The sequence below is a fragment of the Microtus pennsylvanicus genome, chromosome 15 (genome assembly GCF_037038515.1).
Source record: "Microtus pennsylvanicus isolate mMicPen1 chromosome 15, mMicPen1.hap1, whole genome shotgun sequence".
In the NCBI taxonomy this organism is placed as follows: domain Eukaryota; kingdom Metazoa; phylum Chordata; class Mammalia; order Rodentia; family Cricetidae; genus Microtus; species Microtus pennsylvanicus.
In genome coordinates, this window is record NC_134593.1 from 40,117,481 (window position 1) to 40,189,569 (window position 72,089).

The window sequence follows — 72,089 nt, forward strand, 5'->3', positions numbered from 1 at the left end:
TTCTCTCAAATTTTATCTTTACAAGGCAGTGGTCTGAGCTGTGCCTGGAAAAAATGAAACTGGCCAGTTTATGTATTCACCTTAAATTGCATCTCGCGGAGATTTCATGATAAACATTGGGGAAGTACTAAGCTGTAAATCATGAGAACCTCTCCTTTTCATGCATGTTAAATTTGTGAAATGTCAGAGAATGAAATATTTTCACTTGAATATATCAATGATTTTGAATATATATGAATCATTAATAAATGTTATATTCATTTGTTTGCATGTGCTTTTTATGATCTCTGAATATATCCAAATACATGTTGACATATTATTTTTCTGTTTTCAGGGAGATACAATTCCAAGACTTTTAGAGAAACAAACAAAAGTAAAGGTTCAATTAAGAATACATTTTATATTAAGAATTCCTGGACCCAAATGAAATAATAGTAGTTTTTATACATATATATGCACATTCTGGATTAATTGTCTATACTGAATTTTAACTAAACCTCTTGTTCTTAGAAAGTTTTGAAAGCTAACAAATTTCCAGATCATCTTATGTTCTGTCAAGCATCTTGTTATATAGCATCAGTCTTCTGTATAATTTATTAGACCTAAAAGATGCCCTTTATTACCCATGAGCAGGGCAAATAGAGCCTGCCACTCTTCTTTGTCTCCAGTATGATTAGCTGAAATATACTGTCAGTTCTCAATTGTGAGAAAATGCTTGTTATTCAACCAAACTCCTCTAAATTTCTCCCTCCCTTCTTTCCTCTCTCTCTCTCTCTCTCTCTCTCTCTCTCTCTCTCTCTCTCTCACACACACACACACACACACACACACACACACACACAAACACACATTCTCTTCCAACATCTGTGTATGCATGCCTATGTGTTTGTATGTCTGTGTATGTGTGATATTTCTTTCCTTTTGTCTTAACACTTAACTTTTGATTATTCATACCCTGAGTGGCACAAATTTATATTAGAAAAAAGATGGCCCCTCAAACCCTTTCATCTTTAATATTGTCCAGTCTCTAGGTAAAACAATGTCTGCCCTATTGTTTGATCATCACTCTTATCTCCCTTCCCTAAAACCCCTAGATTAACTTTGTTCATTTCTTATGAAACAAAATCTTACATGAATGTTCTTTATGACATAAGGAACTGTATCTTTTCTTATTCCATTTCACCTTTGTACAATTCTTCCATCACATAGGTAACAGTGTAAAATGACACTTTTCATTTAAAAGTCTTATTTTATATTTCTTTCAAAAATACAATGAAGATGAGCTGCTTAGAAATAGCTGTGATCCATGATACCCTGACCGTATTTTCCACTAATTTTGTATGGCTACCCTTTGACCCAAACTCTAGAACAAATGTTAGCCAAAATTACTTACTAAAGTTAGCTAGACATTTTCATCTTTCCAATGTTTTCATCAATATCAAATTTGTGCGTGTGCGTGCATGTGTGATTATTTTGTGTTCTTTAGAAGGGTTTCAATGTGTCACCCATGATCTGGCTAATCTTTAATTTTCGACAAGTATATTTAAAGAATTATAAAAATAGGTCATTTTTTCTTCACTTGGCCACTTTACCTGCAGTAAGTCATAAACCATGCACGTTTTATCATGCACACACACACACACTTTCATTCCTGAATCAAATAGAAATTTTATTCTTGGTATTTGAAGGGAAGTTCTATATTATTACAGTTATTATTCACAGTTTATGAGTCATTACCTATGTATATTGCCAATTTTTGTGGTGATAGGACTGGATGTCCATGCTAGGCTAGCATTCTGCCTTTGGGTGATATTTGCAGTCTCTGTTACCTACATTTTGAAAGATATCACCAATTGATATAGGATATCAGGTTGGCATTTTTATCACTCCATGGTAATGATATCAATCTATTGTGTTCTCACTCTACTTCGTCGGGACTGAAAAAGCATCTGTCAAAATTATCTTTGCTCTTTTAAATTTAATAGTTTTTGCATCCAATATTCTGATGATATCCCCTGCCTTCCTGAATTGCCCCCTAAATCCATCTATGTCGCCACCCACCCAAATCTACATATCTTCCCTCATCAGAAAAGAAAGAGGAATCTAAAGGGAAATAAAACTTAAATAAGATAAACTAAAACCAAACAAACCTCAATAGAACAAAACTAATACATGACCAGAAAAGCAAAAAGCCAAGCAAAAGCATAAAAAATACAAATAGATATAGAGTCACACACAGTGGCAAACCCATAAATCCCTTAAAAACACAAAATCCTAAACTATAACGCCTAAGCAGATATATGTATGGTAAGAAAAAATTGCCTAGACAAAGCATCATAACAAACAACAAACAAACAAACAAACCGTTTTAAAATTACCACTGAGTTCATTTTGTGTTGGTTATCTACTGGTAGGCATGAGACCTGGCCTTAAAAATTGTTTGCATATCCAGTGATACTACATAGGAGAAAACTAATTGTTCATTTGTTTGTGGTAAATAATTGGATATATTTTCTGTGTTAAGATTGTGGTCTTGTGTCCATTTCCACTATCAGCCTTAGGACCTAATCCGCCCAAGACCTGTGCCGTGTCTGCACATACAGTCAGTTTTTGTGAGTTCCTGTGCTCCTTGTTCCCGCTGTGTTTAGGTTTTGGTCCTGGTCCTTTGGTATCATTCATTCGCTCTAACTCTTACAATCTTTCTGTCTCTTCTTCTTAGTTTTTTCCTAAGCCACAAAGGGAGGATATTTATAGAGACATCTATTTAAAACTAAGTGTTGCAAGGTCTCTCACTCTCTGCACATTGTCTGGTGTCAGTCTCAGTATTCATTCTTATTGCTATAAGAAGAATCTCAGACTATGGCAGAGTAAAGCACTAATCGATGAGCGTAGCAGGAAAGTCATTTGAGTCACTTTGTTGCTATGTTCCTTTAGCAGAATAGTAGTATTTAGTTTGTACCTAGGCCCCTGGCCTATTTAGTCTAAGTTTCTTAGGCACCCAAATAGTGCTGGAGATGGGTTCCATTTCAAGGAATGGACCTTAAATCCAATGAGATATTGGTTGGTTATTCTTACACACTCCATGACACTGTTTCATGACTGTATCTTACATGTTGTTCATAATTATAGAACAAAAGGTTTATAACTTTGTTGGTGTTTAGATTTTTCTGTTGGTGATAAGCAAAGTACTTTCTAGTGCAGTGAGCTCTAGCCAGTCAGTAGGCCTAAAAGCTCTATGGAAGCACCCACCAGTTAGGCTTTGCCTTCTTTAATAAATTGGGTTGGAGGGGACTCTTACCATCTGTTTGCAGAGAAGTAAGCAATAGCATTGGCAAAGACGTGAGTTGCATACAGGGCCCTATTGGCCAACAACTCAATTCAGTGTAACACATTTCCAAAAATGGAGTCATAATTTGGTGGCTGGAGATGTTCAGACAGGACTTTATCTCTCTTGTTTTCCAAGTAATCATACTCTGACCAATTCTATTCTTCAACAAGATTATGCGTTTTTGTATGCTCATTGCTATTGTTCTACGGTTCCATGCAGCATGTGAATTCTGAATGGTCACAGTTATCAGTCTCTATGTCCTCATCTTATTAATAGAGACAATGATTGACAGGTTTGAAAGTTTTAAATGCTAATATCTGCATATTACTATATTATTACTACATTTCATTGTAAAATAAAAGAATAGTCAGTCATGGGAAATTTGCCATTATGAATTAATTATGAAAAAATACTAATCCTGAGATGAACATAATTTTACTCAATTTTTATTTAATGAAACTTTTACTAATATTTTTGCTATAAAACTGAAAATATGAAGAATTGCTCTATATTTTATTACTTTCTTTATAATTATAGATTATGTACCATCCCAATTTTAAATTACCCATGATGATGAAAATTAGAAGCTTTTAATCCTGTGAAGTGTTTCAAAATCAAAAATCCATGTTCTCTTAATGTCTGCATAATGGTTGACCATGACCTTTTGGCCTTCATTGTCTCCAATGAAAAGTCAGGTGTAATTCTGATAAGTCTGCCTTTATATGTTACTTGGCCTTTTTCTTTGCAGCTTTTAATGTTCTTTACTCTGTATGTTTAGTGTTTTGATTATTATGTGGCGAAGGGACATTTTTTGGATCCAGCCATAAATAGCATCACATATTTGCTTTAGGAATCTTACTGGCATATATATTTAAAATGAGACTTAATTTACCTCAACATTGGTCTGCTGCATTCTGCGTTCTGTGCTCAAAGCATTCACATAGGAATTAGTAGTCTTTCTTCATGCTAAGCCAAGTTTTCTGGTGGACTTTTACTTTTTATTTCAAAATGTCAATCCCATTCCATCTGCCTTTGTAGTAACTCATGTGTTACCTGGGGACAGAAAGCAGACTGAGCAGCTTCCAACTGAGTCAGGCCATGGGTCTTTCACAATCTGCTCTGCAGGATGGGCTGTGTGAAGTTTGCTGTCTCTTCCCTGAGAGTCAGCTCTTGACTGCTGAGCTCAGTTCTCACAAGAATGCAGGGAATGTGCCACTGTCTCATACTGAGGGGCTGCTTTGTTCAAGCTTAAGTCCTTCTGAGTTCTTATTTGTTTTTTAGTGTGAATGTTTTGCAGTCTTCTGTGTTACTAAGGATTTTCGAAGCTCAAAGGAGAGTATAAATCAAACATCCTTTATTTTAAATTTTGTTTCCGTTTTTTTTTCTTTAAATTTTGTAACAATGCTCAATTAAAAGGATTACTTCATGTTCACAGAGTGTTGTAACATTATTATAAAAAAATACACCTGAGAAGGAAAAGGAGATTCATATGTATTTTTGAAAAAAAAAAACAAAACAAAAAAACAAAAACAATTTTCCATAGTTTTTCTTGCCTCAAAGTCTCATTAGTCCATTCTCAGATTCTTCTCGGTGATGCCTTCACTGCGTTCCTGGTTAGAGATCAGTTGATTATTTAATGTTTATTCTTCAGAGACTTATTTTATAACTCAAAGTGATCATATATCTTAATTTTGTGAATCAATAATGTTTGTATTTTAATTCATTTATAAATTGGTACATATATTGCCATGTACATTATAACACGTTTCTGTAGAAGGCAAGTTGGGGGTCTAAAATATGTAAAAATGAGACTTTTACTCTGTATCCAATTTTTAAAAATCTAAGTTTTCTTTTTTGAGAAAATGATATTTGATGAAGGGTCAAGAGAAAATAAAGAATTGGACATAGGCATACATGAAGGGAAAAATCTAGGAAGAGAAAATAGAATAGATAAAGTCAATTAGAAGGATCAGGCTTGATGGTCCCAGAAAGAGAAAGAATACAGTGTAATTAATTAGAACATAGAAGACAAAACCAATGGTTGCTGGTACGTGGTGGTTTGGAATTGCATACTGAAGTCATGAAATAGCCATGATTGAAAATAACTGTGATAGGAAAGGATATGTTGTTTTAATGTGTACAATAAGACAGAATATAGGTAGAACAGGATGAAATTTTGATGTCTGTTGTGAAATATATATTATATATATAGATTTGATTTTTTATTGAGCTCTATATGTTTCTCTGCTCCCCTTCCTGCCTCTCCCCTCCCCCTTTTCAACTAAGCAAGTCTTTCTCGTTATGATGATATTTTAATGTTTTTGGAATATCTGGAAATGTCTACTAAAACAGTTTTTCAAAATGTTAAATCTCTTTGTGAAAGCAGCTGTCTACACAGCTCTAATTTTATTTAATATTATGTAAAAACTTTACTCTCTGTTTATATATTTGATAAATCTATAAACAAAATTAAAGGCTTGCATACCCAGTTGTTACTACTGTCCTATACACTATTTGCAAATTTGAATACAAAGGATATTATGATATATAAATTTCTATAAATACTACTGATAATTATGAGGTATAACATTTTTCAAATTATAAAATACCCATAAACATCAACAAATTTGCTATAATCATTATTTTTAGTAACATATATAAAATGAAAATGCTATATCCAAAAGATAAAGGTTAGTGTATATTAATATGTTAATTACAATCTTCCAACCATGAAAGAAGCCTTTTTTTAATATAAATTTGCTTGGTGTAAAGTTTCAAACTTAAGTTTTGAATTAACAGTGGTCTTTGATATAATCATGATTTTACTCAGATATTTATATTTTAAATGTTTCCTCTTCATTTATATTTCATGTACACGAGTACTTAGCTTGCATATTTAGCTATATGTAATATCTGTGCAATTTTCACAGAAAAAAGATGAGGGAGTCAGATTGTCTTAGTCTGGACTTACGGACCACTGTGAGCAGTCATATGGTGCTGGGGCCTAAATCTGCTCTGCTGTATAAGCACCAGTTGCTCTTTACTGCTGAGCCATTTCCTGACGTCTTACTTTGATATTACTCAAAGACAGCAAAGAATTTTCCCCAAGTGAAATGAGGGTGCTGCAACAATTGTGTTTGGTATGGGTTACTGTTAAACTTCTTCCACCTAAGCTCAATGATGCCATATTTTGTCATTTAGAATCATGTCAAAGGCTCTATCTCAAATCCAATTTATTGTGCCTACTACTTTAGAGTTTTTCATTCAATCCACTGATAGGAGGCAGGAAGTCCTCATTTATGATACGTCTCCTGGTTCTATAATTTGGATGTTTTCTTGAAATTAAACTAGCATTACTAAAACAAAAGAGACGGGATATTAATCGGTTGAAGGACATTTAAGTAGTTTCTGTTTCTTGGCTGCTATGACTAAACAATCATTGACAATTTCTTAGCAAGTATATATGGAGGAGAATGCTGAGTCCTTTGATCATATGCCTGAGTGATAGAACTGGGTCATACAATAGATCTAATGTTAAATTTTTTGAGGATTCTCCATACTGATTTCAAGAATGCATCTACCAATTTACATCCCCCCCCCCCTCGACAGTGGGAACCAAAAGAGGCTTTCTTTTCTCACAGCTTTACCAGAATTTGTTTTCTGTTGCTTTGTTGACTTCAAACATTCACACTAAAGAATGATGAGATGCCAAAGTTGCTTTAATTTGTAATTGCTAAAGTTGATGATTACTATGGGGAGGTTATTTCTTAGATATTTTACATTTCTTCTACTGAAAACTCTATTTAGATGTCTACTACCAATGAATTCCATATACACAATGGAATTCTAATATGCTGCAAAGAAAAATGAAGTATAGAAGTTTGCAGATGTGTGTAGTTGCCACTCCACATAAACAAGCTTCTCTCTTTTCAATAGATAGAAACCATCACAAAATAATGAGAAATAAAAGAAAACACAACAGAGCACAATGCTGAGGTCATCAGATTGTTGGGAGCCCATTCCCATCAAATATATCTACTTCATAATGACTGCATCTCTGACTCAGGGAACATTGAGGTGCTGAAAGATTGCAAGAAACAGAATACCAGGAAGTCTTCTGTTACAATCTCTTTCCTAGAAATGTTTGCATAAACAAGACCAGGACAATGCCCATATTACTAGACATATTACTGTAGCAGTGGGGGTATTTTCTGAGTCATATACTTAGAATAATAACTATAGGAAACTAATAACTGTTGGCAGAAAGGGAATCAACCTTTCCTAGGAAAGATTCTCCTTATTGGTTGTTGTCCAATTCAAAGTGATCAGACTTGAAACCACATGCATAAAACCAACAAAAACTCAATAGGATACACACACACACACACACACACACACACACACAAATTTAAGCAAAAATCCTCAAAAAATAAAGGAGACTTCCAACTTTAGAATGGGTCATAAAAAGAAATCTATAAAGTATAACATTGTGTAGATGAAGGAGAAAAAGAGAATTTGGGAACTTCAATTATAAATACATTTTTTTAAAAACAGTAAGATGTTTAAACTATGATCATGAGCAGGGTTCTGTATTTTACTAATCACAAGCTTATAATCTATATATAAGGATGACAAAAGAGTATCACAAGAGCAGTGACTGCTCTTAGGACTGGAGAGGGACAGGGAGGGGCGAGTGGGAAGATTATGGGAGGAGGGGAGGAGGTGGAAATTTTTAATAAATAAATAATTTTTTTTAAAAAAAAGAGTATCACAAATTTGAGGCCAGACTGGTCTACATCATGAATTTCAGATCAGCCAATACTATACACAAAGATTCTTCAAAATTAATGATGCATTATAATAATAAAACAATGATTAAATAATTAGAATATGCTATCTTTATTTTATTTTCTATTATTACATTTGTTATAGAGTTAGTATTTTAGAGCTAGATTGAATATCACAGTTCTGAGTTCTTGAAGAGATTGTCTATGTTTTCTTTCTTATACTCATACTTCCTCCAACAAGAGGAATCAGGCTTACAAAGTCTTCACTAGATATCAAGACTGTGAGGGTCATTTCTTAATTTCTAGAACAGTGAATATCATTGTTCTTGACATGACAGTGTTTTATGCATTTTGCTACAGAAATAAGGAATAGCCTGCCGTACAAAGCAGTAGTGATGGTTCAACATCATGGCTGTATAATGAGAACCACTGTATTAGATTAGTGACTTGCTACAAAAGCATAAGGATATATGAATTAATGAATGAATGAACACAAAAGTGTGGCACTAGTCTATAAGCAGTTTATAAAATCCATCTTTCATTGGTGATGGAGTGCCAATATAAGTCAAGACATTCTTTTAAGTCAGATGATTCATAAGGCTTCATTCACTTTTTTATCTGATTCATGAAAAGAATTCATTTATTCCATTTTTTGAGTTAAGTAATGTTAATTATTAATTATTTATTTTTTGAGAATTTCAACATGTATATGACATATTTTATTGAAATTTACCCCAATACCTTTCTTTTTCTTATCCTATCCCTCCCACACCTGTTTTTTCTTTCACAATTTCATGTGTATATTTTTTATAAACCAACCAAATCCACTTACTGCCATGTATATCTTGACAGCCCTATGACCATCCACTAGAACATGAGTACCCCTTCAGGGGCTATGTCCCTGTGGAAATCAGCTAGTCGTGGAACTTCTTTTGGACATAGTCACAACCTCTGTCAGTTCATGTGTGCAATAGCCCTGCCAAGTCTAAGAAATACTGCTTTATTACAAATGTCTACTACCGACGCTATTTTTTTTCCCTACCTCATCAGTGATGATGCCTGCACTTTGGGATAGAGGTGGAAGGATATAGACATCCCATTTAGACATGAACTCTCTACAGTGTCATTGTGTTTGCATGTTACCCAGGTCTCTGTTGAATAACTTGCATTCAAAACATAGATATATTGTTTCCAGTTTGGAATGATATTCTTTTTGTTTTCATCTTACTCAATCTGATCACTTAATATTACAAGTTGATATGTAAAGAAGCTCTGTGATTTCTTTCCACTTCTCTTTGTGTGTATATAACCTAGTATATGTATACTTGTGTATATATGTATATGCATATATATACATATGAAAATTATATTGGGGATTCAGAGATATTTTCACAGTATAATTATTAAATAAGAACTGGAACCAAAAACTTTCTTGGTTTCTTTGGACCCTAGGGCTCAGTAGAAGCTTCCTGAAGAAGACAAGTGTCTGGAAGTGAATCCTGATTGCTCAGGGTGAGAAACTGGGGGTGAGAATGGATATTAAAAAAACATCCTCAAGACATCCACCCAAAAGCCAGATGCACTGGAATTGGAAATGCATTTTCAAACTTAGGAAATAAAGTATAATATCAAAGCCGATAATTACTTCAGTATTAAACTACATTAAATTCTTTTAGCAGCTACAATTATTGCTGTCTGTAAAATTCACAAAAAAAGAAAGATCAGGTTGGTATAAAAATTGAAAAATGGCACAAGTGTAAAAAAAACCTGAAAATTCTTGTAATTTGAACATGTTTAGAATATGTATATAGACCGTGATAATTAGGATACAAGTTTAAATCTCCAGGAAACCATTTAAAGATGAGACAAGCACATAGCACTTAAATATCATGACATTAAATAAAAATGTGAGAAAAAAAAGAAGAAAGGAGAGTCAATACACTCATTAAGCATTAGGTGGATACTATTTTTATTTTCCTTTAAAAATATTCAACTGAAAAGCTATTGTGGAAAAGACTTGCAATTCAAAACTTGCTACTCCAAAGACTGTTGCCCATGGGATAAGGCAAGACTGAGCTACATAATAAGAAAGTTTCTCAAAACAAAGCAAAGATCTCCTCCGAGAAAAGAAAATTACTGTGAAATATTTAGTAAAATAATTACTGGAAAATATTTAGTAAAAAGAAAGCTGGTTTATGAATATAAAATAGACAAAGAAAAGGTTAAGGGAGGAAAGTTAACTACTTGAACAAGAACTTCATTTTCAAATATCATATATACTTTGTCAAACAACTCAAATCTAGATAAACTTAGAAATAATAAAATATTATATAATTGTAACAGAAATTTTATTCAGTTAAGACAAGTGCATCAACTGTGTCAGCAAAATGGAATTAACATAATTTTCCTGTCAAAGAGCCATCTATTAGAAAATTGCAATCATTTTAAGAGAATGAACTCTATGGTGTTAAATCTACAGAACAGTGTTTCTCAACATTCCTAATGCTGTGTCTGTTTAATGAATTCTTCATGTTGTGGTGAACCATAGAATTAATTTGTTGCTATAATAACTATAATTTAACTACAGTTAAGAATCATAACATAAATATTTAATTTGCCGGATATCTGAAAACTGACTCCCTTGAATTAGTTGATCAACCCCCAATTGGGGTTGTGAGATTCAGATTGAGAATCCCTGCTAAAGATACATTCAGTAACAAAAAAATTAATGAGAAAAACATGCCATGAAATTGAAAAATAGTGAGGGAGGAAAGAAAATGGACATAAGATATAGTTATATAGAATCTTACAAAAAAGAAAGAAGAGACAAGTTAGTTCAACTTTTTAAAAACACTTTTTTTTTTACCATAATGAAACAGCAAGAAAGCAGAATCTATCATGGTCTTGATACTTAGAAAAGTATAATTTCAGTCAAAAGTTGAAATTGCCTAGTTTTTCATGACATTTTAAGCAACTTTTTTCACTCTGATCACCCAGTGCCTCAGTTGTCTCTTTTGTTTTATTATTTAATGGATTGTGTGAGCAGGAGTGTGGGAGGGGAGTGAACAATGGGAGATACGATGCCAATTGACTGATGCATCAAATCTCTCTGTCTCTGTCTCTTTCTCCCCTTTCCTCTCATCTTCTCCCATCATTCCTTTCTCCCTTTTATCACTATTAGTAACTATTAGTGTATCTTATATGCTTACTCATATTTGAAAAGTCTCTTTTGAGAAAATTCTTGTAAACTTCTAGGAAAGAGGAAGAACCAATAAAGCCAAAGAGATTTCACTTGGCTATTGGAAAGTTGAGAGTGTCGCTGAATTTCCCAGGAGTCTGTGCACATGACCCAGTTGCTAGTGTCTTAACTACTGGAATTGTCTGGTATCAATCCATTGCTTCTATAGAAAAAACCTATCCTGTTCTGGTTATTAGACCTTTTGGTTTATTCTCTGCTGCTGGCATTATCAATAGTGAAAGAAAGTGCAGAAAGGCTGACCTCTTCCAGCCTTCTATTTCAAGGATATCTTGCTAGAAATACTATCTAAAATAAGATGGCATGAGAATCTACAAATTGCACTTTTAATGTGTCAGAGCTTGCTACATTGAGAGTTACTAGAAAAAAAATTATGAGACTAACAGAAAAGAGATCAGTGTAAATCTAATTGATTGTGTGTCACTATAATTGTCATCTATGCAGCCCATATTCACAAGCATAATCAATAAAACATCATTCTTTTAGCATAAAATTAATGGTGAGTTAAATATGTTGATTCATTTTCATTTTATAAATGATTTTTACTCTATATGTTTCTTTAGACATCTCTATCAAACTAATTAATTGGTATGAGCAAGGAATTGGATAAACATAAAATTTTTATATATAATATTCCAATGTATAATATATGCAAGTATAGATAGGAGAAAAGGGATTTGGTTAGAATTATACTTATATATGGTTTTATGAAACAATACAAATTAATTTTATAACTGAGAAAAATCAATTAAAAGATAATTATGTACTTAAAAACTGATGTCATTTTATCTACTAATTTACAGAAAGTTTATTATAAATTTTTATACTGATTTGTTGTATCCTGTAAGTTTGGAAAAAATATAGTGTTAGTTGTATGAATATTCATTTTAACAAAATGATTTTAATATCATTAGGGATCCATTTTAGAATCAATAAATTCAAAAGTGTAATCTTATTTTTATGAAAAATATTGAAATGTTATTACTGTGTTATATGAAAAGTTATATGTATATTATAATCCATTCCTAATGTCATTATTGCTAATGTATGATTATTGCATTTGTAATTATATTTATGCCCAAAATATCATGATGAAATTTTTCTAGTAATATTTAGCTAATACTTGATTTGATTTGAGAAAAGATCAAATATTTACTACACTTTTTAAGTAATTTATAGTAGGCTATCTTTTGATAAATTTAACTAAGTACAGTGTTTAATACCTTTCCAAATTTTGTTATAATAACATCTTCAATCATGTACAACACCGCACATTCAGGAATTGTCGCATGCACTTGGATAGTTCTTTTGAGATCATGATAGCTATAAGATAAATTTGTTTGGGGATTATACTAAATTCATGCAAGGTGATCATTTGAAGTGTGATCAGTATTTAACAAATTTTCTGATGACAAGTCCTTGTGGCTGTACGGAATTTTAAATGTCTCAATCTTGGCTCCTCATAGGTTCACTCGAGTCATGCTCATTGTCAAGGCAGCAGGCTAGTGGTGAATCTCAGCATCATTTGTTGTCAGAGCTCCTACTGATTCTGCCGCCTGTTTGAGGGTGATCTCCTTTCCCTGTGTTTGTCATGCTTTAACTTTCCATCTGTTAGCTTAGTCTTTTCTGGAGGCGCTGTAACTTCTTTTGTAGAACTTTCACTTTTTGTCTACAGATCTCTTCCATCCTCTGGGATCAGTGTTTTATCTTTACATATTAAATCAGCATTGAGTTCTGTGAATACCGTGTTGTACGTCCTAAAACTTGGATATGAGAACAGTGCCCTTGTGTTCCAATAACGTGTCTACAACTTAACATGCGACTATAAATTAGAAGCCTCATGGCATGTTTCTTAGCCTCATTTTTTGCCCTTTAGTCAAAAGTTGCTAGTTATAGTGTATACTGAAGACATAAGATGTGACCTTTAAAATAGAATGCAGTTAGAACTTTGCATTATTCCTGTTCACTAAAGTCTTTCAGCTCTGCTTATCTATTATTGAATGGGATCATTCTTGCATGTCCTTTCTAACGTTATAGAATCTGGAAAATACTTTAAAAATATTTCCTCTACAACCACCTGTGATTCCAAGCTTCATTCATATTTAATTCTATTTTAAAAAACATTCATAATAATACTGACCATTTGCTCTTCCGTTAACCTTTAGTAATAGTTCATGTCGTACCCAACAACTTTTAAATTGGAAATATGCCTCCATGAGACCCAACTAGGTCTTCTGTATGTGGAAACTTGGACTATCTGAGAGGATCCTGGCAGTAGGACCAGGATCTAACCCTGGTTCATGAGCTAGGATTGTGGAGCCCACTCTCTATGATGCACAGGGGAGGAGCTTGGTCTTGCACCCAGTTAGTGTGCCAGACTTTGTTGACTTGTTATTAGAGCTCTTACCTTTTGGAAGGAGTGGATATTTGGTGGGCTATAGGAGAGGTGATGTGGGGGAGGGGTGGGAATTAACACTGTGATTAGGTTATAAAATGAAATTAAAAAATAAATAAATAAATTATAAAACACATCACATTCAAACCACTAATCTGCTTTATGAACTAATATAAGATATGTAAGTAAGGAAATTGTTAAACTGCATTATGTCATTTGCTATTAGCACTTGTTTCTTCTTACATATATTGGTAAAAATGGTCAGATCACCTCCCACAAGGCTTCCTCTGAAAATACTTCTTCAAATTTGCTGATCGGAAGGGAAGGCCTGCTATCCTTCTCCAGTTAAGTGGGGGAAAATGCATATCTCAACACTTAAGGGATGATGGTAAGATATTGCATAGTTTTTTTTAATTCATTCATTCCTTAACCATTAAACAATGCCAGAGACCATATCAGGAAACTGTTGCTCTATGTCATAAAAGTTTGAGAATATGTGCTTCCCAAACTTCCACTCATCTGGCAATCTTTTGTGTGTGTGTGTGTGTGTGTGTGTGTATGTGTGTGTTACCATTCTTTTATCAGCACCATACTCTATTAGAAGTGTTAATGGAGGCCACACTATGTCTATGAATTACATTCTTTTCTTTTCTAAATAGCTCAGTTAGTATAAATACACACACACACACACACACACAAACACACACACATAACACTATAATAATGTAATGAGTGCCATTGTATAAGAGGGAAACACAAACAATTAAATATGTATTTTAGCTGTGGCCTTACTGTCTGTTTTAATACTTTAGTCAGTGTTCTTATTATAAAGCAGCCTAAGTTCACTTGAGGAACTTTTTTGATATTCTGTATAGTTTCTGACGCTACAAGAAATGTAAAATTCAAATATGTTGCATTGTAGTATAAAGAGCCATGCTCACATACAATGGAGCATTTTAAATTAGTGGCAGTATATTTGCGATGAAATATGATTCAGCCAAGTCACACTTTACTCATCTTTCCTGGCATCCTATGCCAGCTTGCAGTGTGCTGACAGGTCACCATGGCTTGAATCCTCTTGGTTTATTCTTTGAGAAGATCAGTAAACTGTCACTATTATCATGGGACACTTGGATCAAGTTCAGAGATGGAAATCAATATTTTTGGAAAGAAATGGCCATCTGGAGAGTGATATTTGGCACTTTTCCCATGGAGCCTTGTGGCGCATGTGCCTCTTTGATTCAGTGAGTGTCCTGTCAACAGCAAAAGAGATAACAGAGGTAATAAATGATAAATGAGATCATGCTAGCAAAATGCTTCAGTGTGACACAATGTGATAAATATGGATAAGGATAAAAGTTACTTTGTGGAAAAATATTGAGCTTATTCTTGAGATTCTCATGACTAAAGGAGCTGCTCTTTTGTAGTACTTGGAAAAGTCTGCCAATCTTCAAAAGGCATCAGTTAACCAACCAAGAAAATGTACTCCTCTGGAACTGAACAAGATCATCCAGAGTCTGTAGATGAATATCATCAGTGCATTCTCAAAGGGTACTTTTCTGTATGCAGAAATTGTGAAACAATTTCACAAGATCCATACGTTTTCATCCATCACTGACAAGTATAATTCTCAGACAGTCTAAGACGATAAACTGTTTTCTTTTGAAATTTGATATGTTTTGATTACATACAAATGAGACACATACATATGGAGAGAGAGAGAGGGAGAGGGAGAGCGAGAGAGAGAGAGAGAGAGAGAGAGAGAGAGAGAGAGAGAGAGAGAGAGGCAGGGAGGGAGGGAGAAAGAGAGAGGGGAGAGAGAGAGAGAGAGACAGACAGACAGACAGACAGACAGACAGACAGACTAAGAATTCTGTTCTATAGTACAAAAAAAAAAAGTATTAGAGCATTCTCCCATAGGATTCTCCAGTCTCTTTCACAGACATTTTTTTAACTTTGATTTCTGTTGATGTGAATAAACACTAACCCAAACTTCCGTGGGAACAAAACAGTTTATTTTGTTTAAAGGATATAATCTATCATTCAAGGGAAGCCACCTCAAAAACTCAAGACAAACTTAAGGAAGAGACTCAGAGGACAGCGCTGAAGCAAGGATCAGAGAGTAACCCTGCCTGCTGGCATTCTTTCCCAGTTCCTCCTGAGCTATCATTCTTATACAACACAGGTCTATCTGTCCATGGATGGCAAGACACATTAGAGCAGGCTTTCCTCCATTATTTAGAAATAAAAAACATACCCCCATTTGTGCACATGAGGCAATCTAGTTAGTCGTTTCCTGAACTGAATTCACTTCTTCACAGGTATATCAATTTGACAACCGAAAATCACACAACACACAGCAAGCTTTGCATTCCCCTCTTTTCCTTTTCCTCCTATTTCCTACCCTTCCCTTCCTTTCTCTCCCCTTTCCTTCTCTTCCCTCTCCTACCTTCCACTCCCCTCCTCTTCCTGCTCTTGCTCTGTTCTCCTTCTTCCTTTGAGATAGATCCTCTCTATGTAACTGGCCTGAAATTTGACACTTAGACCAAACTGGCTTTGAAAACTCAAAGATCTTTCTTCTTCTTTCTCTCAAATGCTGAGGTAAAAGTTCACACAACCACACTGGGATTCACAACAACTTTTCAGTGTGAAGGTCGTATTAGGATATTAAAACATGCATATTTTGACAATTCTCATTATTGAATGAGTTCATAGGCAGCCTGATAGGCCCATAGCTGATAAAGTGTTTAAGAAAAGAGTAGTAACACACATCTGGAATACATTAAAATTTGTGTGGGATATTTGATAAAACGTAATCTATAAGTTACATCAGTAACAAAGAATAAATGTATCAAAATACAATATTAAGCTTTTATATTGTATTATTTTGGTTAGTCTAAAAAATGGAAAACAAAATAATATAAAATTTGCATGATTTTCTTAGAAAAATATTTATATTACACACTACACATGTGTATATCTTATCAAAACTATCTTTCGACCTGTTGAAGAATTATGATATCACTGACGCCCTTAGACTGTCCTGTTGATCTAGATTTCTAAAATTGCATTTCTTCAAATGATGAAATATTGACATAGCTTAAAAACAAAAATCTAATGAGATATTGTTAAACTATGTCAAGGTGAATGGTTTATGATATTCAGTACTCACTTGAATATTAATGAATGTCAATACAATATAATAATCACATATTTATAAACTTGTCCTTGTAATGATACTACATATTCATTCATACATTAAATTAGGACAAATAATCGTTTGAGTTTATGACAGTCTATTATTTAGACTTACCTAGATTGTCATTTTTAAGTAGAATGATATGTTTTGTTTATCATTCAGTGAAGATCTCTTATTTCTGAGACAGTTATATGGATTATTCAAAATAACCTTATATACTAGCTTTAATCATTGTTCTAGGAACTACAGAAAGACCATTTAAATTATGTAGTCTTTTTAAACTCTCAGCAGGAACAGCAACAAAGCTTGATTTCTCCAAATATCAGATCAAATCAATTTTTTCTTCTGATGTCTTGCAAGGGTCTGCTCTTTTTCTTCATGTGCATAGTGACACACATAAAGACTACTTGCTTATTGAGTTTTGACTCAGAACATCATGACATATAATCATTATTGAGCTACAAGGATCTTTAACTTGAGAACCTAACTCTTCACTCAATGGGTTTTGGATTTGAATATTTATTCGAATGAAGACACTGAATGATCTCTTTCTTAGTGACTTGCAGTATCCAGACCTAGCTGGGCCATGTAATATAATTTTGATCATCAATGAAATCACTGGGGAGGTCTGTGAAAGTACCTCCAAGAAGTATAAACTGTAGGGAGAAAACAGTCTTTGAAAATGGGCAGCATCGTCATGTTTTGAACCAGATATAAAGATGTCTGAGTAAAAAGAGGTCTAGTAAAAAAGAAAAAAATGAAAAATGCTTGTTTGCCTGTTTTCTTTTCTTATTCATAGATATCTATTCCATTGATTTTGCTGCCATCTTCCTTTGTCATTCTGCATACATATGGACAGGAAACCAGCTTCTACCACTTCACGATCACATTGGTTTGTTGAGGCATCTAGCCTCTTAAACTTATCATCTACCAAATTTTCATCTTCTACAGCACTCAGAGAGCAACTTTTAGACTACCTAACCCAGGTAATCAATTGCTTTACATAATGAATTCTATCAGTTGTGTTTCTTCAAAGAACCCTGACTAATAAAAACTCTTTCTTTTAGATTTCCATTACAACATTTTTATATCACAGCAAAAGTAGCAAATAAATTCACAGAAATTTCAGCTCCTGACTTGAGCAGCCTCATGTATGTAAGTCATGATGAACTTACACAATGGATAATGTCTTTTGTTGGATTCTAAGGGATCAACTTTTATTTTAATAACTGTCTCTGCCAATGTTTTTCTTTTCTTTTGCTAAAGGAAAATTTAATTAATTTCTCAGATGTTGCAAGGTAACTGAAAGATTAAAACATAGCTATTTGTCTTATTGATAGGTATACATTTAGAAAGTGGCATCGGGCTTATTTAATCTAACAATATTTAACTCAGTATTTTATACCTTGACAACAAATGTTTATGATCTCTTGTGTTTATTTGAAAAAATATTTAGGAAATTATACATCTGGTTTTTAGGAATTCTTGTTCATTCACCATTGAAATCCTTCCAATGCCACTTTCTGAATGTATATCTATCAATAAGACAAAGAGCTATGTTTTAATCTTTCGGTTACGTTGCAACATCTGAGAAATTAATTAAATTCCCCTTTAGCCACAAAATTTAAAAAAAATTGGGAAAAAATAAAAATTAGTACTAACAATTATTTCTTGTGATATTCAAAATAAAACAACATTAACTGGAAAATATTATACATGCGTAATAAAATAGCAGTAGGAAGACAATCTAGATGCTAAACAAGGAGACTAAATATGTATATTTTTGATCATAAATCATGATGAAGGGGTAAAAAGATACACTAATAATTAATAATGAATCAGATAAGTAAAACAAAAACTATATTTAAATGGGATAAAATAGACAACTAAAACTAAAAAATATATAAGCATTTTCAGTGAAAATTTTATAGATGATTTAAAGAGCAAATTTTAGAATGTATTAAAAGATTTCATTACAAAGAGGATGTATTACTATAAATCATATATTTCATTATACATATCCTGACACAACAATAAATAAAAATTTTAAAAGAAAAAATTATTTTCATGAAAAGGAGATAGCAAAAAAAGGGAAATTTCATAGCAGTAAGAAAATAAGTAGCAATAGCCAGAAACCCAAACACTGACACTCAAGGCAGAGAAAGAATACAACAGTGATATACTTAAGAAAATTATGGTTTAAAGCATTGCAAGATGGCTGAGCATAGCAACCTAACTGACAAAACTACAATCTCAACAAAGATAGCAACAAGAAAATATGTTTTAATAAAAGTCATACTAGAGGTTTTATAAAGATATTTCTGAAGGACAATGAATGAAAAAATATTAATACTCCAACAAGAGGAAAATAGAAGGCATGTAAGAAGCAATTTAATGAATCATAGTTTGCTTATGAGACACAAAGTTGGATAAATTAAAAGTACCTCTATTTTATTTTGTGTATATATATGTATATTTATAATGCGAATTGGGTACATATGTATGTATTTGTGTATGCATATTAGTATTTATGTATGTATGAATGAATGAAACTACTTTGGTAGTTCTCTGTGTGTTTTTTAATTATATCTGTACCCTACCATGAACTTTTTTCAAACAAAATGTCCTTCCCTACTAATCCAACAGTGTGTGTGTTTCTCAACAGTACCAATCTGTGTTGCCATAATATTCTTTTGTTGGTCTTCCACTTAAATGTGATCAACTAATTAGTAACTACATTCTCAGTGCAAACCATCTTTCCATCTCCTAGTATAGCAGTGAGATTCACTGCCAATTTTGCATCTCCATGCATGGATTTGGTATGGTCTGGTCTTGAACAGATATTGTCCAGGCTGCCTTATGCATATGAGTAGCTGCTGTTCTGTCTCCAGAAAACACTGCATCCTTGCAGTAGTCCTAAACTGTTTCTGTCCCTCGCTGTACAATTATTCCTGTACCTTTGAAGGAAGGGATGTTTTATATGTGTTTCATTTATGGCTGAGCATTCTGCAGTGTCTTATTCAATATAGCCAGATAAACTGTTAGTTATTCTGTCAATCACTATTTACTTCAGATAGAATCCTTCCAGATGAGGGCAAAGAGATATATTGATTTTACATATAAATGACACATCATTAAGGGTCAGATTGATGTTGTTTCTATTTAGCAAAATATAGACGTAGACCCATGACCTATCTAGCCACAGATTCTTGGCTGGAAAATAATGTCAGGTATTGACTTCATCTTGTGGAACAAGACTTATATCTAATTATAAAGTGGTTGTTTATGCCATTACTTGCATCAAGGCTCATATCCTACCTAACTAGACATTATTAGAGTTCAAATGCTACACATCTGAGGTATAATGGCTGAATTTTACTTTCCTCCTTCAGTCTTCATAGGACCTCACAGAGTTTTAAAAGATAGCTTGTAGGAATGTAGTATTGGGGTAAGACCAAGGATGACTTCTCTACATTCTATGACTGAAGTATGTGATATCAGTAGGGTCTGCGGGTCAAATTTTGTGGATTACCAAGAATAATCACAATAGCATGGAATTTTGGTGGTCTACAGGAACTCACTGGCAGACTGTTCCTAAAGTAGCAACTCATGTCTTCTACTGGGCTTTTTATTTGTTAGTTTTGTGTCTAGTAGGAGTCTTGTTATCCTGAATTGGGGTAATGATTCTCCCTTTCTTTTTCTCCTGCCCCCCCCACAGGTGTGGGTGTATGTGCAGTAGGTTAGTATATTTCCATGTGACTTTTTGAAATCATTACTGTTATTTATTCTTCAACACACTCATTTCTCTATAGACTCTCCCCATCTTCACCTCAATCTCTTCATTTTTCACAGTTGCTTTGCCACTTAGAGCAGTGCATACTATCTGCTCTCTCTTTTTTTTCCGTTTATTTATTTATTAAAGATTTCGGTCTCTTCCCCGCCACCTCCTCCCATTTCCCTCCCCCTCCCCCAATCAAGTTCCCCTCGCTTGTCAGCCTATAGAGCTATCAGGGTTCCCTGCCCAGTGGGAAGTCCAAGGACCACCCACCTCCATCCAGGTCTAGTAAGGTGTATCTGCTCTCTCTTGGATACCCTTTCCCATAAATCATTAACAATATCTTGACTCTATAGATATGCTAAATGGTTGTTATTTTAATATTCTGAAAGAAAAAATGTAGAATAATTCTGCTTTCAACATGATATATCCTTCTAAAACTAAGAACTTAATGATATAGAACAATATAAAATGTTTAGTTGCATTTTTGTTATAGTACAGAAAATTAATTAGATTTAACAAAATTGTATCAGATAGTAAAACAATTGAAATGTCAATTCTATGGGAATTGCATGCATTTAATGCACCATATCTGCATGACACAGATAAATTTAAGAAAACTATATTATTACAACTTTCCTGTGATTCATCTAAATGAGTGTATTAGCTAAACAGCTCTTAAAAAGTAGGGCAGCATATTATAATCTCTAAAATGAATGTTACATTTTACTTTAAAGGCAGAGGTAAAGTTCAGTTATTAAAACAAAATGCAATGTTGAGAAATACATTCTCCAACAGTTATAAAATAGAACATAGATAAAATGACAAATAAAAAGAGAAGGATAATGAAATGTAAGATGTGATTCAAATCATACCAATAACATGTTTCAAGGTAGATGGACTGGACACTACAATCAGAAACAGGTGTTAATGGAATAGATGAATATAAAACACTATTCTGTCAACAAAAATTACATTTAAAATACAATGACATAAATTATTTGAAAACAAAAGCAATGAAACTAATATGAGCAAATAGTAAATAAGAGCTAGTGTGGCTATATTAATGTTAGACAAAGTAGATTTAAAAAAGGATTTAGAAAAGGATGATTAGATGTGAGATTTGGAACTTTACAACACTTAGCATATGAATGAATTGTGAAGTTACTATATCTATGAATATGTATTTCTAAAGGAACCTTAAAATACAGGAAGAAAATATGCACACTTTAAAAAGAGAAATAGACAATTTCACAACTGTAATGGAAAACTTTAGCATCTCAAAAAACAGATGGATGTTTATAAAAAAAATTAGGCCATGATAGATGGGACCGTCCTCTCTCTCTCTCTCTCTCTCTCTCTCTCTCTCTTAGTTGTACTTTCTAGAACATTTACACAAGTACAGCAGAATGGACATGACTTTGTGATGGTCATAAAATGATCAATATAATCAATCCAATGACTAGAACCTGACAAAAATTTAAATGTTTTCTAAAATGTGTAAATCTTATGAAATTTTACATCATGAAAGAGTTTGGACAGAGATCATGAGTGTTGGACTTTGAACTTTCTCCAGCCAAAGGCAGCACTGATTTGTTATTTCCAGTATTTAAAACTGATTTTTGTGGCATGTGAAATATATCAATACGGATGATATGTTTCAGTAAAAATAAATAATAAAAACAGCTGGTTGTAATTGTAAACTGAAGAAAACATAATTACAATAAATATTATCTTTTAAAAAACACTTACCTGTATCTTTTCCACAGATAAAATATAAAATGAAATTTAGGAATATTGTAGTCGGGGTACTTATTAAAGCACAATAAATCTGTTTATCTGTCATGTGTTTAAGCAAGGGATAATGGTCAAATATGTAATTTTAAATGCTTATCTAATAGAAGTGGACAAAATCAATGGCTTACAGCAAAGAGGATAAAGAAACAGTCACTAGGAAAAGCATGTCACCAGGTCATACACTACTTCAGTACACCTGATACCCAGACTGTCACTATTATCCCTTTGCTTTCACAGGAAAAATTATTTTTGGAAGTAATGAAATGGATCAAATAAGTGTATTCAGAAAAGGAAGTCTAAAATCCACAACTACAATGGGCATTCCAGCTATGCTTCTAGATGGCATCGGAAGTAAGTATGAGTGTTATCAGTATTAAGAAAGGAGTCTGTTAAATAGTAGTTCATATGCTATTTGAATATGTGCTATTTAAACAATCTGTTTAGTATTATTAAAAGAATAATACATTTATAGCTATTTTCATTATTATATAATTTCATTATATTAATCTACATGGCAACAAAGACCTGATTTTTGACAAAGAAGCAAAAAATATCAAATGAAAAAAAGAAAGCATCCTTAACAAATGGTGCTGGAATAACTGGATATCAACATGTAGAAGAATGAAAATAGATCCATATCTATCACCATGCACAAAACTCAAGTCCAAATGGATCAAAGACCTCAACATAAAGACAGCCATACTGAACCTCACATAGAAAACAAAGTAGGAAGTACACTTGAACACATTGACACAGGAGACAATTTCCTAAATATAACCCCAGTAGCACAAACACTGAGAGAAACAATTAATAGATGGGACCTCCAGAAATGGAAAAGGTTCTATTAACCAAAGGACATGGTCAATAAGATAAAACCGTAGCCTAAAGAATGGGAAAAGATCTTTACAAAGGTGTGAGTGATCCTTCTGTTAAGACGTTAATTTTTTGGTTAATGAGTAAAGAAAACTGGCTTGGCCTAGAACATGGAAGCAGGAAGGTGGAATTAGAGAGAAGTCATGGATCAATCGCCTGAGACAGATATGGGGAATTTTAGCTGGTAAGCCACTGCCACTTGGATATACACAGATTAATAGAAATGAGTTAAATTAAGAGCTAGCCAATAAGAATTTAGAGCCAATAAGCCAAGCAGTGATTTGATTGATACAGTTTCTGTGTGATTATTTTGGGTCTAAGCTATCCCAGAGGCCAGAAGGGAACACGCGGCTTTCTTCTACAACACACCAATCCCACAACCGTCAGAGGGCTGATCGCCAAACTATACAAGAAATTCAAGAAGTTGGTCATCAAAAGAACAAATAATCTAATAAAAAATGAAATGCAGACTTAAACAGAGAACTCTCAACAGAGGAATCTAAAATGGATGAAAGACACTTAAGAAAATGCTCAACATCCTTAGCCATCAGAGAAATGCAAATCAAAACAACTCTGAGATTCCATCTTACACCTGTAAAAATGGCCAGGGTCAAAAACCCTGATGTCAGCTTAGGCTGGAGAGGATGTGGGGTCAAGGTAACATTTCTCCCTGCTGGTGGGAGTGTAAGCTGAAACAGCTCCCTTGGATATCAGTATGGAAATTTCTCAGAAAATTAGGATACAACCTTCCTCAAGATCCTGCAATACCACTTTCAAGTATACACCCAAAGGATGCTCAATCGTACTACAAGGACATATGCTCAACTATGTTCATAGCAGCATTTTTTGTCATAGCTAGAACCTGGAAACAAACTAAATGCCCCTTGACTGGATAAAAAAAAATATGGCACTTTTACACTATGGAATACTACAAAGCAATAATAATAAAAATAATAACATCAACAATAATAATAATGACCTCTTGAAATTTGTAAGCAAATGTATGTATCTAGAAAACATCATATTGAGTGAAGTAACCCAGATCCCGAAGGAAAATATCATACGTACTCACTCATAAGTGGTTTTTATACATAAACAAAGAAAACCAGCCTACAAATAATAATCCCAGAGAACCTACACATCAATGAGTAACCTAAAAGAGATATACATGGATCTAAACTACATGGGAAATAGAAAAAGAAAAGATCTCCTGAGTATTTTGGGAGCATATGTACTATCCAAAAGGACTGAAGGGGAGGGGAGAGGATGGGAAAGGAGTAGAGGAAAATGTAGAGCTCAATAAAATCAATAAAAAAGGAGAAGGCTTATTCACATTTGTTTCCTGTATTTTATAGAAAATAACTTTAGTGAAAATTGAAAATTTAACATATATGTTCAGAATATTACATCAGTTCACTTGTCTATCCATATGTCAATTTTCTGCAGGATATCAAAAACAAAACAATTGAAAGATCCAGTGAAGAACAACATTGAGGCTTGGCATAGTATTTGAAGAATTACTATGGAGGTAGAATTTGAGAAAGAGATAGTTAAGAATGACTTTTGATCAGAGAAGAAGAGAAGAAAATTGAAAATACAACGAAGAAAGCACATCTTTAGTGTGAATTTTAAAATATAGTCCATGAATCTTAAGTTCTAAACTTGAGTCTCTTCATTTTCTCAATTTCCTTTTTATAAGAAGGCATAGTTATGGTTCTCAGGATTTGAACTTTGAATGAAGAAAATGAAAAAAAGACTTGGAAATATAGATAGAAAATCAGATATTTTTCAAGATTGTACCCCACATGAAGTTTCAGTGAGAGTTCTGAAACAACAGAAAGATATCCTGTCCTGATACCTAGGCATGAATGTTTTTGCAAGTTTGTGCCCTTAAAGTGAGCATGTGGGAGATGTATTGAAAAGATTGAATTATAGGTAAAAGTTGACGTTGGAGAGACACAGCAAGTGCTCAGTCCAAGAAGAATGATAAAAGGGAGAACTAACAAATTCTTCCTGGCTTGCTTTGTTTTAGAAGTGTGCTGTTCAGAAGTAAATATCAATAATGCATGTCTTCAGCAAGAAATGTCCTTAAGTGACATTGGAGCAATAAATGTTTTAATCATGAATCAATGGATTTATAGTCAAATACCACTTGTGCATACTCCCGTCAATCTTGCTCTGTAATATTACAATTACTCATACCAGTGTAAGTAAATCAATGGCTAGACTTTAGAAATTATTGATGATTGATGAAGGGAAATTTAGAAGAAAATTTAGTTACTTGGAAAAATCAAGATTATGTCATTATTTAGAAATAGTATATTCTCATAATTTTCTGTAATTAGAGGACTTTGCAATAAAAATCTTCACAAAGACTTGCATTACAAAAATAACTTTGTATGTCAAAATAAGGGTGTTTCATAGCTTTTTAAAATATAAACAATATTTATATATGAGTGTGAATTATATGCATATATTCATTTTCTGGTGTGTATAAATTTTCTTGGTTGTTTGTTGCTTAGGTGTTTTATACACAGCCATATTTAGTAGAGCAGCAGACTAAAATAACAGAAACAAAGATTGCATGGCAATTCCACCGATATAATACAGAAAGAAAAAAATTGAACTCATGAACTCATTTATATCCAAATATGGTTTAGAGACAAAACCATTAAGGTACTGATGAAAAAATATGGTTGATGTAACTGAAGATATTAGTAATTATCAAGCAAAAAATAAGAAAGAATGGGAAAAAAAAAGGAAAGGGAGAATAATATATGAAAGGGAATGAAGTTATTTGGGCTAGGTATATGAAAAATAATGGAGAAAAAATTACGGTGTAGGCACAAGCAAACAAACGCAATACTTTTCTATTGAGGAATAATTGAAGCTAAACGAAAACAACTAAACAATTGGAATTAAAAGTGTAAAGTTAAAGATATACAAAAATAAATAAGAAATAACATGAAATAGAAACTATTAAACTGTCCTGTCAGTCATTATTCCTTCCCGATTGAGACCTACATAGTTTTCACATCTCAAAAGGTAATGTTTAATGTTTGTAGCTGTCTTTGTAGCTGGAGAGAGAGAGGGCTGTGGGTCTCAGATATCCAAATGAGTTTGATGGCTATGTCTCCCCTGCTGGTAGGTGAGTCATTCTGTGGGAGTTTCCCCATCTGAGAGCACCCCCTCCACACATCTGCCAACTGTAGTTTTGTCCCGGTGGTCTGGAGACCTTAGTTTCGATGCAGCACTTTTACCATCTGAGCATGTGACGCTGCAGCCACACTTGTATTTACATTTCCTGCAGGCTCTTCTCTCATCCAGATGCCAGCTGCAGTGTTTGTTTACTTTGTTTTTATTTTTCCCAGTGTCCCAAAATCTCATTTGAGAGCAGTTGCTTCCAAATCTGCAAGACTCCGGCAGGTCTTATATTGTCCTATTATTGCTCACTTAGGCAGTGTCTTGGATACTGTGATCCATTTATTCTTTAAGCTAGAAACTAAAGCAAAAGCATGCTAATTTTCAGCTTCAGTTGCAGTGCCCCTCGTCCCTAAATTTGAATCTCTCAGTTCAGAGTGCTTCTGGCTGCTCATCACATCTCTACAATCCATCTTTTGCTCCCCATCTTGCCGTTTTTATGGCATCCAAGCTGAAGAGCAGGCAAGACGTATTTGACTTCTCACTCTTCTTGGGGAGGTGTAGGTCTTGCAATATGGGCTGGAACAAATGAATGGCTACTCCAGGCTAATTCTTCTGATGAAATACTCACTACATCTCACCTTGGCTAATTTCATTTCTCTGAGTATCTTTGTTTTAACCTACTCTACCTCCCTCCTTTATGGCTCTGATGCTTTCCTTCTTTGGGTTAAGAGTAGAATCTGCTCTTTTTTTTAAACTTTACTCTTCTCCTCCACTAACATCCAATCCCCTCTGTTAATTGGAACACCACAGTATTTTTTATGCACTACAAATAGAACAATTCAAAACAGCTTAAAAACAGAACCATTATTTTTCTTTCACTGGTAATGGGATCTGGATGAAGCACTTCATTGGATAAGAACTGGAAAGTGACGATGGGACCTGACGCATGGACAACGTCTTATCTGATTTGTCCCTTCTCTGATAGATTGAAAGAATTTAGTTGTATTGTCACTTGTTAAGTTTTTCACCATTCAACAGATGCTTATAAGTTATTTTTTTTTCACCAATAAGCATTGTCAGAAATACCCACATGACAAGGTTTTGGCACATGTTTGAAAATCCATAAAATACTCGTTTTCCCTCATTTTGCAATTTTGTTTGATTTTTTTTCTTTCATAGAAAGTACTGATTTTGAGGATTAAGTATAGTACTCAAGGATAGCAAGATTTTGTTCAACTCGGATCTACAAATATCTATGTGTCAAGTAGACTTCTAGGTGGAATTTGCGAGAAATTGAGATGCCATATTTTCTCTGCTTTTGTAGAATCATAGCTTATGATGGAAACTGATAATTGCAACTGTTGTGAATCTTATGAAGTAAGAATTTCAACACAGGCTTGAAGCAAAATATTGTTTTGGAGAGCAATCTTTCAGGAAGTTGGGCAAAAAGATAATTGTTACAGAACTAACTATGAGTTCAGCGTCAGAAGTAACTTTTTGATTATTCCTGAAAGACATTAAATTAAGTGTCATGTTTGTTTCAGCACTTGCAACAGCTAGCTAAACTTCATTGGCTAAGTAACTTTATAATGGAATACAGAAAAAAAAAACTAGAACACAGAACGTCATAGAGTAATCTTTACAGCAGGCTAAGAAATGACATGGATGGGTTCCAAGGTTATCTAGGGAGTCAATGACACATGTCTAAGTTTTTTAAAAAGAGAATTATTGAAATATGCTGTTTTTAAAATAAGCAAATGATAAACTGGATGATAGCTCAGCTACTAATATGTCTGTAAGATAACTGACAAACCTGTGAGTATTTTTTTTAAAGGGGAGTTTTGTGCTGGAAATATAAACACTACTCGCCAAGCAATCAAGTTTCATGGGGTAAGAGAGCCCACACTGTCTAATATGTCTGACCACAAAGAAAAAGAGTGTAATAAACAGACATCTAGTCTTCAAAGAAGACTTAGAAAAATGGAGAAGTTAATTTTTCACATGTTTAAGAATAAGAGAAGAACTAGAAACTGAAAATCCAGACAAGTGTGGATATTTTCAAGGAATCAGTTACACATTTTTGAAAACATAACTCCCACTCCATTTACCTCTTCACCTCTCAGCCCCTCCTAAACACTTTCCTTAGTTCTCTTGATGAGAATGCCTGTACTTTCTCATACAGTGACAAAACTCATGACCAAGGCAAATTATAGATGAAATAAAAAAGATTTGGGGGCTCATGATTTCAGAGGGATAAAAGCTAATGATAACAAGAAGGCACAGAAGTAGGAACACAAAATTAAGTGCTCATGTTTTCAAAGGAAAGCATGAAGCAAAGAGAATAAACTGGAAATAGAAGGAGGCTATACAATATCACTGTCCACTCCCATTGACACCTTTCACACCAAGGGTGCATGTAGTAAGCATCTAGTAATTGGAACACAGCCCTCAAATATCCTAGCCTATGGAGGATATTCGTTATTCAAGCCATATATCTTTCTTCTTTTTACTTCCCAGATGCTTTATTAGAACTGCTTCAGCTTCAATCTCTCATATTGGTTTTCTTTCACTGAATAGAATCAATAGTAAACCGTTTCTAAAGATGTACATTCATTGCTGAGTGCAGCTGTGCATGGCATTAATTCTAGCAACTGGGAGTATAAACAGGTGATCTCTACACATTGGCCATGAGTTTGATCTACTTCGTGAGACATAGACCAGTCTAATCCATATAGTAAGTTCCAGACCATCCATGACTTCACATTGAGAACTTGCAAAACCTTAGTTAATTACTAGACTAATTAGCCATTAAAATTTGTATTTGATGAGTAAAGTATATTATGAATATTTAAAAGTAATTAAAGTCAAGAATAGACACAAAACTATACTGGCTATTTTTATGTCAACTTTATTCTAGTTAGAATGCTCAGAGCAGAGAGACCCTTAATTGAGAAAATGCCTCCATAAAATTTGGCTAGAAGATATTTTCTTAATTAGTGATTGATGTGGGAAAGCTCAGTTCTTTGTGGGTAGTACTATCTCTGAACTAGTGCTCATGGGGTCTAAGAGAGAGCAGAGTGAGCAAGCCTGGAGGAGCAAGTCAATAAGCAGCACCCCTTCATACTTTCTGCATCAGATCCTGCCTCCAGGTTCCAGCTCTGTTTAAGTTCCTGTCCTGACGTTTTTCAATGATTAAACAACAATAAGAAGTGTAAGTCAATTATTCCTTTTCTCTCTAACTTGCTTTTTGGTCAGTGTTGTTTCATTGTAGCAAGAGAAACTCTAAGACAAAAGAAAAATCTAATTAAGAAAATGATAAGTTCAAACGAACAAGAAAAGATTTCACAAAGGAATTCACAAAGCAAGCAACCAGGGAAATATGTTCTGTTTCATCAGAAATAGTGAAACAGATTTTATGACATTTTCTCATATTTTTTATAAAAACAAAGTAATATTCATAGAAAATGTTTTATAACAATATTAGTAAAATACATAAAACATTTTCAAAACACATTGATGAAATTATGGTGTTTGTTAGTAAAATAATTTGCCAAGGCATTTTGTATTTTTCACTATCTTTCTAAAATTAAAATGTACTTAACTATGACTCAGTAGTTCTCTTGCTTTTATTTTATATATATATATATATATATATATATATATATATATATATATATATGATATATTTTATGTACAAGAATAAATGTCTATTATGGTTTCAATAAGAAAGCACCAATAACCCCATGAAATTGAACTCTTGGTCAACAGGAAATGGTACTACATGAGAGGATTTAGGAGGTATAGACTTGTTGAAGTAGGTGACTTTTTTGCAGAAAAGGTGTCACCGGGGGGTGGGCTTTAGGATTCTCTCATATACCATTAATATCTGTGCGTTGTCCTGTTTCCAACCACGAGGATAATAGACTAAACCTCTAAAACTGTAAATATTCCTAATCAAACGCTTTTGTTTGTTTATTAAAGAGTTGCTGTAGTCACAGTGCCTCTTCATAGCAATAGAACTTTGACAAAGGCATTGTGCATGTCTGATAAACTTAAAGTATCATGGCTTGGAAACATTTACAACATCTGAATGTTCACATGAAGGTGAAAACTTATATGTTTGGCTCAACTGGACTGGCTCAGCTTTATATAAAATATGCAGCTGTTTCAGAAAATAAGTAGACATTCATGGGTTAATTTGAAAGAACCTTGGAACATATGAAGGAAATTCATTGTGTTACATAAATTAAATATGTTTGTATATTCATCTACTGCCCCATTTTATTGAAACACATAACCACAGTTAATAATCTCAGATACTCAGATCTGAGCATTCAAAGTTAAGAAACAGAACATAATGTTTGCCACTGTGGAATTTAAATTTTTGAGGTGAAAAACGCACTAATATAAGCAGCAACTACAACAAATCAAAAATTTACAAATGTGAAAACACAGGTGTATAATTGGATTTCTGTTAAAGCATGTGATGAGCTTGCAAATGAAATGGAAATAAATGCAAAAAACTATTATCTATGTGACTGGAAAGAGAAAGGGGGCAAAATGGATTGATCATATCAGTCTCATAATTTTATGAATTATATACATGGATATGAGTGGAAATCCATTTACATAAAATTCTGCAATTAGAAATTACCTGCAGAACAAAGAGTACAAAGCTGCAAAGTGGCCATTTTATTTCCACATGCTTGCGTATTAAAGGCCAGCAGAGAAGATTTTTTTTTTTTATTTCTGAAAGACTGAACTCTTGTGATAGTTGTTTCATTTTCCTTTCCTTCAGAACACTAATAACAAACTTTATTGTGTTCATAGTTACATTAGGGATTCACCAAATGACATTTTCCATTGCTCTTTGCTTTTGTAACCTATTTGTATAATTTATCCAAAAAACAACGTTGTATGGACTAGATGCAAGGTAGAAATTGGACTGCTGGTCAAAGGAGTAGCTTCACAGACTAATAATTACAGAATTGTAAAGATGATGATGTAAGACAATGAATTTAAGACCAGACTAAGCTGCATAGCAGGAATTCAAGAAGAGAGAGAGAGAGAGAGAGAGAGAGAGAGAGAGAGAGAGAGAGAGAGAGAGAGACAGAGAGAGACAGAGAGAGAGACAGAGAGAGAGACAGAGAGAGAGAGAGAGACAGAGAGAGAGAGACAGAGAGAGAGAGAGAGACAGAGAGAGAGAGAGAGAGAGAGAGAGAGAGAGAGAGAGAGAGAGAGAGAGAGACAGAGAGAGAAACAAGAGGAATGATGAAGAAAAAAAAAACCTCTAATGTTGTCTGCAGCTTTTCCCTTATTTCTTAACAATTTTCTTGATTATTTCATACAATTTAAATTGGTCATTTTCAACATCCCCTTTCTCAGCTCCTACCAGATCCATACCCTTTTCCTTCCCTCCCCATTTGGTTTCCTCTTAAGAAAAGAAAACCAAGATAAAAATACCAAGTTCATTTTTTCTTGCCTTGGACACGTGGGTGTGTGGCCATCCATGGGTGCATAGTTTAAGCAACAGGGGTCACAAACTTACTTAAAACAGTCTTCCTGTCTCATTGGTTCTCAATTGTCAGAGCTACTCTCCCAGGAGTGATATTCTATACCTACTTTATCTCTTCATATTAAAAATTTGTCTGGACTGAGTGTATGGTGCACATGCATGCTGCCACAACTGCTATGAGTTTATAATTCCAAACTGCCCCGTCTTTCCATAAAACCTTGTTCCTTTGTTTTCTTCTATCACCTCTGGCTCTAATTATCTTTCTGTTCCATTTTTCTCATTAATCCCTGAGAACTGGAGGATAGATTTGTTACAAATGTCCCATTGAGAACTGAGCACTGTTTAGTATCATATTTCTATGTATTGACCAATTGCCCACCTCTCAGTTAATCCTAAACTATTGCAAAAAATAAAAACATCAAAAAATGAGCATTTATGGTGAAGACTGAAAGATGCACTATATATGAGAATTAAGGATAAGCCATTAGGAGTCAGTTAATACTTTCCCATTTAATTGAATAATATTGGAAAATTCTTACCCAGGGCCTATGTCCTATAATGGTAGTGAAGGCATAATAAATAAATTAATATATTCATATTAACTTACACTTTCTTGATGTGTTACAAAGTATATATCTTAATTAAGGGAGCCATTTGAGGTTTGGCAAGAGACTGGACTGTAGAGGGGTTCTCAGGTGTCCAAGGGGATGTCCCCAGCTTGTTCCTTGAGCAGCTGAAGAGAGGGCACCTGAACTGGCCCTATACTATAGCCACACTGATGAATATCTTGCATATCACCATAGTACCTTCATCTTCGGGCTGATGAGAGAGGGGGAGTTGATTGGGGGAGGGGGAGGGAAATGGGAGGCGGTGGAGGGGAAGAACAGAAATCTTTAATAAATAAATAAACAGAAAAAAAAAGAAACATTGTTGGCAAATGCTAGTGCTGATGTATCTGTTACCTTTGCTTAGTCTTTGTGAATAGTCTACAATGAGATGTGTATTTCAGGAGATAAAATAATATTTTGTATTTCTAGAGTATAATTATAATATAATATTTGAATCAGTTTTCTGGCAGAGATACTGGATGATGTTAATAAGAAACTTTGTTGGACATGTGCAAAATAGAGAAGTTATTTATTTACCCCGTTAAACTTAATAGAAACAAAGCTAGCTGCTCAAAAGAAAACACTAAGGCATTTCTTCTTTTCTTGCTTTTATTCTTCTCTTAGTGTACAGAGGTCTGGAGGGAAAGCATTAAAACTTGTATCTGTTGCATCTATTTGTTTTAGAATTAAGTTAAATAAAGTTCTACTCCTTTCAAAGTATTTCACTGGGAATTTTAAACAATGAAATTACTCTACTATGTAAAACATATCTCTAGTGGCATTGGATTGAGTATGCAACTTGGATATTTGTATTTGAGTATAGGTTTATGGTAATAACTGTATTATATTAACAAATTTACATATTGGCTTCTTAGAAAATATCAGTCTCCAGTTGATAGATTGTTCTAAATACTTATAGTACAAGACTCACTACCTACGTCTGAAGTGTCCTCCACCCCCATCCCGGTGTGTGTGTGTGTTGTGTGTGTGTTAGATGTCCATACATTCATGTGGAGGATTAATATCAACTGTAATATTATAGGGTTGATATTTAGTGTTCTGATATTCGGTGTCATCCTTGATAGTTCTACATATTATTGTTTTAGACAAGGTCTCTCAATGAACACAGAGCTTGAGGATTAGAATAGATTAGCTGGCCATCAAGTACTCGGGACCTTTTTGTGTTGCTCTCTCTTTAGCATTAGTATTATAGTTGTATGCCTGGAAGACTCAGTACTTTGGATGGGATCTAGGGATCTGAAAACATATCTTTATTCTTGTATCATAAGCACTTTGCCAAAAGATCCATCCTCCAATCCCATTTTCTTCTTCTTAAATTGTATATTTACAAATATAAAAATATTTGAGACAAAAAGTTTTTATTTTCCCCAATTTATTTTTTCATCTGGCCAAAAATAACAATAATCAAGGTATTTTGTTGATCTTTTACCATGCTCTCAGTATATTAAATAGTATTTTATAAATTATTATGTTAGAATTTCAGGTTTTCCAGAGGATTTTATTATTTTAAATGGAGGAGATGCCTATATTGCATATCTTTTGAATCTAAAATAGTGCTAGTTTGTTTCACTATCACTTGTGCTATAGATCAAGTTGAATAATCCATTTAATTCAGGTAGAGTGACTACTACATGGTCAATTATTAATTGGAAAGATAAAATATATTTAATCTTTTTGAGGTCTAGTCATTTGATAGTGATTCTAATAGATTTTTAAAAGCATTGAGACTCCATAAAACTCTTGTCACAAACTATACTGCTTGGGGAAAGGTAGTGAAAGCTTTGCATTGAATTAGTTAAAGCTGTTTAACTAAAAACTGTGGGTTGCACTAATGTAGAGTAAGCTCAGTTCATGGTGGATTGGAATAAGCTGCCTTAAATCTGGGGCTGTTAGATTTTTGACTTAATGTAAAAAGTAAGTGTTATCTGCCTTGTGCTTCTAAGTTGTTGGACTTGCAAGACACCAGTGAATTCACAGGAAGAAGAATCAGTAGGCAGAGCAGAACCAGGCCTATAGAAAGCAAAAATGGAACCCTACTGATAGAGCTGGAGACTAAATAGAAGATAAATATTTTTCTTTCTTTTCTCAAAAAATCCTTGCCTGGAGGTGAAGAAGCATCTCATGTACGCACTTGTATTAAGAGTCATTGTCTTTATATGGTTCATTGCCAGGAATAACTGTAAACAGTAGCTCATTATGTGCAGGGCCATCTCATTATACAACAAGTTACTCTAGCATATTAAAAACAAAATACAAAAAGCTTAAAAGAAAACCTGATTGAAATTAAATGCAAACAAACGTTGCCATTTATTTTAGAAATATTGATCCTCTGTAAAAGAGTGACATGTTTAATGAATACCTTTAATGATTTTACAGTAGTTCAAATCATCTATGAAAGTAACATGGTTCAGAGAGAATGTTAAAATCTGGTGCCCGGTGAAATCCAATATCCTTGTAAGCACCACAGTCACTGTGTCAAAATTATCTGGGAGCAAGAGAGCTACAAAATCAAGAAGGGAAATAAAGCTCATTTATTTTAGCTTTAGTTTCAAAGTCAACTAAAATGCTTACAGGGGTTCCATGAAAACATTTCCAAAACTAATCTAATCCTGTTTATAGTAATTACTTTCTTCCTTTCAGGCAAAACGCAGTTGACAGAAAACAGCAAATGGGTTTTAAGGGATTTAATAGGGATGAGGTATCATACTCAAAGAAAATTTCCATTACTTTAAACCATACCTCTTAAGATTTTATTTCCAGGAATACATCCAAATGTTCAACAGCAGAAAAATTATCAGAAACTAAGAAAAATTGGGCTATAAAAGATTAGGCTGGAGGGAAGTTGAGTTAGCCAAGGCTTTGAGATTGGTGCTAACAATATCTATAAAAATTCAAGGATTTTTAAAATAAGCACATAGATATGTGATGTATATAAAATATACACATACTGAAAATATATTAATTAATTTGATTTATATTTTAGCACTATTTCCCACATGGAACAATCAATTAATATAGAATTAAAGAAATGGCTATCTAAAAATGATACTATTCTCTAAATTTAGAACCTAATAGACTTTTTAGGTTGATGTGTTCAAAGAAAATGTAAGTCTTGAAACATGGTTCATTATTTCTGAAGAGTAATAGTTCTGTAGAGAATATGAAAAATAGGACTTTTAGGGTTTGTTAGAAAGTCTCGTCATTCTTCCGACCTAATCCAGATTCTGTAAATACATACACTGATATCAGTTATAATGCTCAATTTATAAGAACACTGTCAATTCAGACTAGAGACTGCACATCAATTTTTATTCCTATATAATTATGGGAAAATTAAATTAAATAATAACACTAATATGGTTTTATTTTTCATACTTTAAAATGAAAATTATCTTCCTTTGAGAATATGCATATTACTATACTATGTATTATTTAATCTTTAAAGAAACATTGTACTCTAAACAGTTTTTCATTTTATTGAGAAAATATTAGTTTCTAAACAATTAAAGGACTTGCTATGGGTCCTTCATCAGGGTAAATACTAGTAGGTTTGCAATCCAAGCTCAATCTTGGTAAATGGTACCTTCAATACCACAGCAACTTAAGAAAAATATGAGTGTGTGGCTAAAACACTTGCAGCTTAATGATTTTTAGCTCCCAGGAAAGATGTTTGTTGGCTTGAATTGAAAAGCATTAATTCTAATTTTATTTTGTTTTTAACCTTACTACTCTATCAAATACTTATATGAATTCAGAGTTGGTTTTGTTTGTTTGCTTGCTTGTTTATTTCAAAATATATTTTGGAGGAAAAATGGTTGACATATTTTGTGATGGTCCCATATGTGTGTGTATATGTTCAAAATACACACGCACAATTGTGAGTGTTGTTTTTTTGTTTATTTTCTACTTCAAATGACATCAGAAAAGAATTTTCAGTTACCACCCATTTTAACGTCTAGGGAGCCACAGGAACAACTGGGAGTTTGGAGATAAGCAGAGAATTGAAGGAGAGAGGGATGTGTCTTGCTAAGAGACCTGTGCTACTTTTAAGTTTTTCCCTTTACCTTTTCTGTGACTTTAAAAGAAGGTGAAGGTAACTCAGCAGGACAGATAATGATTTCCATCTCTTTTGGTAATCTCCCTTTGAGCTGAGAGATTTGTGACTTTTACTAACTTCTATTTGACAAAGGTGATGGGATGTTACATCTCTTATCGGGCTAAAATACATAAGATACCCTCCTAACTACGTAGAATCAGAGACCCTACTTGTATCATAAGAGTTAGTTGCCTTGTTGAAGTTTAAGAATTCCATGTGGCAGAGAATCAAAAACAGCCTCTGGTATCAGAATAAAACCAATCCCAAAGAACAGCTGCAAGGAAATGAATTCTACCAACTAGAATGAGCTTGTGAACATCATCTTCTTTGTACAACTTCCAAACTTATTCTAGCTTGTTATGCAGCACCTGCACTTGTGACTCCAGAAACACAAGATTTAAAAATGTACTGTATTGTTATATATTCATTTTTCTTCATTTATGTATGTATGAATGAATGAGAGAAAGGGGAGAGGGAGAGGAAGTGAGAGAGAGGGAACGGGAGGGAGAATGCAGCAGTGATAATAAAAATGAGGCCATGAATTTGAGGTGGGGAAAGAAATCAGGATGGAGGGAAATGACAGAAATGATGTACAAGAGTCTACCTGTATACAATTAAAAGATTAATATTTAAAAGTATGGATATTTTAAACCACCCTCTTGACATTATCTGACTTAGTAATTTAAAGAAATAAATAATGGAATTATCCCTATTTATTTATGTTTAAGTTACTTCCCCTAATATATGTTCTTGCATTACTTATTTTCATTTTATTTCTAGATCTTTAGCTAGGTAGGCATCATTGTTTCACTTTCTGAGATTTGATCACTTTAATCTTTAAGATCCAAGTCAACGTTCTTATTTGAAGAAGCAAACTAAAAATTTTAAATAATAACTCATGCAGAAATGCAAATTCAAGTTATACAACTTAGAAAAATTTTGGTGTCAACTGTGTGGATTGTTCATCATATAAGAATCCTGGTTCAGTGGTTTTTGTAATGAAGGGTGGAGACTTTCTTCCTATGTTACTAAGATTTCCTAAATGAAAGACAAAAGTTTACAACTCGTGGGTTTGTGCTGTATTTATCCCGAGCTTCTGGACGACACCGGGAGACTCTGAATCATAATCCCCTGAAGAGCAACAGAACCAAACCCTTAACTATGGGGTTAAGTGTGACCGAATTTCTTCCCTCACAGTCACTCTTCAAGCAATAAATTACCCCCCAGAGGGCAGGCGCATAGTGAAACTTTTAAGATTGGTTACATTTTCCTCAATATTACAAAACTAAAATTATGATATCTATGCCAACAATAGCATGAAAGTGCATCTGTTTCCACAAGAAATTACCCACAGAATAACAAAAAAAAAGGCTCTTACTCTTTCAGAGTTAGACAATACATGCAATTCAGAATGCCTGGATTTTAATTTTAAAATTCCAATTTATACTTTCTGGTATAAAAATATGATAGGCAAATATTTTGTAGCCTTTAAGAATGATTAATCTGTAAAAGCAAGGACTCACAGATACTATTTTGTAGGCACTGTCTGTGTTTTTGCTAGTATGTGATAATATAACATTTCATTTGCATTTTGATAACCCTGGCATACTAAGATGCTTAATGTTATTTCTAGTAAAATGCCAAAAGAATTGAAGCATTTTGGAATAGAGAAAATGGACTTTGGTATATATTCTCCTTTCACAGTGACTTAAAGATAGATATTCCTTCTTCTTTCCTTTATTTGAAAATAAACATGTTCATTTAAGAAAGTCTTATCACCATGCCATTTAGAATGCATAGTCCCCTTTTCTGTATCCCTGCCATTTTTGTAAGCCCTCTACTTTTTCTTTTTAACCATACTTTCTCCAAGCACTGGGACTGAGATCCTATAACCTGCATGTAATTTTATCTCTGCTTCTCTTTAACAGCTCTGCAGGGAGGTTGGGGAAAAGTAGAGTTTTATACATATTAAAATTAAAATGTGAAGTGCCAGTGAGGAATTCAGAAGAGAGTCTGTCTACTTATGGGAAAACAGGAAATGAGTTCCCTTCCCGTGATTTTAATTTAGAATATTTTATTTGAGGTGCCTGGAGCACTTGTTAGTATTCATATCATGGAAATATGATTTGTCTTATGTGAAGAAGATGAACCAGGGTAGAGAACCTTTGGGAAAAGTAGTATGAAATAATTTAGGGGGTTTGGGTGTATGTGTGTGTTCCATCTTTTTTTTTCTTGTATGCACATACACAATAAATAAATAAATACACACAAACATACGCATATCCAAACACACCTGCAAGAACAAGTATACAACATCATGTCTATGGTGATTAGAATGAGAAGCTCCCTCCCTGCCCCCCCCCCCCCATAGGCTCAAATACAAGAATCTTTAGTCCCTTGCTGGTAAACAATTAGGAAGTGTGTCCTTGGATGAGGTGCATCACTAGGGGGAGCTTTGAGAGTTCAAAAGCCCACATTAGTCCCAGTGGGCCTCTCTGCAAATTGCCTGAGGATTAGAATGTAAATCTTTTAGCTACTTTTCCTGGCCCATGTCTCCCTGTGGGCAAACATGCTCCTTGCCATGATACTAATGGAAAGAGTTTCTGAAATTGTTAGTCAGCCTCAGTTAAATGTTTTCCTTTATAAGATTTGCTGTGATCATGGTTTCTCATCACAGCCAAAGAACACTAAGACAGGCCTTAGCAACTCATTCATGCTTTCTCTTCTCTTATTTATTCTCATTCTCTGTTTTTGTCCATACTGTTGAGAAAATTTCACATGTGCATATAATGTGTTTTAGTCAAATCCACTTGCTGGAGCACAAAGGTCCTTGTAATCACAGATAAAGCAAGGAGGGACAACCAGGAATGTTAAACACACAGGATTGTTTCTCCAATGGGAAAGATGTAATACCTGTTTTACTCTGCTAGATCCTCAAGATAACACATGTAGTCTCTTTCAAGAACTAATCTTCATGACAGAAGTGACATGTATTTGGAGAAGAGTTTCCATGTAATTATTCCTTCCTGTGCACAGAGGAAATTTTTTTTTTTAACAGAAAAGTTTTTCTCCCCAAATTGCCTGGGGTCAGACTCTAGAAATTTAAACTGATATGGGTTCCTGAGTCCTGCTAACTGAATTTCCTTCATGACACAGATGGATCATAACTCTGCTGGCCCTGGTCAGCACAGAGACTCCCACCTCCACTCAACACTTCTTTTCCTCTGTCTCCCCTTGACCCGAATATATATGGGCACATGCCTATTTACTGGAGTTAATTTTCAGCTCTTGAGTACTTTATGTTTAGTTCTTTTCTCTCAATACCTATTATGAGCTAATTCAATATTATACATTTTAGACTATCTTACCAGTCATGGGAATACATATTTTTATAAACATATTTAAATCATCAACACATATTTCCAGACATGATTTCAGGTTTCTCTACCTATTTGCATTGATATCTTCATAAAATTTAGTCAAATATACTTCTCATTTTGTATTCAAATGTTTTTTCATACTCAATATATGTGCATTTGCAAGATGCAAAAAATGCTAGAAGGTTACTTTTCTTTAATATTCAGTTTGCACTTTTGTAACAAGGAAATTTACAGTTTTTATAAATCCAGTATTTGTTTATAATGCACATTATCTTTCTCATATTTTAATAAATATTTCCCAAGATTGAATTTTAGAACCATGTTGGAAATATTCTCAGTATTGATAATTTCTTATAAACAGAAATTCATTGTGATTTCCCGAAGAAGTCCTAAGAAGCAACAAGTCTAGTTAGTTCATTCTGAATCTCAAGTTTATCATTAGTTTTCTGCTGAATTTAACTGAGGCTTTAAAACATTAAACAACAACAAAAAGGGGCATTTCAATGAGGAGGACTTATCAACCAAGGTGAAATCTGGAATCAATTTACATTAATGTTTTCATTGTGGTCAGGGGCACATTGGTATGTTTCTAAAATTCCATATCATAGTGAGAATTTCATTGAGAGTTTCTGTTATCAGTTCTTAGTAGTCTATACCACAGTAAAGAGGTAGATATCATAATTCTAAAGCTTCTTTTAAATTTTTTATTTAAAATAAATTAGCAATATATAGGATAGCCACAAATAATAAATCATGATTCATCTCCAATAACAACTTTTGCAAATAAAAGTATTTTTTCTTGAAAGATATATGTAATTCTTTAAAATATATTATTTCTTAAAATTCAGGGCAGTTCAGCATGAGAAATAGTAACAGATTCATAATGCCATCTGCTCAGTACATGTGTTCAGGATGATTTTAAATATCAGGTTTCTTTGGAGAATTTTAAAAGTTCCCTATTATTAACTAGAAAAATACCTCTGCTAGTATTGTTAATACTTTTCTTTGGTTTTAAAATAATAAACGTTAATTTGGAGTTGAGACTGGCATTGTAAATTAATAGTGATTTAATAAATTTACATTAATTTTTCCTCCATATGTGTCTGAGAGTGGTTCATGGGTAAGACTGCTTATGCCAGGAATATATGACTCCAGTGTATACAAATTATCTGCATGGTTTAACAGGTAGTGATCATGAGGTACTTAACTTAATTTTAACAACAATACAAAGAACATATATACAGAAAAATAATCCTAATACATCTAATGATGGATATCTTTCTTCACCAACCTCTCTTCTTTTATTTGAAACTGAGTCAATAACAATAACAATAACAATATACAAATAGTAATTCAATTTTTGAGATAATCTGTGAGCAACCCACTTTCTTGAATGCCTTATAAATTAAAAAAGTGACATTAATATCATAATTATTGACACCACTTTATATAACTATTTTGATAATTTTGACAAATTCCACTTTCATTTAAATAAAAATCAAATACACAAGAATATTTGGAACTGTATGTAAGGGAAGGATAAGGTATCTCAAGGTACACTTTTGAATTTAGCTAAAAGGAAAAGTCAATAAATATTAGAATTTTTTAATTATTATACATATACTTTTAGAGTATTTTAAATAAATAGGTCTAAGTATGTCATACTTGGTTAAAAGACATCATAATCTTTCTATATTTTATATTACCAAAATGGTAGATAAATACATCTGTGTTTAAATGTTATCATCAGTGTAATCAAAACAGCTTCCTGATTTTTTTCCCTCTGCATGTAAACATCAGAATTATATCCATTACAATACATCTATAGTCAATCAGAGTAGTGTCCATTACAACACATTCAGTCAATCAGAATAGTATTCATTACACAATCCAATAAATCAAAATATTGTTAATTACATATGCAGTCACACACACACACTATATTTCCAGTGAAACAGAGAAGATTGAAAGATTAAACCCATTTTTGTGTGACATAATAGAACACGAGCACAAACAAGTTCTAAGCTTTTTGATACATTGAAAATATCTTTTTTTAATAAATGCCACCTTGCAATTATTTTAACATTTGAAAAGTTCTCGTTCAGGAACTCTTAAGTACATGAATGCTGGCCAATCCAGACAGCCCTCTGACACAAGTTGTGTCTTTCAAGCTTGGACAGTTCAACAAGTTGAAAGCATTTCTTAAATGAATATAACTGGCAGCCTACACTGAAGCATAACCAATCTCTCTGTTGTCCGGAAGAGTTCTGAGTTGATAATGGGTGATGAATGTTTAAAATTTAACAAACTTCAATTGGCTCTGGCGCGAATTCAACTCAGAGAAACAAAAATACTCACACCGCAGGTAGCCACGCTTGTGCCAAAATGCCAACATATGTTCAGAAAAAAGAGTTAAATAAATTTTTAAAATAAATAAAAAATTCAATGTTAGGAATTCAATGTTAGTTTTTGGTCTGATAAGAAATAACTTGAGTATGGTATGAAACTATTTACCCATAAAATATAATTTAAAAGAATACATGAGACCTTTAATTATAGAGGTCATTACCTCCTTAAAAATATCTCAAATGTATAAAGTAAAATTTGAATTTACCAAGATAATTCTAAATTTTTATATTTTCTTTTTTTTAACCATGTTCTTGTCTTGGGTTTATAGTAGGAATAAAAATAAACGTTGGCATGTATTTCCTATTATGAACCCCCAAATATATCTATTAAAAATAATTAAGGATTGAGGGATGACTCAAAAGTTAAAGTTGCATGCTTCTCTTGCAGGGGACCCGAGTTCAGTTCTGATCCCTTCATTTTTACCAGGAGGGTTACATACACTTCAGCTTCAGCACCAGAGTGCCTCACATCCTCTTCTGGATTCTATAGACAACTGCAATAATATTACCAATATACAATTAACAAATATTTATGCTGGGCTGGGATAGCTCACACATTTAATCCCAGTAATGCAGAGACAGCGGCTGGTGCATCTCTCTGAGTTTGAGTCCAGCCTGGTCTATGGATAGCATGTCAGGACAGGCTCCAAAGCTACAGAGAAACCCTGTCTTGAAATTAATAAGAATAAGAATGAACAAATATTTACAAATGTCGTTAACTAGGTAAAATTTGAAAATATTATCTATTAATTAAATATTTCCCATGTGAATATGCTAGTGGCAGTGTGTGATTTCGGAAGTATGCCTGTGCCAATGGTTGGTTGAATATTAAATATATTAACAGAGTATGGAAACAGAGCTTGGATCAAATGTTAATTCTGGTCTGCTTTTGCTAGTTGACCTATGATTTTTTTATTCCTTCTTCCAAGATGGTTTTTGTTTTCTAATATGGTCTATAAATGTTGATAAATTGGCTTATAATTGGGAATCATTTAAGACTTATATAATTTCAGTAGTCTAGATACAGAGGCAGAAGGATCACAGGATGCCGCAGGTCAGACTGATCTAAATGAGAGATTTAGTTTAAAAGTGAAACAAAAAAAAAAAATAAGGAAAATGTATGCATGCAAAAAATTTAGGTATGGACTGTAATTGTACAATTATTGAGCAGAACTGTAGACACAAAATAAAACCTTATAGTGGAACTCTACTGTCTATAAAACTGTATCAAGGTCCATTAATTCTTAAAGAAATAGTATAATTAAAACACTTGAGCTAGTGCTTCTACATACAGGAGTAGTACAGACCCTCCACTGTTTTATAATTACTCCTATGATTTAATTAAAAATAACATTGTGTTTATGATTGTCTGTCTCTGCGTCTGTCCTTGCATACAGTGCCTTTGGAGGCCAGAAGTTGCCCTGGATCTAAAATCATGGGATTTTCTGAGTCACCTAATGTGGCTTCTGGAAAATGAACCTAGTTCTTCTAGACGTATAAGAAATAAACTTACTATTTAGCCACCTCTCCAGGCTCCTACTTGTTATTTTCCTTGTGGTTATTTTATGAAAATCTGAATGGCTCAAATATGGTTTCATTTTTTGTGTTAAAATAAGATTTTAAAAATTAAATTTAAAGATGTAGAGAATAACAGAAGAGAATGGTGGAAGAAAAGGATGTCTATGATCGCATCATGAACTTAGCATGAAATACAAGCACCTATCATCGGCATATATGAAGAGTAAATTCACGTGATTGTTTTTTACTATGACAATGTATAGAAGGCTCTGCCCTTCTCTTAACAGACAGTGTCTTACAACCATATTTATTTTGTTTAAGCCCATGAGGATGACTGAATAGTGCTGGTACATGTACTGCAACATATGTGTAATAAGAGTGTGAACTAATTTATTGAGACTTTATTTCATGTTATCCTTTCAATGATGTCATCACGGGATGCTAGAATCTAGCTTTCACAATAACAATGTGAATTTTCACAACAGGTAATGCAAATAGGAAACTAAAGACAGATAATCTGCAGGGGTTAGATAGATTCAGACTCAAAACCAAGATGAAAAGAGAATTTGGGGAAGATACTGGAATATGTTTATTACTGAAAAGTTTATGCTATCAAATGTTATCTTACATACCTAATTCAAGACAGTTATGTAACTCTTTCCTCGACTCCAAAGCATTTCTATATGAACAGTGTTATTAGCTGCTAAAATGTACTCTCCTGTCTTAATATTTTATTCTTGTTTTGGTGTTAATTAATTTTCAATCAGACTCAGAGTTTACTTATCCTGAAATAATAGATGCTATTAATTTATTCCATATTAGCTTGGATTAAAGATTGAATACAAGGATAAGGAATATGCAAATAATATTAAAATGAAACATGGAAATTAAAGGAAGTTATTAAAAATCATTAACATTGTCCTTAGAAACTGTTTTGTTTGATTATTGTTTTAGAGTCTAGGAGCCTCAAAGAACAGTAGAAAATTTTAGCAATCTAAGATGGAGGCAATTGGTCCTGGTTCCAAGCCATGTCATGACTACTTGCTGATTGTGTGAAACTGGGTAGGTACTAAGTCTTTAGAATGTGTAAACTACTTTGTTATAAGATTTCAATCTAGCACAGACCTCATTTTTGTCCAATAAAGGCTGGTAAAGTTAAAAGAACACAAAAAATTTTCACAAAATTGTTTTTGAATATACGGAAGACATTCATTAATTAAGTTTTCTTATTTGTAAATCTATTAATTTCAAGAGAAAAGTTAATGGAAGAAAATTATGCTTACATATTTAGTATATAACAAAATTAGTGTTTAGGATTGCTTCATTTTATCACAATGAATTTTTAACTGAATATATTTACTCTATATTAAGTATTATTTATATTTTCAAATTTATCTGCACTATTGACACAGTATTTTCTATTGTTTATTACCAGTGAATACACTTTTACTTCCAACATTTTCTCAAGTAATATTACTAAACTAAATATAATTTCATAAAAAGGAATTAGAATTCTATATTCTGTGACATAGTGTAGTTTTGATATACTAAATGTTGCTAACTTTTAATTTCACAACCTATGCACTATATTTCACTAGCTGCTGATTTTATTGACACCCTATACTCAATGAAACAGCATTTTCAAAAGCACACTTAAAAAATTATAGCCACAGGAAAGTGCATATCTGATATCATACCATTGTCACATTCAAAGTTACTCTGCCAATAGTGAGATCAAGAGAATTAATCGTGTATGCTATGGATCCCTAATAAGTCCATTAACCATGTGAAATTATTCTTTGCTTGCTGCCGGCAAAATACAATAGACAGAGATATGTTGAATTTTCAGCTTGAAGATAAATGCAAACAGAAAAACAATAAAATGTACTCACATTGTGACCCAATTTTCTAATTATACCTTGTGAAAATAGTACTATTCTGAATAGTTCCTCTTTCCTTAGTGCTCCACATATATTAGTGACATCCAGTGAATTTTAGTTTTATCTATTACTGTCTCCCATCTTTTTCCTTTATTAATACTTTATTCCACCTAACCCATATATTTTACAAAAGATGAATAGTCCATGCCCTAATAAGTGCTTATATATGGCCTTAAGATTTGAACTCTGCTAATGTTTTTAGATTTCTTACTCTTCATCTCTAATCAAAGTTCCCACTGTTCAAAGCAAAATTTTCTATCTCTTTGCATTCATCTTCATAAAACTCTCCTTTGGGTCTTCTTGTACTTCTGGTATGACCTTTTTCCCCCCTGAAATTAACCTAGTGAATTCTTACAAATGATTCAGACTCAGCCTAGACATCATGTTCGGTCTCACCCTTGCCTGACCTCATAATTCCTAGACAGATGTTGTTCTTATGATGTCTCGTAGAACAGCTCCATTTTTGCACTCATGAATAATTACATGTTTAATTCACCTTACCAGATGGTGAAACACCTTTTCACCTTTGAATCACCTGCAAGAGAAGAGTTCCCACCATTGCCGCTGTCATAAATAAAATTAATAACAACCATCTAATAAAAAAAGATTTGTTATATATTTTCATTTTTATTGAAAAAAGAAAAAGCAAACTCTTTAATGAAATATGTTCTTATTCAGTTACCTAAGAAAATGTGAGAGGAAGAAATATCACCTTATTGAATATACTTCTTAAAAGTAACTCGATGATCCTCGTTTATTTTTGAAAATCATTCTTAGACTCAAACAATATTTACAAGTTTTAAAGCAAATTATAATATGCAAACTAAATAGGCCCAATGAGCATTCATAAAACAAATACAAGAAAAGAAAAAGTGAAGAATTAAGGACCTCGTGGATTACAAAGATACATGTAATAAATGGTTTCTACATTTAGAATTTACAAATTACTATAGACAAGAAGAAAAACTTCCATGGAAAATCAGGATGAGGTTGACTGCAGTATTTAAATCAATGGTATAGACTGAAATAACTGTCCTTTTAAATTTTTTTTTTTCAAAACAGGGTTTTTCTCTGGCTTTGGAAACTGTACTGGAAGTTGTAACTTGCTCTTGTAGACAAGGCTGATCTTGAAATCACAAAGATTCACTTGCATCTGTCTCCCAAGTGCTGGGATTAAAGGTGTGCACCACTGCCACCTAGCCCTTTTAAATATTTTAATCCTCTACTTAAAATAATGAGTCTACTTGAGGTATTTTCTTGTATTGCTCGTATTCACTCTCATATTTTCTTTTGCCTGTCTTCACCCATCATTCCTTCTCTCATCCATTACCTATCTGCTTGTATATGTACATTGTGCACAAATGTATTCAATACATTCAATAATCTTTTGAGCCTGGTTGATTTTGCTTATTACAAAGATGGTGCAATGATATTTAAATACATGCCACTGGTATCACCCCCAAACACCTGTTTGGGGGAGCCCAGGCCTTGAAACTTGGAAAGACGGAAAGACATGAAGCATCATATAAATATAATATAAAATACAATTCCAGAATGAATGATTGAATCACAAAAACATTATTTATAAAGGACCCAAAGCGAAATGGGATATGAAAGTTAATAAAAATACCATGATTTTCAAAATAAAGTTTGTAAATGAGCAGAAGTGAGGTATATAGCAGGATTCATGTGAAGGATTCAGCAAAAAGCATTCCAAGAAAGTTTAATTATCTGAGAGACGAAACCAAATGTGAACCTCTGAAAAAAGAAATTAAAGAAATTGAGAAATGCCATTGATGAAATAAAATTATGACAGCTGAAGTTTATGAACTCAGAGAAAGTTTTGCAGTTCAACCTAATTTCCAAAAATTAAAATTAAAGACCTGAGAGGTGAATAAGAGAGTGGAGAAGATTAAATAGGTAAAATTAAATATAAATTAAAGAATATGTGAAGAATTTGTTAATGATATATTTGAAGAACATTTATAAGAATTATAAAATTTATATCTGTAGCAAGAAATAATCTACCTAATCCAAATACAATATTTATAAAATAGGCTTAGCCTTTTAAATTATTTTTGAGAAAATACACTCAAAATTATATTTGAGAAAAAGTACTAAGTCACATGGATAACCATAGACTAGAATTATGAGTTAAATTAAGTTGTAGGAGCTAGTTAATAATAATAATAAATCTGTGCTAATTGGCCAAACAGTTTGTAATTAATATAAGCCTCTTTGTATTTCTTATGGACTGAATGGACCAGGTGAGACAGAAATTTCCATCGACAGTAAAGATGAACTCACAATAAACAAAGTAATATGGTTGCTATCCAATAAAAATTTGCATCATTTTCCTACTAAATATCAAAACATTTTATTAGTTTGACTTCAATATTTTTATTGTCTGCATTGTAAGTAATAATAAGAAAATAAGAATAAGAAAAATATAAGAACTTGGAAATTTCAGGTAAAATGAATAAGAAAAATAGAAAAGCATTAGAGTTTTGTGTATTGCACACACTTTTGATATCAGTATTTGTGACAGTGTGACAGAAAAATCACCATTAGTCAAGTCCAACATGGACTATATCAAGAGAACTAGTCTCAACTACAACAATAAAAATTTGAATTCCCCAATATCTGAATGCCAAGTTCAACTAAAGAGCCTCCTTTTAAAGATTTGGGCACAAACACTTTTAATTAAGCCAATCAAACTATAGAAGACATAAATAAAGGGGGAAAGTAATTGTTTTGAGAGTCCCCTTTTCCTTTCTTTCTTGAGAATATATAAAAAGATGTTACTAAGCAAAGCAGGGAAATAAGTCAAACCAGACGAGCAACTAGCTTTCTAAAAATATTTTGAAAGAAAGTAATAAGAGAATAGATAATATAAAAGCATTGTGAATGGCTAGAATTTCATGTAATTTTAAATGAATTTATTTTGCATGCATGGGCACCCCATATACAACAGTTCTGTTGAACTTGTATATAATTGTTTTCATGATACAAGTTGATGAGGACAACTTACCAGATCTCTTCATCAAGAGAGCACTAGATTTCATTATGACAGTTGTGAGCTACCATGTAGTTGCTGGGAATTGAACGAAGAACCTTTGGAAGAGCAAGCAGTGCTTTTAACTGCTGAGTCATCTCTCAACACTTTTAATTAAGCAAATCAAACTATAGAAAACATAAGTAAAGGGGGGGGAATTAATGGTTCTGGAAAATCAAACATTTAAACCTTTTTCCTCACTTGCTTGAATATGTTTAAAAAGATGTTATTAATCAAAGTACCAAAGAAATATGTCAAGCTAGGTGAGTAACACGCTCCCTAAAAATAGTATGAAAGAAAATGAAAATAGATAATATAAAAGCATTGTAAATGGCTATAACTGCATATAATTGCAAGCAAATAGGGTAATAAAATTAGTCTTTCCCTCCAATTTTTAAAAGTGCTTGAAAGAAAATGACTGAAGGACAGAACAAATTGATTTAAGTTTATTAGAGAATGGAGGGCAATAATAATGCTGTATTCTTTTACCAGCTTTTAAAAACATTTGCATTTAAATACTTAAAATGTGCATGCAAAATAAAAATTAATTACAAGGAAAATTACCCTTGTTGGTTTTGTACTGTTTTTCCTAAGGACTCAGAAGTCAGATAAAGTGATTCCTAAAGAAAATCTCAAAATTCTTGCGCATGACTAAAGTCCATGTACTTCCTACCTTCATTATTTGAGGATAAATGATAAATAATTAGCCAGCAGGCTGTTTTCTTTGATGCAGTGGTTGATTGCTAAAGTGCCCAACTTTTTCTGTTAAAATTTCTGAAGTAATAGGTTTCTTGGTTTTTGTCCAGTAACTCTTAGCATTGTACCATGAAAATTATGAGTGCAGAAAGAATTAAATCATTTCAGCTTGAAATGGCCAGGACTCTAGTTCTGCCACAGAAGGCTCTTTCTGCATAGCCAGTGTAATAATCTGACCTGGATTCAACTATGTGGTTATGTAGCATGAAATAATCAACTACTTCTATTTGATTAAAATATTTCAATTGAAATACAATTACACCACATTCCCACATCCCTTTCTTCCTTCCTATTTTTCCAAAGCAAAACTTCCTTTTTCCTGCCCTTCCCATTCATTCCTGCTTTCAAATTGATTATTTTTTTTCTCATTGAACATATGACTACTACCCAATGATTCTTATTTAATTGTTTGTGTGTATGTGTTTAGTGCATTGAACCACCAATAAGGGTGATAATTCCTGGGAGAGGCAAATTTTTCTGCTTGCAATCTTTAATTTTCTTGTAGCATTTGATTTAGGGGTGGGACTGCCTGAAATTTTGCAATTTCCAAGTAAAGATATCCATTGGTATTGCCATTGTTCCAATCTTCCAGAAGCATTTCTGGAAAGAGACTGTTTCACCACACACTTTCTAGTATTCTGAGATTTACAATTTTTCTTCCCTGTCTTTTGCTATTTTCCCTGAATCAAAGATTCAGGATGTGAATGGATCCTGAACTGTGATGGATATGTCCTTTTGGGCTAAACTCTTCACTGGGAAGTCATCTATGTATTGTGCCCTATAACTGGAGGTTTCTCATCCCTCCTGGTCTCACAATTGCTTTTAAAATAACCAAACAGAGGCTTAATATTAAGTACATACTGTTTGGCCCATTAGCTCAGGCTTATTATAATCCATCATCACAACAACAGATCTGGTGAGACAATTGAGAATCCTTAAAATAGGGAATTACTTTAAGAGAGAAAGAGAGTTTTTATACCACATTAAAAAAAATGGGAAGCATTATTATAATGGAGGAAGTAAGGTCTATGTATTATAACATCCTGGATGGTTTGAAAATAAAACAATTAAATAGAGGATAACTAATCTAGATGGAATTCATATAATTTCAATTATATTAATTATCAATTTTATCATTTTGTTTCATCATTAAAAATTGTATTAATATTATTATTAAATACAAGTTATAGGAAAACGTTTTAAAACAGATTGTTGAGATATTCAGAATCAGACAGAGGAATTTAAAGGAGAACCAATCTCAGCATTTCATTGTATGGTTAGAGAGGAACAGCCTAAGGTTTTCAAACAACCAACTTTAATTTATCCCCTCCCCTTAGATGAAAAATTGCTAAGTGATACAGATCCCCAAGGATATGCAAGAGCTGAATGAACTCTGTGAAAATGTTAGACTTAAGGAGATTCAAGGAAGTGATAGTCTTGGGTGGCTTTCACATTCACTTTTTGTGAAGCAGCTATTAAACTCATAATTAACTTGTAATAAAACTATGCCCCAAGACAGGAGAGACTTGGTTACAGCACTCTTGGAGCCTGGTCCTCAATTACAATGGGAGACCTAATGAAAAGATGAGGCTAAGTCCTTTGAACAATGAAGTAGAGTTAATGGTATAGAAATCTCCTGATATCAACTTCTTAGTGGGGAAAATTATGCTAATGTAAAAAGGCAATCTCTATATGATGACCACACCCTGGCTTTATGCCATGCAGCAGTTTTGAATGCTTGGGGCAGAACTGAAGAAGGAGGAAAAAAAATTGAGTCATTTACTAAAGTTTTACAGAGCCCAATAGAAACCTTCATGAATTTCGTACAAAGGTTGACTTCAGAAGTAAATAGAATGATATCAAATTTAGAAGCTAAAAAATAATAATTGAATCTCTGGCTTCTGAAAATGCTAATGTGAAATGCAAAATGATAATTATGTTGTTAAACTCAATATCAGAACCCTTGGAGGGATGGATCAGAGACACAATCAACATTGAATCTCATGACCATGATGATGCTTAGATAGAAGAAGTGATTTCCAGAGGTTTGAAGAAAAATTAAAAGGTCAAGTGTTTCAATTACAGTAAACAAAACCTCCTTAAAAGGGATTGTAAACAGGGCATTTCTAGAAACATGTTTGTCTAAGCATAATCCAAACAGAATGTCCCTCTCTTCTGAAATGTGAAGAAGGTGTGGCAAAGGCAGGCATTAGACTAATGACTGTTAATCAAGAAAGGACAATCAAGGTAACCCTTTGCCATCGTAGAGATTCATGTAGGTCCCATGCCAAATTTGGCTCAGTTACTTCCGACAATTAAAGAATATAATGCCTATTGTAAAACACCATACTGTTCTCAATGATAAAGCAGCATTAGAAGATAAAAAAATTAGGAGAAACCATAAACAAATATTAGGTTTGATTTGAATAAAAGAAACACCTTAATTAGAAGATATGATAGTTCATTAAACAGAACAGCCATTCGATCTAAACTAACTTTAAAACAAACAACCACTTTTCATTTGATCAGATACTTCTTGCCATAAAGCAATCTTCCCCAAATTAGGGTTGGGGAAAGACTTTGTTTTAGTCTTTTCAGGAGAATGAAGATATCCAATTTCTCAGCCTCCACAGGAATCTGAAGATCACTTGACAAATAAGACATGTGAAGAAAAAGGATAAATCATCCAAAAACAATGTCCCAAGAAAAAGAAAAAACTGAGCTCCCAAGGTCCCAATGAGGAGCAGAAGGAGGGAGAACATGAGCATAGAAGTCAGGGAAGCCTGACTGCTCTTTGGACAGGAGAGGGAGGGAGAGAGGAGTGGGGGGAGGGGGAGAAGGGTGGGAAGAGGGGGGGGGAAATGGGAGGCTGGAGGGGGCAGAAACTTTTTTTTCTTTTTCTCAATAAAAAATTAAAAAAAATAAAACAATAGAGGTGGAAAAAAAAGAAAAAGAAAAAAACAGCCTATTAGTATATCACTTCTCCAACCATACAAAATTCCTTAAATCTTTCCAATTATTTTTTATGCTGCTCTCTACAGACATATAGTGTAATTGGTCATTTTCTAGTCCCCACTGAATTAAGGCTGGCTTTGGAGTTGGAATATAACTCTCTCCTCTACACCCAAACATTCTTGTTAAAGGAAAATCCCAAATCTCTGGGTTATATCAGAAGAACAATCTGATTTGGAACAGAAGAATATTCAAAATTAGTGACTATTCTATTGCCATTAATCTCACAATCCATTGATTTTATTTTGACTCTTTAAAGCTTTTATTAAGGTATAAATATTATCTCAAAAAATTAAAATTTATATATAAACATCTATTAATATATAAGTATATATTAATAGTCATATGGAATACTAATTAATTCTAGGAAAAGTTTTTACCTAGCTTCCTATAAATGATTTTTGGTTGTTTTTTTTTTAAATCTTTTTTTTTAATTGAGAAAATGAGAAAAAAAAAAGTTTCCACCTCCTCCCAGCCTCCCATTTCCCTCCCCATCCTCCCACCCTTCTCCCCTTCCTCCCACCCTTCTCCCCCTCCCCCCACTCCTTTCCCCCTCCCTCTCTAGTCCAGAGAGCAGTCAGGGTTCCCTGCCCTGTGGTAAGTCCTAGGTCCTCCCCCCCTCCGTCCATATCTAGGAAGGTGAACATCCAAACTGGCTAGGCTCCCACCAAGCCAGCACATTGCATAGGATCAAAACCCCTTGCCATTGTCCTTGGCGTCTCATCAGCTCTCATTGTTCGCCATGTTCAGAGAGTCCAGTTTTATCCCATGCTTTTTCAGTCACAGTCCAGCTGGCCTTGGTGAGCTCCCAATAGATCAGCTCCACTGTCTCAGTGGGTGGGTGCACCCCTTGTGGTCCTGACTTCTTTACTCTTATTCTCCCTCCTTCTGCTCCTCATTGGGACCTTGGGAGCTCAGTCCAGTGCTCCAGTGTGGGTCTCTGGCTCTATCTCCATCTATCACCAGATGAAGGTTCTATGATTATATGCAAGATATTCGTCAGTATTGCTATAGGATAGGGTCATTTCAGGTTGCCTATCCCCAGCTGCCCAAGGAATTAACTGGGAACCTCGGCTTGGGCACCTGGGAGCCACTCTAGATTCAAATCTCTTGCCAACCCTAAGGTGGCTCCCTTAACTAAGAATTGTGCTTCCGTGCTCCCCTATCCAACCTTCCTTTATCCCAATCCTCCTTTTTCCCCAAGTTCCCCCCTTCCTCCCCTTCTCCCTTTTCTCTCCCCATCTCCCCTTACCCCCATCCCACCCCACCCCCAAGATCCCAATTTTCTCCCCGGCAATTTTGTCTACTTCCCATAGCCAAGAGGATAACTATATGTTTTTCCTTTGGTTCACCTTCTTACTTAGCTTTTTTAGGATCACCAATTGTAGGCTCCGTGTCCCTATTTATGGCTAGAAACCAATTATGAGTGAGTACATCACATATTCATCTTTTTGGGTCTGGATTACCTCACTTAGGATAGTGTTTTCTATTTCCATCCATTTGCATGCAAAATTCGAGAAGTCATTGTTTTTTACCGCAGCATAGTACTCTAATGTGTAGATATTCCACACTTTCTTCATCCATTCTTCCATTGAAGGGCATCTAGGTTGTTTCCAGGTTCTGGCTATTACAAATAATACTGCTATGAACATAGTTGAACAAATGCTCTTGTCATATGATAGGGCATCTCTTGGGTATATTCTCAGGAGTGGTATTGCTGGGTCCAGGGGTAGGTTGATCCCAAATTTCCTGAGAAACCGAAACACTGATTTCCAAAGTGGTTGCACAAGATTGCATTCCCACCAGCAATGGATGAGGGTACCCCTTCCTCCACAGCCTCTCCAGCAAAGGCTATCATTGGAGTTTTTTTTTATTTTAGCCATTCTGACAGGTGTAAGATGATATCTCAAAGTTGTTTTGATTTGCATTTCCCTGATTGCTAAGGAGGTTGAGCATGACCTTAAGTGTCTTTTGGCCATTTGAACTTCCTCTGCTGAGAATTCTCTGTTCAGATAAGTGCCCCAATTTTAATTGGGTTAATTAGCACTTTAAAGTCTAGTTTCCTGAGTTCTCTATATATTTTGGAGATCAGACCTTTGTCTGTTGTGGGGTTGGTGAAGATCTTCTCCCAGTCAGTAGGTTGCCTTTTTGTCTTGGTGACAGTGTCCTTTGCTTTACAGAAGCTTCTCAGTTTTAGTAGGTCCCATTTATTCAATGTTGCCCTTAATGTCTGAGCTGTCGGGGTTACACATAGGAAGTGATCTCCTGTGCCCATCTGATGTAGGGTATTTCCCACTTTCTCTTCTATCAGGTTCAATGTGTTCTGACTGATAGTGAGGTCTTTAATCCATTTGGACTTGAGTTTTGTGCATGGTGATAGGTATGGGTCTATTTTCATTCTTCTACAGGTTGACATCCAGTTGTGCCAGCACCATTTGTTGAAGATGCTTTCTTTCTTCCATTGTATACTTTTGCCTCCTTCATCAAAAATGAGGTGTTCATAGGTTTGTGGGTTAAAATTCGGGTCTTCAATAGGATTCCATTGGTCGACTTCTCTGTTTTTATGGCAGTACCACACTGTTTTCATCACTGTAGCTCTGTAATAGAGTTTGAAGTCAGGGATGGTAATGCCTCCAGACAATCCTTTATTGTATAGGATTGTTTTGGCTATCCTGGGTTTTTTGTTTTTCCATATATAGTTGATTATTGTCCTCTCAAGATCTGTGAAGAATTTTGATGGGACCTTGATAGGGATTGCATTGAATCTATAAATTGCCTTTGGTAGAATTGCCATTTTTACTATGTTGATCCTCCCAATCCAAGAGCAAGGGAGGTCCTTCCATTTTCTGGTATACTCAGTTTCTTTCTTCAATGCCTTAAAGTTCTTGTCAAATAGATCTTTCACTTCCTTGGTTAGAGTTACCCCAGGATATTTTATGCTGTCTCTGTCAAGTAACTAGAAATTAAGTTTTTATAATCTGGATACACATAACAAATACTAATCCTTTAAACTCTTTGAGATCTGCTGCATATGACATTTAAAATGATACATTTTCTTCAGTGATCCAGACCACACCTAACAGTGACCTGTGACTTTTACAGTCTCCATATGATGATGAAACCCCACAACAATGATTCCTCCAGGACTTTGATAGCACCACTAAGTTGAAAAATACCACCTAAAGATCAGTTTTGGACTACAAACTTTTCAAAACAATTTTGATGTGGCTAGCTGAGATGATTCAGCCTCACAGACTACATCAGCCAATATTTTAGACAAGCCCTGTACTTTATCAATGCACAGAGACTAGACAATGAATAATAAAACTAACTTTCCCAGGACTTGACAACTAACCCATTTTTTTTTTCTTTCCAGGATCCTCTAAAGATACAGTTGTCCCCCAGACAGGAGGAAGTAAATTTAGAAACATAACACCCACATTCCCAAGTGGTGGGATGGGTGATTTTTGGTCTTTCATTGAGTTATGGATATTTGTCATTTTTTAGGGGGATAGATTTCAAGTTGTTATTTGTAATGGTCAGGAAAAAAGTTGAACAAAGGAGATTAGATTCAGATATCTTATTTAGCAAAGGAAAAAAGGAATACAGATAGGATATAGGGGTAGATTATTGAGTCTACTATGAAAAGAGAAAGTAATTATATAGAAATAGGATGAGAACATAGTTTATTGAATCTACTTTAAACCAAAAAAAAACAACTAATGGTTTAAAATATTTTATATTGATATTTTTGTATATTGATACAAATTTAGATTATTTTTGTTATAATATACTCTACATACATTTCTAATTTTGTTCATAGTATTGTACCTGTGTAATTGATTTAACAATGTAATCCAAATTTTCACCCTTGAAAGTTATTATTAGCAATGATTTAGGATAATGAGGAAATTCAGGTTAGCAATTAGTCAACTATTACAATCAAACTGGCAGTCATATTAGGTATTTTTCAAGGTCAAATAGAGATATATTTTAGATAAATAGATAGTCTTTAAACATTTCAGAGATCTACAGATTATAGCATGTAAGATGTTTTAATAAAATGCTTTTTATGACAATGACACATGTTTGCTCCTGGAAACACCAATCTACTTCAGAGCAGATGATAAAAATCAAGGAAACTACATATGGATTTTACATTCTTTCTAGCAAAAGATAGACACTGGGCAAGAAAGTATTTTTGCCTTGACTGCTGACAGTATGCTGTTCAAATTGGACAAGCAGGGCAGAAAAGAATGTGATTGCCAAATTATGCCAAAGTAAAGTAGGAGAGTACTTCAGAATATTCTGCTTCACAGAAAAGTGTGTCAAATGCACTAAGCCTATAGGCCGAAGATCGATGCCCAAACATTGCAGAGGAATTTTGGGTGACTGTTCAGGAAGTCAGCTATTTTTGTCATTTCTCACATTTTTTTGGAAGTCACTTGGTTGCACTTCCTGCTTACTCTGGTAACATTATTTTCTTCTTAGGCATCTGATGGAGTTGAAGACTTTATAGTTATAGGTTTCTTTGTTATAGATTCAGAAAAGAAACTCACAAAAGAAGTTTATAGGTTATAACATTGAGAGTCATTAAAAGATAGTTTTGGTAATGCAAGTTAGGATAGAATGGTGAATTAGGTACAATTTTTTGGACTCACAAAGATAGGATAGATAATGGAGCATTTTCTATGAATTAGTCAATTGCAAGTAGGCTGGACATCGTTGAGGTATTTATTGTCTGCATATATTATATATAGTTATTGTTCTTATTGTATTTAATTTTTCTTATATTACTTATAACCCTCTTATTTTAGACAAAACAGGGAAATGTGGTGAGATTTTTTTTTGTGCTCTAACAAAAAAGCTTGTATGGAGATCAGAGTGCATAGCTAGCCAGAGATGCCAGGCAGGGCTGGCACATAACTTTAATCTCAACAGTGGGAGGAGGAAAGAGGAATGTTTCAATGATCTCTTGCTTTTCACTTTGCATAATATTTTCTGGTACCATAGAGACTGGCTAACAAGAAAGAGGCTTTCAGGACAGATCCAGTTCAAACTACCCGTGTCTTGTATCTTTCCTATATGGTTCCAGACCCAGGAAACCACCTCCAACCCTTGAAAGGCAAGCAAGTGCTACATGGATAGTCTATCTTATTGAGAAAGTCATGTGAATTACCCTCACCAACCACTAGAAAGAAAGTTTCTTGTTCTTGATAGTGGACATCTTGCTAACCTATGGATGCTGTGAGGAACATTTTCAGCCCGCGTGACTTAACTACCTTGAAGACGTAATATATGTACATAAGGGAAGGATTCGGATTTAAGGAGCTAGACAAGGGACCACTAGGAGTCACACCCAGATAAAATTAGAGTTGAAGATGAGGTCAAATAAAGCAAATTATCACTAACCAAAGCCTAGTAAATTTGAAACGGCAAAGGCAAATTGAGGCAATCAAATTGTATAGCAAAAATCTGGAAATTGTTGCGATAGAGCATATCTTCCACTGTCAATTACCTATCCTCATTCTCATCACAGGGAAATATTGTAAGGAATTAATCTATAGGGCAAAACACAGAATATTGGAATCATGAATCTAAAGCAAAGGTCGCTACTTTTAAGGAGCAGCATTTTAAGTTTGACAGCCTTAATATTTACAAAAGAATAATTCTTCACATTTTCCCCAAGCAGAATGAATCAAATGCTACAGGAAAATGAGAGTGAATATATCATTTAAAGCAATCACTCAATTAGTAAATGGACAAACGGGAGGTATTTGGATACAGTTTTGATGTACAAATCTCTTCATGATAGGAGATATATTTGATTCAGTAGACCATTCTCTTCTAGACTACTTGGAGAAAGCTGGAGAGGAATGCAAAAACTGAATAAAAATTGTCATATATTCCAAGACATGGTATGCTATGTTTGAGAAGAGAAAAACATACTCAAAATGCTAAGTACAGGTGACATTATATTGCAGAAACAGAATTCTCTTCTATAGAATATTGACAACCTAGTTGGAATATAAGTAGTTCCTGGTGATTAGAGGATGATGAAAAGATGTTTCTTTAAGTAATAGATCAAGTGTTTGCAGAAAGACACTTAATTTCTTTTATTTTGAGGACACTTAATTTCATTAAATATTTCTCCCTTTCAGATATCATGAACAGTTAACAGGCAATGAGAGGAAACAGTCACTTTACTGAATTATGAGCACCTATAGGACAGTGCTGAGTTATTAAGCTATCTTCGAGCTAAGAAGCATACCTGTCTTGATGCTTTTGTGACAAGTGAGATGATGATGTTATATTTAATATACTTATTAAAAGGGACATACTTAGGAATGTGTAGAGCATAAATATAAATACATTTATAATCTACAATGATGCTACTAACATTCTAAAATGATATCTATAGATTAGATGACAAAGAAAAAGAGACTGACCATCCAATTATACAACTAGAAATAACCCCTATGAGTAACATGGCATCAACTCCAACACACTGGTGACAACAATGAAGATAAAGAACCTGCTTTGACAGATGTTGGAGAAATGAAACTGACCAGACTTTTTTTTTAACTAATTAAATTTGGAAGTTGAAAAATTGCATAAGTTTTTAAAAAGTTCTATTTTTTTCATTAAGTGTCTGCAATATGCCAAACACTTAATTATTTACAGCATGTAAAGAAAAATATGGCTTCTTTGAGTAAATCTGTAATTTTGCTTAGATGATAGCAACACTCTGTGTATATATGAATAGAGAGAGTCTTGCTTGATTACATGTGAAAGACATTCCAGAAAGAAGATAAGATTTTGCCAGAAACACTCATTACATTTAATGTTCTTTCATAAATAATGTTATGAACTTAGTCATAAAATACCTAGGAGCAGATAGAAGGATGTTAAACATGTAATAGGTGGTTAATATTAGTTAGTCATCTGGTGTATCTAGTTGGTGAGACAGCATGACCAATTTTTGATTTGTGAACTAAAATTATCCTATTAGTCTAGGTAAAAAAACAAAGACATGTGTGTTTTTCTATGTGACCAGAGACATATGTTTTCTATTTGTATATATTATATAATAAATTCTCTTTGGAACCATGTGGACTAATATTAAATCAGCATATGAATGTTTGCAAAATGGATCTCCATGAGGCAAAACCCATGGAGATGGTCTCTCGCTTGGCAAGAATTTATGGACCTTGGTGTAACACAGAATACTGCTGGAACCATGTAGCCCATATGATCTCCTTTCTCTCATAATATTGATGACTCTCTTGATGACTTTTAGTGTCACTTTTTCAGTAATGCATGAGACAGATAGGATCATTTCCAGAAACCCCATTATTTTTCTCAAAAAGATTCTTCCTGAGTTTCTTGAGAACTGATGCTTCTCAGGTTCCTTAACTAGAAAAGCAGCTTTTACCACAGTCTCTGGGAACCTTTCGATTCAGTACTGACAGGATCACAGGCAATAAAAGTTAATGGGCAGCTAAAGAAATGCAAGCTAATTGTATGCAAACAGTATATGACAAACACTCCTATTTCTCTAAATATGCTTTGTTAAGTTTTAAACCATACTGTTGTTCTTGAGAATGTGCACCTATGTCAGGACTAGATGGGCCTGACTTGATATTTAGCCAAGCTAACAAAATGCTGAGTGCTGTTTTAGGTCTAAAAGTTATTTTTACCAAAAAAAAAAAAAGGGAGAAAACGTATTTGTCTTTTTTTTTCCAGAGTTTAATCCTGTAATAGAGAAACATGTTTGTTTTGAAGTATAAATAAAGATGGCTTGAGTTATTCAGGCCAATGACTGATGTGAAACACATCTGGTGTTCTGGCAATTCCTTTTCCAATAATTCTCCTTCCCTGTCTGAGGACCTGAACCCTGGGCTGTGATGGGACCTGGGCAAAATAACAGATGGAGAAAATAAATATATAAAACACAATGTATTTAATCTTTGTATTTAAACTATTATATTTTGGACAATTTTAATATCTTAAACTAAAATTGATTTTGTTTAGATTAGACATAAATTATGTGGGAGAAACTAATCATTTATTGATATATCTAAGTCTTAAATCATGAGATAAATCCCAAATCTGGCACTGTTAAGAGGGCAAAGAACATGAGTCTAGATAGGTCCTATGTGGATAAACAATACTATTGTTCTGGTAAATTGACATATTAAAAAATTATCACTGATGGCTTACCCTTAGACCACTGTATTTCCTACCCCTGTTCCAAGAAGCATTTTCTTATGAGAAATAGAAATTAACAAAGAATCCCACAAATTATCCATGTGCAAGAGATGATGGAGAGTTCCTCCCAAATAAGGAGCATCATATATCATACCACTACCATTACTGTTGAGACATCTTTATCAGAGAAGACCTGGAAAAACTGTAACAAGTAGGAATAGATGCTAACATAAAAGTCCTATAGTTTTCTGGACATAAAAAGAGAGTTGCATGTATGAACCCATGGCAATTGTGACATTCTGCAAAAGACCTTTGCAAATTTAAGCTGGATAGAATTCCTGTCTCAAGAATAAAGGTGGGCATGGAATCCCACCCCTGACAGAGGAGCTATTGGCATTTTATTGCTCCTGGGAGAAACATTAGCTTTCTTTAATGATGTAAACCCTGGCAGAGAAATCATACCCAGGTTAGGGACTCCTCGAAAGACATATGTGTGATACAAACACATATGTATGGGTAGAGGAAAAAAAACCCTCAAAGATGGGTGGGTAGGAACGGGAGTATGGATACCATGGTTATTGAAAACGTTGTGAAGGGTGAATATGTTCAAAACAAATAGTGTAGAAATCTCTAAGTATTAAAAGATAGTGTTTAAAATGATTTGGCATCATATTTCCCTTTGTATTGCACATTAGCAGAATTTTAACACTTGAGCTACTTTCCCGTTTCCTTTTCCTAATTTATTTAAGAATGTTCAATATGGTTTTTCCTGTAATTAACTATATGACTTGGTTTGAATGAGAATGGCCCTCCAAGGCTAATGTTTGGATATTCTTGTGGAATTATTAGAGAAGAATTAGAAGTTTCTGCTTTGTTGGAGGTATGTCACTGGGGGTGGGCTTTGACATTTCAAAGTCACCTGACAATTCTCAGTCAGAACTTTCTCTTCCTTGAGCTCATTCTATCAGTATGTAAGCTCTCAGCTATAGCTCCATTGCTGTGCCTGTCTGTTTTCTGCAATTATAGCAATCTACATGGGTTCATGATAGTTGTGCAATCTAATCCTCTAGAATAGAACTGTAAGCCCCAAAGTTAAGTGTTTCCTTGGTTGTTGTATTTTATCAAAGCAATGTAAAAGTAAGATACAATATAAATATTTATACTATTTTTGAATGTTTATTATATATCAGATTTAATTTTAATCACACACATATTTTTTTGTTTAAGAAATAAGGCAAAAGAAAGGGAAGGAGGAAGAGAGAAATGGAAGGAGAGAACAAAATATGTATGCCATTGGGAAATACTCATAAGAATAAGTTTGAGAATGAACCTGCTTTTCTCAATGTTTTAATAAATATATACTAGATGCTATTGAAATATATATTTTGAAAAATATGCAGAGGAGTATGCCTATTGCCTTCTAGTATATTTTTATTATTTCCCCATTGCAACAGACTCAGTGTGTACACACTGTTCAAAAGGACAGAGCCTTCTCATAATTCCCATCTCCAATCCGAAAATCTGGCTATATTTTCTTTCTTCACCATCTATTTCTACTCCCCCTATCTAATTTCTTTTCTATGTGTTCTCTGTCACTTACAGTCTGACCATAAGGATTTAAAATCCACTTGTGTTTTCACTTTTATAACTATCTCCCCAGTTCCACTACTGATAATATATTATCACTGTGTTCTTGGGTGAGGATTTGCAGACAAATCAGACTATGGCACCATATTCATTATAGATCTTGAGGTAAGAAAAAGAAACCAGTGAACATTTATGGGTTAAAATTTATATTATCCCTAACACAATTATAAGGGTACTATGCAAAAACTTCTGGAACTAACATTCTTCTATAGTTGGAGGATTCAGTGTCCAGGGCATTCACAACATTAAAATAGTCTGACTGTAGAAAGTTGTTAATAAATCCCTGAAGGTATCTTCCATATTCTGGGAAACTAAGCACATACAGTAGCAAGCAGGATAATTCTGTCTCGTTCCAGTAATTGCACCAATTTGTGTGAAAGATAGAAATGTGCCCTTTACTCTAAGAAAATGAAATTGAACATCCTTACCCAGTGCCTGTAGCCAATTGGCTTTGTTCTGTGAAAGATCTTGACAACGTTTCACATTGCCCCAAGTTATCAGCAATGTCCACTTTCCTTTTTTAAGTGTTAGACTTTTTCTTACATATTTTCATCCAAATTCCTTCAACATTTTGAATATAGCAAGTATTTCTTCCAGCCCAAGAATATTCTAGATACAATACCTGCTTCCATGAATACCAACACAAAGAAAGACCTGGTACTGTATTCAATGGACTCATGATCTTTCCACATGTAAATATATACTGGGCACAACATGATACACGTGACTTGGATTAATGAAGCGGGGTATAAGAACAATTCCATGAGGTGGGAAAGGAATACACACAGTACTGATGTTGCAAAGAATATGCACTTTTGTGGCATGATAAAGAGGAGAATATCACAAGAGGGTGGACATGGAGAAGAAAAAGACGGATACAAAAACACAAATCAGACCAAAACAGAAAGCATCATATCTCCATCTAAAGAGATAGTTGAGTACTAGAGCAAGCATATTCTTCTTGGATTCTTAGGCTTTTTAATTGTTCCTGACACTTTAAATCCACGTTTCTTCCCAGATGACTTCATTAATAATGTTCTTTTTTATAGAGGAGAATGAGTCAATAAAAATCTTCTTTGTATTCTATATGATCTGTCATTACTTTCCTGAAATTATTTAACTGTATTTAAAGGTATTCTCTACTATACAACAGTTATCATACATGATTCATAATATTTCAGATTGGAATAAAAAGTATCATAAATGTTACAGTGCAGGCATTGTTAGCATGGCATTTTCTCTCTGGTTTACAAAAAGTAGTATATGCAATTTGGAATCTCCAATAGTGTTACCAGTGTATAATAAAACACACAAGTTAAGGCACATTAAAACGTGGATTCATTTTAAAAATAAAATGTCACATATCTTTGAATATTCTATAACAATTAGAATGGAATATCATTGACGAATTTGTATTATATAAGCATTTTAAAATATACTCTCAGTAAAAATCTAATAAACCAAAGGTTTGTCCATTATTCCTCAAATTCAACTCTACAGTTGACAAGCTTATTGATGGTAGTATTGAGGCTTATTTTGGGGTTAAGCAACTACTAGAAAAATAATAAGATATATTTATGTAGACACAATAAGATAGTAGAGATTTTATATGATGATATCCTGGCAGCATCTTTCTTATCATTAAGAGTCTACAATGAGAAAAGAAAAGATTACCTAGATTTTACCCAGCACATGGGGATGGTAAACACGAAGACGGTGAGTTGACTGAAAGAGGGGCCCCAGAACTTGGGAAAAGGCCAGGAGAGTCTCCCTAATTATCTCTTTATAATAAATGGACATTCTATGCAGCCTACATCTATTTAACTTAATTTCACAGTCTAAAATCTTGCTTCATATGACCTTGTTTTTGCATGCTAGACAATCTGACTTTAAATTCTAATTTCATTTGACTTTAGGTTTTCTTTATATAATCATGTTTTTTTTTTAGGGACTCATCCATATTGTAGCATGTGTAAGATAAGCCTGTTTTTCTCTTTGTTACTGAGTAGATTCAGTTGTATTAACATTACTATTTCTTTTAATCCAGTCACTTGAGTGCAGGTATTTAGATTTTCTCCATCTAGAGGTTACCACAAATGCCCATATTAACTTTGTTCAACATATCTTCTTATGAACATATGATCTTTCTTTTTGATAAATAAGAGAAATTCCTGGGTCCTGTTATAAATGAGTGCTTACTTTTACACAATTTATCAAATAGTTTTCCAAGGTGACTATTTGATTTTGTCTTTCCTACAGCAATAGATGATGAATTCAGCTCACCACTTCTCAGTCAGCATTTGCTATTATCAATCTTTTAAGCTGTCTTTTTGTAACTATCATGTGAACATTGTATTGTGAATTCAATAAATACTTCTGTAATGATGTGGATTTAATTTATATATCTGTAATGATTACTTTTTTTGTATATTATGTATTTTCCATATACTGATTAATCATTTATATATTTATTCGTATTTATCATGCTATTAATTTTTAAACTGTAGAATGTCTTATTGAGCTATAAATGTTCATTTGTTTTTTTTCCACAGATACATATGGCATATAAATTTCATATATATACTATGACTATGTGAGTATAATTTTATATATCTATAGGATATATAAACCTATATTGTATATATTCAATAGATAAGTCAGTATACAGATTACTCTAGGATTGGCAAATATTTTCTCTAACTAAGAAGCTATCTCTCCACTCAGTTCACTGTCTTAATGTGGGCAATGACATTGAATTGGGACAAAGTGCAAAGCATAAAATCTATTCTGTCTTTAATGTAGGGAGAAAACAAAATGAATGTCTGGTATCTACTTCAGAAGTTAGTTACTCTTCTTCAGTTGCATTGAAATCTACATATTCTTAGTGTATGATCGTTAAATCTACCTGTAATCACTCTTGTATAAATGAAATCTGATGGGCAAGCATTTTGTGTACATTTGTCACAGAATATTTGGTGACTTCTGAATTGTCTAAGTTAGGGTTTTATTTGTAGTGAAGAAAGAACAAATTTTGCCAAAGAACATATTTAATTGGGGCTGGTTTTTACTTCAGGGATTTAGTCTATGGTTGTCTTGGTGTGAAGTATGGTGGCATGCACACAGACATGGTGTTGGAGCGTTGGTTGAGCTCTACATCCACACAGACAATTAGAAAAGACACTGGTTTGAGCACTTGAAACGTCAAAGGCCACCCCAATGACACACTTCTTCCGAAAAGGACACACCTTCTCAATGAGACCTCACTTTCTAGTAGTACCATTTCCTATGAGCCTGTGGGAACAAATCCTATTCAAACCACCAAACCCACTTTTCCCCAGATGTTTTGAAATTATTTCTTTAGTGAGTCATGCTTGACTGAGAAAAAAATTTGTTTTTTCACTGTCTGAGAGTATCAAGGGCATTTCCTTAATATCTGCCTGAATTGCAAGGGTTTATGACTACCTATGCCACCATCATATGATTTGACTGAACACCTGTTCTCAGCCTGTTAACTTCTTTTGCCCTTTGCATATTTCCTCAGACTCTCCTCATGGGCATTACTACACTTACCCTGGGAAGCAACTACTGAGACCAGGTTGCTTTCGTGCTCAAAGACATGTGACACTTAGTCATAACTTGTCAAAAGAAAATTAAATACCAATGAAATCAGTGTGGCAAAACATTTTAGTGACTGTAACCATCGTGTTCCTGGAGTCCTAAAATGTCACATTCTCTTATCGCACTTTTTTCCCTACATGAGAAGTAGTTTATTCTGATTTGGTTTCCAATGGCGTAAAGGCCATGATTAAAAGCAGCTTTAGTTTACTATTAGTCCTGATCACAGAATATCATAGAGTGAGGCCAAGGCAGGAATTCAAACAAGACAGGAGCCTGACAACAAGAACTGAAGTAGAGATAGTAGGAATGTTGCATACAAGCCTAGTCCCCAGATTTAAATTTAGCTACCTTTCTTATACCTTCTAGTACCACTTTCCTGGGATCAGCACTACCTCCATTGGCCTATGCCATTCCACAATAATTGCTAAACAGCTAACTATATGTCCCCCCACAGTTTTGCAAATGGCCCAAACAATATTCAGTTGTTCACTTGTTATTTCTATTTTATTATTTTAGCTAAGCTTCATTATTAACTTGTTCAGTTGTACATTTTGCTTTTCCTCTATGCCATACTTCTTGCAGTAGTATTAGCTCCTGTGTATGGTACACATGGTTCTATCTAACCCACATTTTTCATTGAGTTTTTCTTTCTCGGAGCATATACCACATCCTACCATTGAGTCTTTAAGCTTGGTAATTTACTCTTGACATTTGATGCTATGTATATTCGTGAGGCTTTTTTCTTACTCTGTGTCTGCATGTCTTACTCTCCTTTCCAGAAGTGTGAAACCTAGTTAATGTTCCAAGTGTTACTTTCTCATATGCACCTAACCATCTCTATGAGTCAGAAAAGCTTCCAGGTTTGAGAGTTGTAGTTAGTAATTCTGGGTAAGAGATCTGAGAATTTTTAGTTGCCTGATCAACCCTAAGGGAAAATATTTGAGAAAAAAAAAAGAGTTTCCAAGGAAAATTACATCTGTTACATGAGTGACTGACAAAGTAAAACTAAAATTGCCCAAAGAATCAACAGTATAATGAGAGAGCGGAGGCTGCAAACTGAATGATTTCTGCAAATTCTAATGCTGCCCCACAGGTTTACCAGTCCTTGCTAAGTGAAAGTCCTTTTCCACAGGTTCCTTGCCCCAAGAAACCTATTGGATAAGTATTCATATGCCAATCTGAGATGAAGTAACAGGATCCCCAGAATTTTGGGTTGTTCCTGAGGCTTTTAAATTACTTACTGTGCAAATCTTTTACCATGCAGCTACATCCAAGGCCCCAGGGTTTTGCAACACAGTTCAGGCTGTCCATTGATTCTCTATGTATGTTAAACTGCCCTGGGACCATGGATTGTTTTGCATCCTCTTTCAAGCACTAACATTGTACACATGTACCACTATAATTGCTTATAACTACCAATATGGATCTTTTTAGGGCAGACAGAAAGATCATATTAGATCATGCAACTCCCAGTTAGAATTTGTTCATAGCTTTATTATAAAGTAAATATAATTAAATAGCTTCTCATAAAGAACCCCTTGGAAGTTTTGATTATTTGTTATTTTCCTGCTTCACTCCCTGACTGCTTTGATATTTTCTACTATGCCAGACTTTCACAAGATCCATGACATTTACACATTCCACTTCTAAGTGCATTTCAGCCTTGATAGTTCCTTCAGCTCTCATAGTCCACATCACATTGATTGAGAAACGTCTGATCGCCTAAATAGGAGAGTCAGCCATTCCCGAATGTTTTGTTTTAGCACTCACTTCGTCGCCTTTCAACCTCAGATAAAAATTTTTATTATTTGATATACTTCAGCTTTTGTTTATTGCCTCGTCATCTCTAAGCAAAAATTCCCCGAGAGAGAGGATTGGGTTTCCTGATCAGTGTATACTGCTAGATAATGAAGTATACTATAGAAAGTATAGTTAATATTTATTATATATTTACTATATGTAATATTATTATATATAGTGAATGATAAGATAAACATGTATCATATTCATTTTTGGAATGATATCCTTCAGCATAGCTATGGGCAGTTTGCTTGTAATGGGCATCATTTTCATTTTGTAAAGCTGAGTTCTAAAGACCAGGTTCAGTTTTTTGTACTTTTACAGGATTTTTTTAAATCTAAATATTAAGTAACTTTTGGTGAAAAGATCAATGCTATTTCCAAAAGGATGTGATGAACAGTGTTACTTTGGAACTTTGAAAATACATAAGAAATGGGAATAAAAATGGGCATCATAATTTTTTGAAGTTCACTAACAAGTGCCTTGCCTTTGGGCAAGCTCCAGGCCGGTGAGAGATTCCATGGCACAGAACAAACTAATGTTCTGAGGACGGACAGCACCTGGATTTGAGCTCTGTCTTCTATGCATATTCACACACATGTATGCACGCATGCACACATGTCTCACTGTAAAAGCATAAACATACATACATATACCCATATCAAGGAAAACACACAAAGAGAAAGTCAATTCATTAAATAGCTTATAATTTGTTTCTCTTGACAGTTTTCAGCCATTTAGTATAGCAGTTGTTTTTCTAAGGAAGCGTCACAGTAAATTCCTCTATTAATAATGATTATGTTGTATATATTTATATTATTCTACCTTATTCCTAATTGCTACATTGTTTGGAATTTCTGACAAGCTCTTAACTTACAAATAGTTTCATTAAATATTTCATTATAAGCACCCTCTACCAAACAACTAGTAAGTAGCAGAGAAGATACACTGATGAGATCCATGAAATTTAGCATCACTCTGTTTGCTTACTAGCATCAACATAAAACATGGACATATTTATAAAACAATGAAGAGAGTTCATGGTAATTTGCAAAGGAATCTGAATTCAATGAAATTTATGTTGTATTTTGATGGGTAGCACTCATTTTTTTAATCCAAGCAGGAAAAGTATCCAAATATATAATCATCTGTAAAAAACTATTTTTTTAGAAATGCATGTTTTTTGTCAATACAGCAGAATAGAAACCTGTAAGTTGTTTACATTACTATTTGGGATTATGTTAAAATATATTTATTATCACATAAAGAAATCACCCTTTCTTCTTACGTAAACATGGTTTCTTTTATTGTTTATTTTTAATGATAACTCATATGACCTTAGGAGATAGATACAGAATAATTTTTATTCATTAAATAATATGCATCTTAGTAATGCAGACCAAGTGAAATAAATTTATTCTACACATGAAAAAAATCATCTAGAAGAACAACATAATAATAGGTTTATTGTGTAGGGTTAGTTGAGGGAAATCAGTTTTCAGCTCTTTCCTGCACACACATATTGAGTCAGCTGTCACAGTAAACTAAAATTTCTGAGGAGGAATATAAGTCAAAAAAGTTCCCGACTTTTTTATGAGCTAATATTAGGCAATGTCTGCTTAAAATCGTGGTGTAATTGAAAGAGCCTGTACTATGAGAACAGAATACAGATTTGATTTCTCCTTCAATCATGGCTAGTAACTACAGTCTTTCATGGCATGACCTCAAATAAATTCAGGATACAACAATTGATCTGAATATCAGAATTAGATTCTGTTACCCATTTGCAAACTCCACAGATGGACTTAATTGTGCTCTTTCACCTTGTCCTGATTACCTATTGGGGCTTTCTTTCCTAATTGCATACAGCAATTACTAATTATATGTAACCTGTTGGCTTCTAGTCACAAATTATTTACTTGTGCTAGTTTTCTTGTCATCTGGGGCATGATTAATTCTTATTTGTCCCTTATGATGCTTTCTGTGTATTTTTCATAAACATCCTTCAAATGGTAAAATAACTATGCTTCTCCAATTTGCCACCAATATATTTAAAAGTAGAATCTAGTCATTAGGAAACTAGGGATGAGAAAATGCAACCAATATCCTGGCTTCCACTTCTGCAGCAATCGGGAAGTGTTACTGTTTATCAGCCATGTTTCCTACAAAAATGTGCGTAAATATCAGAATTCCACAACTGTCCATTTAGCTCACATCTAAATTCGAATGCAAGTGAGAACCCGAACGTGAAAAGAATTTGAATACTCAACAAATCAGAAGAAATTTTAGAGGCAAATCCCTTCTCTTGTTCTCTATGGGGATTTTTGATCACATTTCTAGTAATTTATTTGTTCTGTTCTTATCATTTTGTACTTATTATTAAGTCTGCAGTTTGATTCTGAAGTTCCTTTGTTTTCAGAAATGAATCAACAATGTTGTTTTCTGACTTTAGCCAGCTTGGTATAGCATTTCAGTTTTTCTCGCTATGTTTCCATTTAGGTCAACAAGTTGAAACACTTGGTCTAATTTTCTCTTAAGCAATGTATTCTCCATTAATAGTAATGATTCTCAACTGGGACTTTGAAAGACCCTGTCATGGGGGTCACAGAAAACGACGGGCAAGCAGATATTATTTATATTAGGATTCATAAAAGTAGCAAGAATATACTTCTGAAGAAGCAATAAAAATAATTTTATGGTTGGAGTTTACCACAGCATGAAGAAATGTATTAAAGGGTTGCAGTGTTAGGGAGGTTGAGAACCTCACATCTACAGTATCCAGAGTCAAACTGTTAATCTTGTACTTGAAATGTAAGAACAAAGTACTATATGGTCTGACCCTCCTTAATTCATTCTCTCTCTTTTTCTTGCTACCTATGGGTTGAAACAGCCAGAATCCCTGTGTACCCATACCCAGAAAATACAATCCATTTTGTTATGGAGAGGAGAATGAGTGGCGATAACCTGGTTGCTTTAGATGGAAATTTTCATCTTAGACTTCTGAATCACTAACTACAAAATACCTAGACTGCTTCTCTGGACACCCTCCGCATTGGGGCAGTTCGGATTTCTACTGCATTAGTATCATTCGAAAAATATTATCTGTGCTAAATGACCTTAAAAATACAAATAAAAGAAAAAGAATCAAAGCCCATTGGACAATATTTATGATGTCCAAAAGTGACATATGAGCAAAACAATATTAGTACCTATGAATGATAATAAAGAAATGTTTCAATGAACATAAAGGATATGGAATAAATCCTCTGATCAGGTGCCAAAGATGAACTTATTTTTCTTAAGCCATCATAGCATAGGAACTAAGGACATAAAGATTTGGGTGTAATGTACCACATGGCAGTTTCTACCTCAATGATTTAGATAATCAGTGTTAATCTTGCAAAGAAATGAATTTAATATCTACCAGTGATGTGTGATTCCCCTCTGAATGCTGTGAATACCATTGGTTAATAAAAGCTGTTTTGGGCCATTGGCTTAGCAGAGCAAAGCCAATGGGGAAATCTGAACAGAGATATATAGAGTACATGGAATCAGAGAGAAGCCATGTAGCCGCTCAAGGAGAAAGACACCTGTAGGAGCTTGTTGGAAACTTGCTAGTAGGCCACAACCTAGTGGTGATGCACAGATTAATAGAGATGGGTTGATTTTAGATATAAGAGGTAGCTAGAAATATGCATAAGCTAATAGGTCAAGCAGTGTTTTAATTAATACAGTTTCTGTGTGGTTACTTTGTGTGGGTCTGGGTCAGGAACAAATGGGTAGTCTCCATTTACAAATTGGTGCAACAGTAATATTGTTCTTAAATAGAATAATGTTCTAAAATATTGCATTGAATACAGATAGTTAATTCTATCACCACAATGTTATCAGAATCAGCATCATGAGATTTATGACCCTGTTTGCTCCTATTTTTCTAAATATGGTGCTTT